The following is a 72089-nucleotide window of genomic DNA, read 5'->3' on the forward strand; positions in this document are numbered from 1 at the left end:
ATATGACTAATGAACTTCTACTATTGAAGAATAAATAAAAAAGTAAAGTTAAGCATGAATTCTATTTCAGTTGAAAATTATATCAGCCAAATTTAAAAGTTAGAAAATATAGTGTAGAGCAATTGTTTTGTATTTCTCTTATTTGTAAGTGGCTAATTTCCTCCATGATCGCCATACTGTTCATTGGAATACCAAATATACTCTCATTTTCAAATGGCACATGTAAGAATATCATTCACTTTTTTGTGCAAAGCCAAATATTTTAATTCAGAAAAAATGTTGTTTTAGTAACATGCTTTGTAAAAGGAATTGTGTACTTAAGATTTATGGCTTGAAAATCCTTAAAAATCTTTTGTCTTCAACTAACATAAATAGTTGGCAGCTTATAAAAATCATGGCAGCAAGCTTTTGTTTAAATTTTTAGCCTCCACGAATTCAAAACTAAAAAGCATTGTCTTCTTAGAACATTCTTGGTAAGTCTGTTGTTTTGGAATTTGATTAGTGAGAACAATACATGTTTTGAGTACCTCAATTTTCTCTAACACTCTCCTCTTTTGTTCATGTTCCTTATAAAATTATAGTAACTGTCGAAGATGATTTTTCATGGATGCTGCGCTATTGTACGTTATTATAGTATTTATTATTTCTGAGGTGAAATTCTGAGATAACAAAATAGGTATTCTGAATTTAATTCAATATTACAAGGACTAAAAATGTTCAAATAGGATCACAAGGACAAAAATATCCAAATAGGACTTTTAAATGAAAAAAAAACTGCATGATTTAAATGAAATTAAATAACTATTAAATAGGACTTTTAAAATTTTATTTGTTGTTGTAGATGAATGCGTATTAAATGACTCTAAGAGTAAGATAATAATATAATGTAATTTCTATTGGTTTTTCTTGAATTCTTATTTAAATTTTATGTACATATGTATATGTAATTTATAAGTTACTTGCATGTTTTTAGCTCCAGATTGGTTCTCACCATTAAAAGAGACATGTTGATCAACTGTTATGGTTTGTCTGTCTCCCCACTAAAATCTCACCTTGAATTGTAATATTCCCCACATGTCAACGGCAAGGCCAAATGGAGCTAATACAATCATGATATATATGATATATAATCATATATATCACAATCATATGATAATATAATCATACTGTTCTCATGGTAGTGAATAAGTCTCACTAGATCTGATAATTTATAAATGGGATTCCCCCTGCACAAGCTCTCTCTTGCCTGTTGCCATGTAAGACGTGACTTGCTTCCCCTTTGCTTTCTACCATGATTGTGAGGCCTCCCAGCCATGTGAAACTGTGAGTCAATTAAACCTCTTTCCTGTATAAATTACCTAGTCCTGGGTATGTCTTTATTAGCATCATGCAAACAAACTAATCACCTAATATGTACAAGGAATGTTTTCCAGCATCGTGACTGCCCAAAAATAATCCGAAAATGTGTTCCCCTTTATGACATATAATAGGATTTTGACTCTGTGGGCCTTTGAAGAATCCTTCTCATTTTTCTTAGCAAATATTTTTAAGGAAAAGCAATGATAAGTATAATATTAACAAGCAGCTTCAAATGAAAGGAAAACTGAACAAAAAGCTCAATAACTTCTTCAGTATATTGATTCATCAATCTCCCTTATACAGGCAACGGGGCAGAAATAAAGGCAAATGGCTACTTTTTTCTTCCAGAATCTTTGAGATTTTATATATATATATATATTTATATATGTATTTATTTATATATGTATTTATTTATATATATATAAATACTTACATATATAAGTAAATAAATAAATACTTACATATATAAGTAAATAAATAAATAAATATATAAATAAAATATACTTAGCTATATACATATATAACAGTAATTATATTATTATAAATAAAATGTTAATAGAATATTTTATGTACAACATAATATAGAATTAATATAGATGTAGATTATATACAGAGATATAAATAGATCAGATAGATTTTTTCTCTCCTTTTCTATTCTTGTGAAAGTTCATTTAAATTTAATTTCTGCTTTTAAGAATACAATGTTCCAACAGAGCAGTAAGGTTTTTACTTCCAACAGATACAATGTTCCAAAAGTTACTGAGCATTCATTGATAAATTTGACCCTATCTTTTATTGATTGACATACTCATTGTATGTGTGAGACACTAATCTATCAAGATGTCACTCTCCTTGAACACTTCAAGTGCTTCCCCTTCAGGTGTCTTTTGCTTGTTCTCTCTTAAAATGCTTCTTTGCAAATATTCTACTCCATATATCCTCATATCTCTCTCCTGCATGCGTTTAATGATTATACTCAAGCATCTCCATTTTAGTAAGGGCTTCTCGGATCACTATTTGTTTTTAAAATTACACCTTCAACCAACCTGCACTTCCTACCCCATTCTTGCTTAATTGTTCTTCTTAGTATTTATTGCCATGTAAGTTATTATAAATTTTATTTGTTTGTACTGTTTATTGTCTATTTTGTATAAAATATTTAATTCCATGAGATCAGGCATTTGTGTATATTTTGTTCACTGCTATAGATCCCAATACTAATCCACTAAGTATATGAGAAAAAATTGTGGAATAAATAAATGGAAGCAGGTGAAAATGAATGAAGATCTACATATTTACCTCCCTAGTGACTTTTCACTTGATTTGTATGTGTACTCATTAATTAATCATTTTGCTTGAATGATTGAATGATGGGGTTTCAAGCCTCTCCCACAGAAACAAAGAAAATAAGAGCTAAGTTACGGTTCTGTTAACAAAGGCCAATGAACAAGTTATTCGTAAAGTACAACTAATGTATATCTCCAAATAGGTAGTCCATCCTTTATTGACCATAGTGGCATAAACTACAAAACTCTCACAATTTGCAAATAAGTTAGAATTACCAACAATTACATTAAATAGTAAACTAATTGACACTTTATAAAATGTAAAATGTATGAGAATATCTTGAACATCAGCATAATATATAGCAATAATTGGAATAATGATGTGTCAAAGTTCTGCATTCATACCTCATCTCTGGTTAAATAAGCCCCTTTTCCACCTACATGACTTTTCTTTTTAAGCTCATTTCATATATATATATATATATATACACACACACACACACACACACACATAAAGATACCTACTGTATTTTGAGCTTAAATAATATTCTCTGTGGTATTTCTGTGAGATACTTTACAAATCTTGTTTTTTTTTTTTTTTTTTTTTTGAGATGGAGTCTCTCTTTGTCACCCAGGCTGGAGTGCAGTGGCATGATCTTGGCTCACTGCGACCTCTGCCTCCTGGGTTCAAGCAATTCTTCTGCCTCAGCCTCCTAAGTAGCTGGGATTACAGGCGTCCACCACCACGTCCGGCTAAATTTTGTATTTTTAGTAGAGATGGGGTTTCAATATGTTTGCCAGGCTGGTCTCAAACTCCTGACCTTGTGATCTGCCCACCTCGCCCTCCCAAAGTGCTGGGATTACAGGCGTAAGCCACCGCACCTGGCCTGCAAATCTTAAGACCTCTTTTCTACCTATCAATTCTGTAATCTCTGCTCTGTATAACTGCTTGCATGTCCCAAACTGTTACCTAATTGACAAAATTGTTTCCTTGTTTTCCCTGAAAAAGTGATTTATTGCTTTTATTATAAATGGCAATATTTGTTCCCTCTTAGCCTTTGCCTTGCTCATGTTATCATCATCATCACCATCATTTTCAGCCCTCATCTATCAGTCAGCCACTGGGTAGCCTAAATTAACAATAAACTTCCTGTAGAAACTTTCAGGATGATTATTTCCTGTGCTGTGCAGAAGCTTTTAAACTTGTTGTGATCCCATTTGTCCATTTTACTTTGGTTGCCTGTGCTTGTAGGGTATTAGTCCAAAAATTTTTGCCCAGAACAATGTCCTGCAGAGTATCCCCAATGTTTTCTTGTAGTAGTTTTGTAGTTTGAGGTCTTATATTTAAGTCTTTAATCTATTTTGATTTGATTTTTGTATATGGCCAGAGATAGAAATCCAGTTTTCTTCTGCATATGGATATCCGTTTTTCCCAGTACCATGTACTAAAGAATCTTTCTTCCCCAATGTGTGTTCTTGGGACCTTTGTCAAATATGTGTTCACTATAGGTATAAGGATTTGTTTCTGGGTTTTCTATCATGTTGCATTGGTCTATATGTCTGTTTTTATGCCAATACCATGTTGTTTTGCATACTGTCACTCTGCAGTATAATTTGAAGTTGGGTAATGTCACTCCTCCAGTTCCTTCCTCTTTTTGCTTAAGACAGCTTTGGCTATTCTGGGTCATTTGTGGTTCCATATAACTTTTAGATTTTTTTTCTATTTCTGTAAAAAAAAAATGTCACTGATATTTTGGTAGGAATTTCATTGAATCTGTAGACTGCTTTGGGTAGTATGCACATTTTAACAATATTAATTCTTCCAATCCATGAACATGAAACATTTTTTATTTTTTTTGTGTGTCTTCTTCATTTCTTTCATCAGTGTTTTATAGTTTTCATTATAGAAATATTTCACTTCTTTTTAAAATTTCTAGGTATTTAATTTTATTTGTGGATATTGTAAATGGAGTTACTTTTTTATTTCCTTTTCAGATTTCTCACTGGTGGCATATATAAATGTTACTGATTTTTTATGCTGATTTTTTTATCCTGCAACTTTACTGAGTTTGTTCATCAGTTTTATTAGTTTTTTGATGGAGTCTTTAGGTCTTTCCGTATACAAAATCATATCATAGCAAACAAGGATACAAGCATCCTTGTATCCCAGGGATAAATCCCATTTGGTCAAGATGAAAGGATCTTTCTAATATATTGTTGAATTCAGTTTGCTAGTATTTTACTGAGAATTTTTGGATGAATATTCATCAGAGATATTAGCCTGTAATTTTCTTTTCTTCATGTGTCTTTGTCTGGTTTTGGTATCAGGGTAATACTGGCCTCATAGAATGAGTTTGGAAGTATTCCCTCCTCCTCTATTTTTCAGAATAGTCTGACTAGAATTGGTATGAGTTCTTTAAGTCTTTGGTCAAATTCAGCAGAGAAGCCACTGGGTCATGGGCTTTTCTTTTCTGGGAGACTTTCCATGAAAGCTTCAATTCTGTTACTTGTTACTGGTCTGTTCAGGTTTTGAATTTCTTCTTGGCTCAGATTTCATAGGTTGTATGTGTCTAGGAATTTGTCCATTTCTTCTAGATTTTCCAGTTTGATGGCATATAACTGCTTATAGCAGCCACTAATGATCCTTTGAAGTTCTGTGGTATCAGTGGTAATATCTCATTTTTCACCTCTGATTTCATTTATTTGGATCTTCTCCCTTTTATCTTACCTAGTCTCACTAAAGATTTTTCAATTTTGTTTAACTTTTCAGAAAACCAGCTTTCTGTTTCATTGATCTTTAGTATTGTTTTCTTCATTTCAATTTCATTTATTTCTGCTCTAATCTTTATTATTTGTTTTTCCCACTAAGTTTGAGTTTGGTTTGCTCTTGCTTTTCTAGTTCTTAAAGATGCATCATTAGGTTGTTTATTTGAAGTCTGTCTTCTTTTTTAGTGTAGGTACACATAACTATAAACTTGCCTCTTAGTATTGTTTTTACTGTATCTCACAGGTTGTGGTATGTTGTGTTTCTTTTCTCTTTTGTCACAATCATCTTTTAAATATTCTTCTTAATTTATTCATTGACTCACTAGTCATTCAGAAGCATATTATTTAATTCCATGTGCTTGTATAGCTTCCAAAATTCCTCTTGTTATTGATTTCCAGTGTTATTCCACTGTGGAAGGAGAAGTTACTTGATATTATTTCAGGTTTTATTAAAAATGTTTTAAGACTTGGTATGTGATCTAACATATGATCTATCCTTGAGAATGAGCCTTGTGCTGAAGAAAAGATATCATTCCATTGCATGAAATATTTTAAAAATATCTATTAGGGTCATTTGGTTGATAGTGAAGATTAAGTTTGATGTTTCTTTCTTGATTTTCTGTTTGAAAGATCTGTTCAATTCTGAAAGTGGGGTTTTGAAATCTCCAGCTAATATTGTATTGGGATCTATCTCTCTCTTTAGCTCTAATAATATTTGCCTTATATACTTGGGTGTTCCATTGTTGGTACATATATATTTTAATTTTTTATATCTCTTGCTGAACTGACCATTTATCATTACATAGTGACCTTCTCTGTCTCTTACAGCTTTTGTCTTAAAACCTATTTTTTTCTGATGTAAGTATAGCTACTCCTACTGGTTCCAGATATTCTAAAATATTTGGATGTTGTGCTATAAGCTGCACCTGCTCTATGGTGCACCACAAGCCCAGTGATGCTGTGGTTCTTGAAGACTCATAGAGATATTGCCTTGTTGGTCTTAGACAAAATCCCAAAGAATTCTCTGGATTACCAGGCAGAGTCTCTTGTTTACCTTCCTTATTTTCTCCCAAGCAAATGGGATCTCTTTGTTCTAAGCTACTGGGGGCTGCGGGTGGAGTGACAAAATCACTTCTGTGGCCACCGCTACTAGGGCTGCACTGGTTGAGACATAATGCCAGCACAGCACTGAGTCTCACCCAAGGCCTGATTTAACCACTCCCTGGCTACTGCCTATGTTCACTCAAGGCCCTGGGTTCCTATAATCAGCAGGTGACAAGGCAAACCAGGACAGTTTACTTCCCTTCATGGCAGGGAGTTCCCCCAAGTGCTGGGCAGGTCCAGAGATACCAGGAGCCGGGTACTAGAGTCAAAAACTTAGAAGTCTACCTGGTGTTTTAATGCACTGCAGCTCAGTTGGCACTCAAACCTCAGGACACAGTCCTTCCCACTCTTCCCTCCCATTTTCAAAGACAGAGAAGCCTCACCATGTGACCATCACCACCACAGGCTCACAGAAAGTACTGCCAGACTATTGCCAATGTTCCCTTAAGACCCAAGGCCTCTTTAGTCAGCTTGTGGTAAATGCTGCCTGGCCTGGGACTCACCCTATAGGACAGTGGGTTCCTCTCTGGTCCAGTGTCAGTCCAGAAGTGCCATCTAAGGGCCAAGTCCTGGAACCAGGGACTCCAAGAGTCCACTTGGTGCTCTACCCCTCTGTTGCTGAGCTGGTACCTAAGGTGCAAGATAAAGTCACCTTTACGTTTCCCTCTGCTTTTCTCAAGCAGAAGGAATCTTGCACCATAGTCACCACAGCTGGGAATGTGCTGATTCGCACCTGAAGACAGCAAGTCTCAGAGTGTCAACCATGGCTCTTAACACCGTAGCACATGGGTATCACTCCTGATTGTTCAGTGGCCAAGGGCTCTCTAGTTAGCAGGTTAATAATTCTACCAGTACTAGCTTCTTCCCTTCAAGACGGAGAGTTCCCCTTCTGTGGCTAAAGATGTGACTAGAAATGCCATTCAGGAGCTAGGGCCTGGAACAGGGGCCTCATGACTCTGACCAAAGCCTTACTCTGCTGTGGTTGAGTTTTGTCCAAGATGCATGACAAAGATCTCCCCACTTTTCCCTCTCCCTTCCTCAAGTGAAAGGAAGGGGTCTCTTTTGTAGCCGTGAGCTGTGTAGCCTAAGGTTAGGGGAGGGGTGATGCCAACACTCCTTTGTCACCTGGTTGGTGTCCCAGTAGATCATGTGCCCCTCATTCCTCTGGCTCTGGGCCCAGTTCAGAGCTAGGACTTACCCAGGATTTGCAGTCTTTGTTGCTTAAATTCTCTTTCAAGTTTATTTTGGGCCCCAGAGCACTTTGGCCCCAAAATGGCGAGGTTTGTGGGAATTCAAGTTTTGACCTCTGGGATCAGTGATTCCTCTCTAACGAGGGCTGGTTTAAATGCTCCCTTCATGGGCAGGAGTCAGCTGAGTTTGGTCCAGTGTTTTTTCTGCTATCACAGGGCAGGACTGAGTTTTATGCCCCACAATGACTGTGGTTTCCCTCTCCCCAGAGCACAGAACACTCTGTACCACTCCACCATTACCAGAATATGGGGGAGGTGTGGCATTGGTAATTCAAGACTGTTTTTCCTACCTCTTCAGTGCCTCTTTCAGTGATACAAAGTTAAAAGCAGGTACTATGAGTGTTCACCTGATTTTTGGTTCTTACGACAGTGCTTTCTTATGTGTGTAGACAGTTGTTAAATTGATGTCTCTGTGGGGGTGATAATCAGTGAAGCCTTCTGTTCCACCATCTTGTTCCATCCTTCTGGCTCTGATTTAGATGATATTTAAATGAGACTTCAAACTTTAAACTTCAAAATTGAAGATGAAACTAGTTAAGACTTTTGGATTTATTGAGATGGAATGAATGCTACGAATTATAGGAGGTGAAGGATGGAGTAAAACATGGATTGAGTTTGTTTCCCCACAGAAATATTTATCTTGAAATTTTAAGCTGAGTGTGATGGTATTAGGAGGTGGGCTCTTAGGGAGATGACTGGGTCATAAGGATAGGGCCCTCATTAGTAGGATTAGTTCTCCTTTCAAGGAGACTCCAGAGAGCTCTGTCACCCTCTCTGTTATGTGAGGAAAAAAGGACCTTTACTGGAACCTGACCATCTTGGTACCCTGATCTCAGACTTCCAGTTTTCAGAACTAGAGAAACAAATTTTTGTTTTTTATAAGCCATCAGTCTCTGGTAGTTTGTTGCAACAGCTCAAGTAACTAAGACTGTTGCCTTACCAGACTAATACAGTAAATTTCCCAAATTCATCCATCTAAGGAAATGCTAGAGGTAGAATATGAATCAGAAAATTAACTCAAGTCTGCATTATGAGAAACTTCTCGGTAACCTTTCACAGGCATGAGTTCAATTAAAAAATGAAAGAAAATTAGCCGAGAAGAGGGTCCCAAAATTGAAAAGTTCTCTGAGCCTTGCTAAGACTTTAGAAGACATGTTCCTTTTTGCAGTCTTATAGTATCAACAGGCAAATGTATTTGCAACTCCACCTTTTTATAATGAACAATTTGTTTAAGTATTGTGGATGCCTCAAATTATTTTATATTCTATATACATTTCCTTCCTTCCTCAATATGTTTCATTCCTTCCTAAAACTTCACATTAGTTTCCTGTGGCAGTAGTAACAAATTGTTACAATGTTGTTCAGTATTTTCTTGTTGTTTTAAGTCACCACAAACTGGGTGGCTTAAAACAACAGAAATATTCTCTCACAGTCTGGGGGCTATAAATTCAAAATCAAGGTATAGACAGGGCCATACTATCTCTAAAGGATTTAGGAAAGGATCATTGCAGCCCATGGAGGAAAGGAAACTAGGGAACCCACAGTGACTGGCAAAATTGATTACTTTAACTAGATTATAACCTTCCTAAAGACTGCTGACATATTTTATTCCTCTAGGGGGCATATTTTATGTCCCTCAGACATTCCACACATTCCTATAAGAGATTATTGGTGGAATTATTATTTCTTTCTCAGTTTAGATCAGGTTTCTTCTTCTGGTCCATCATCATTTATTAATTTCACGAACATTTATTAATTGTCAATTATGTGCCAAACACAATGCAACAATATAAAAACAGATTTTTTTAAAAAATAAAATAAAATAAAAACAGAAAATATGCCTTAGTTTTTTTTTTTTTTTTTTGGTTTGTTTGTTTTTGTTTTGAGACGGAGTCTCAATGTCTCTGAGGCTGGAGTGCAGTGGCGTGATCTCGGCTCACTGCAAGCTCCGCCTCCTGGGTTCACACCATTCTCCTGCCTCAGCCTCTGGAGTAATTGGGACTACAGGCACCCGCCACCACGCCCGGCTAATTTTTTGTATTTTTAGTAGAGATGGGGTTTCACCTTGTTAGCCAAGATGGTCTCCATTTCCTGACCTCGTGATCCGCCCACCTCAGCGTCCCAAAGTGCTGGGATTACAGGCGTGAACCACCGCGCCTGGCCTGCCTTGGGTTTTAATCACTTTCATCTTTGTTATAATTTTTGGAGTCAGATATTTCCATCTAAATTACTATGTGCTTTTGCTTATTTTATTTATATTACATTATTCTTCTCTATTAGCAAAATTAGGTATGCATAAAATAGAAACTCCTTAAAGACAGAGTTTCTTGGCTATTTCATGAATATTCCTTGAAAACCCTATAAAGTATAATATGTTGCAATAAAGTATATATTCACTTAATGAAATAATGGAAAAAGCAAGAAAGAAAATCAAATTATAACCTTAAGAGTATTTTTAAAACTTTTTATTTTATAGGGAAGAGAAGTTGATATTGTAGCTTTCTGAAGCTGAGTTTGAATCACTGTACTATATTTGATAATATCACACAGATCAACATCTTTGACTGCATCTCTCAATACATGTACTAATTGCTTAAAGAGAAACTAACAATATCCTTGGATAATAGCAGTCTGAGAGATAATTAAGAATGGGAAAAATACATCAATATATTTGCTATTGTGGGTTACCAAATATAATGAAATTAAGCCAAAATTGCTTTTTCTGAAAGGAAAATACACTCATTTTATTTCAGGTCAACTAATAACTTATTATACCTAAGAAAGTAGAGCATTGCTACAGCCTTTTATGTTACCTTGGAAAAAGGTTATTTCAACACTATCATTAATTTATTAGTACAAAACTGGATAATTTCCCCAAGGTTCTTAAAATTTGAGAGTATATCTTTGAGGCTTCTGAAATGCAATTATTGGGAAATGAAGAAAAAGCTTAAATTGGAAATAATGTAATAATCTTTGACTTCTAATATCACAATCAATCCAAAGAGAGTAGTTTTACCGTGTATAGAGTATAAAGTGAAAATGAACCTCTCGCTCTAATTCGTGTTGTAATATGTTTGTGTGCCTGGATGTGTATATTTTCATCTTGTTAAAAACAACGCAAAGATATTTATGAAATAGATTAGTCATAATTCAATAAAAGGAAATAAAAGGAACCTAAAATCACCAAATAATTGATAAATCATAATAGGTTTTAGGAAGTGTACAAAGGCCAGGTACAATTTCAGACCTGAATTTCAATAAAGTAGAAAAAATTCTTTATTTCTACTTATAGTTTTGGCCCAAAACCCCACATAATCTCCAAACCGGATATACTGGGCTAGATTATAAGGAAGTGTCAATGACTCTTTAGACTCCGAAAGGCTCAGTAACTGTTTAAGATACCTCAGAGAAACAGTGAATTTCTGAGAGCAAGTCCAGGCAGACGTTATATCTGAGATTTCGTGTTCTTCTCGAGAGCCTCAGTGGAAAGGGAAGATTTGGAGATTGGGGAATAAACAGTCTGGAAGGAGAATTAGCTGACTGAGCAAACTCCAAACTCCCCTTTTCTGGCAGAATGACTGGAAATTTTGAGCCCAACACTTTAATACATTTTGTCTTATACACCTCTCCTTAACTCACATACTTAGCAACTTGGTTGCTTTTGTTGGTTATAAAACCTCATAAAACTCCACTCCAAGTCAAATATCTAAAATGTAAGTTCCTAAGCATTATTCACTTATTTCAGGATTGGTCCTCTTTGGAGGCTTGGGAATAAATATTTTGTGCTGTAATGTTGACAATGTACTTCCGATAAACTATATCTCAATGAAAGGCAAGGACCAAGTGAAAGAAAATGACTCAGGTGTACTTAGATATATTTGAAAAATTATTATTTTATTTCCTTATTATGAATATAGAATTGAACTATTGCATTATGTTATCTGTATCTCATTGTAAAAAATGCAATTATTTATTATTGCTTTACTAGGAAGCTTTGAGAAACTTTCTGTGTTCATTCTCTTCACAGTTAAGATGTGATATTCTTGACATTATAGAAAATGCCATCATATAACTTTCATTTAATTACATTTATATTCAGCAAACTTAATCTAATTCAAATTTCTGTATTTATAACTTGAATATATAAATTTATTTTTAATAAAAAAGGAAATCAAGTTTTGTATCATAAACCAAAACATTTACTTTGAGAAATTAATGAGAGATTTTATAAGGAAAGACATTTTATTGTTAATGTTTCTTAGCTAAGGAAAAATATAGCTATGCTCTTTTACCGTTTATTTTAGATATTTAATTTTCTTGAATTTGGCATCTGCAAAAATGACCTGAACTATAAGAGGTTATACACAATAAAATTACCAAAATGCTTGGAAATTAAGGACTTCAAAATCAAGCTAATGTCTTCTGCTCCGTGTTCCTACAACTGTTTGAGCTACAACATTAAAGAATACTAAGCATCATATTCTTCTGTAAATCTAGATTAAGATGACTCTTTTAAAGTTACACTTTTCTGTTGATGCGTTGTAGTTATATTACATTTGAAAATAAGCATTTAAAACTCCACAAAAGGAAAAACAGATTCATAGCCAAATTACCCATTTAAGTGAAAAATGGTTCAGCTGAACAGTAAACCTGACTGATATCAGGCTTTATTGCAATTTAGAGCCAATTGACAAAGTCATTGTCAATGAGTGGCTATTTTACAGAATGTCTTTTACCCTCCAAAAATTGTTATACTTTTCCCAAAACATCTTTCACATGCTGAACTCGATATACCACTTATTTCCCCTCTCAGTACTGTAAATGATATGCATGAACTTCCTATTCCTCACTCCCATATTATTTTCTTTGTATAATCTCCATTTTCAAGTCTGTCTATTTCCAGGAAACTCATCTAGACAGTTTTAAATTCAATAATAGATAAATGTTTGATTTGGTCTCATTTACTATGACCAAGCAAGTTATAATAGTTCTCTAACTGTTGGTTGTTGACCTCAAAACAGTAATTTTTATCTAGTGAAGCTTTTCTGAATAGACAATGAAAAACAAACTCTCTGAATCATTCATTCATACTCATTTTGATACACCTGGGTAAATGAATCTAAAAGTGAATAAATGCATAAGCCTTTCACATTTTTAACCTACTTTATTATATTCAGCATTTGCTTATTTACTGATAATGAGCACTATAGTCTTGAGAAATCCGAAAAAACAGAAAACTTTTCTTATTCTCATAAAGTTCACATCTATTTGTAAGTTGCATTTAACTATAGGCCCTATAAAACAAAGCAAAAATATTTTCAAATTTACTCTGTGAATACTGAACATAATGAAATAAATGCCTAGGAGTATTCATTATTTTTCCTTTTTGTAAAAAACAATTTTCTCTTCAAAAATCTTATTGTGTATCTGCTGTGCTAAATTCTTTCATTATGAAAGAAAAATAAATCCTGCATCTACGTGATTAAAGTCTAAGGTGCACATGCAAATATATTATTACCACATATCAGCTCTTTAATTATTTCATTCATCAAATGCTTATAGAAGTCCTTCTGTGAACCAGTCTCTGCCAGAAACTGGGGATATAACAGTGTGCAAAATTATGGTCCTGCCTTCAAAGATTTTGATAATTTTTGGAGGAGACATGGGGTAATAAATATAATACAAATAAACATCAGTTTTTAAACTGTCACAAGTATTATGAGGAAAAAGCAAATAGTATATATGAATAGGACATGATCTAGTTTGGACTGAAAAAACAATGAAGTTATCCACACACATATGACTTCAATTGACAGCTGTTTTCACAAGTTGTAAAACAAGTTAGGAGAAGGAAGAGAAGATGAAAAACAACTTTAATGGAGACTTGGCTAAAACTATATTCTTGACAATGCTCATAAGTGAAAATAAATAATTTATGGGGGAAAAATCTATGTATATAACCTTTACTCACTTTACCCAGCGAGTCTTCACTTTAAAGTCTTCTGGTATTTTAAGTGAGCTGGTCTTTATTTTCACTTAACACACTCATTTAGAAGATTGAATATTGAGCGACCATTTTAATAATCAGTTTAGATAAAGGAAATCAATCAGCAAAATCTTTCTAGAATTTCTTTGACAGTCTCCTACACGTTCGACAAACTTATTCAGATGCACGTTCCAAATAAAAAAAATAAACTGTACATCATTCATGAAGGGTTATATGCTATTCACAAAAGTGTTACTAAATTTTTGCACATTGCCCATAAATGTATTATTTAAAACTCATGGTTACGTTTTAAAAATCGAATGTGAAAACAGAACCACGAAAGAAAAGGAAGACAGAACAAGAAAATCACTATGCAGAAAGACCTAAATTCTCATACTCCATTCACAGAGAATGTGCTCTCACAGAGAACATTGAATGTGATTGAACAGTGATTCATGTAAAAAGTGGCAATAGCTGTATTAGTCAGGATTATTCAGAGAGGACAGCCATGGGCCTACTACAAAGTGGCAAAAATTTTGTGAATGGGTTACTGGGGGTAATTTTAAGTAGTACTATTTCCATTTCCACCCTTTATTCTTGACATCACAAATCTTGGCTATGGGAGAAATAGTACTGTATAATGGATGCTGATTCAAAGTATATATAGTCTGGGAAAACTTTTCCAGCCCTGCAAAGTATTGCCACCTAGCTGGTGCTGTAACTGAGCCCTCAAAAGGTCATTCCACTGCTCTGTCAAACCAACTGTTCAGTATGGTGGAAAATATGGTTAAGACCCATGTGCATGGGCTTATGGTCCCACTGCTTTTGCTGTGAGGTGTGTTCCCTGATCAGAAACAATGCTGTGAGGAATATCGTAACAGTGAATAAGGCATTCTGTAAGTCCATGAATGGTAGATTTGGCAGACACATTGTATGCAGGGAAGCAAACTGTACCTAAATAGAGTAAGGATCTGTTTCAATAAGAACAAAGTGCTTCCCCTTCCCTGATGGAGGTGGGCCAATATGATCAACTTGCCTCTAGGTAGTAGGCTGAACACCCAGATAAATGATGCCATGTTGGAAAAATTGTTCATCTCTACTACTAGCAGATTAAACACTCAGCAGAAACCATAGTCAGGTCTGCCTTGGTGAGTAGAAGCCCATGTTGCTGAGCCATGCATAACCTCTGTCTCTCCATCTCTGCCACCATGGCCTCTTCATTCATGAGCCCATTGGATGATGACAGTGGTATCTGGGGAAAGAGGCTGACCGGTAACCACTGGACAGGCCATCCTATCCACTTGACTTGTAAAACCCTTCTCTGCTGAGGTCACTCTTTACTGAACATTCACATGGCACACATATATTTATATTTTCTGCCCACAGAGGTCTATCCTGATACCTCTTCCTCAAATTTCCTTGTCATGAATTTTTCAATCATGTTTCTTCCACGCTCCTAACCATCCAGCCAAGCCATTGGCTACAGCTAATAAATCGGTATGTTATTACACATCTGGACATTTCTTCTTCCAGAAAAATGAACAGCTAGGTGTACTGATCAATGTTCTGCCCGCTGGGAAGATTTCTCTTCACCACTGTCCTTCAGGGATGCCCCAAAATAAGGCTATTATGCTGCAGCTGTCCACTTTTGAGTGATGCTTGCATATCACACGCGAGCATCTATAAACCAAGCCCTAGTCTCCTCTTCCTTTGTTGACTGATGGTAGGGAAGTCCCCCATGAGACCATAGGGGCAGGTTGAGAGACAGAAGGAAGTGAAGCAGGAGTGGGTACCATGGACAACTGGGACACTTTTTTGTATAACTTACTTGTTTCTTCAGGGCCTTCTTAAGATCAATCACACATATGCCATTTCCACTTCATGATGAAGTGCTGCTTAGCTCGTCCGATTTTATGGCTTGGTGCATCAGATAACTCTCAGTGAATGAGGAGCAGCTCAAGTTGCATGGTAACCTGATAGCCTGTGGTTAAGTGTTCAGCCTCTACTAAGTCTCAGCCAGTCAAGAGCTGTTTATCAAAAGGAGAGAAGTTGTCTAATTATCTGCAGAGAATGGAAGAGCTTTGCTCCAAAATCTTGAGGAACTGTACTGTGAGTCACCTATGCTGGCCTACCAAATTCTCCAAACAGCATCTTTACCACTGACACTTCAAGTGTTATTGGATCTGCTGAATAATATGTTCTAGTAGCAGAGGAGCTTGCCCAGCAGCCTGGACCTTTTGCAGAGCTTTCTACTTTTCTGAGCCGCAGTCAAAGCTATCAACTCTATGAGTCCCTCAGTAAATTTGATAAATGAATTCAGTAAAGTTTCAGGATACCAAATAAATGTACAAAAATCAATTCTACAGATCATTTTTACCACTTGAAATTCCTTTAAAGCATAAATTTTGATTTCAATTTAAATTCCATCTCTCATTTAAGAAGTAACACACTGAAATGAGAATCATATTGCCCCCAAAATCTAACCTTTACTAGGAATGGTGCATTTTGGTTGTAGAAGTGGCAGATCTAACAACTTATCTTCCACCTTCGAAGAAAAATCTCAACATGCACTCACCAATGGACCACTAGAAATTTTAATAAGATAGTACATTCCAGAATTTGTCATATTGATTTCCTACTCTTTGGCATGTTAACGCCTTACCAGTAAGTCTGGAGTCGTGGAGTCGTGGAGTCGTTTTTATTTCTTGCTCCCTGGGCCCAGTTAGCCTAATATCGTCAATGTAATGGATAGTATAGAATCTAGTGGAAGCGAAGGATGATCAAAAGCACTGTAAACTGAACTATGTATAGGGTTAGAGAGTTGATATACCCCTGAGCTACAACATGGAAGGTGCATTGCTGGCCTTGCCCACTGAAAGCAAACTGCTTCTGATGGTCTTTATTGGCAAGGATGGAGAAAAAAGGCATCTACCAGATAAATAGCTGCATACTAGGTACAGGGAATGTGTTAATTTGCTCAAGCCATAAAACCACAGCTGGTATAGCAGCTGCAGTTGGAGTCACCACGTGGTTAAGCTTATGATAATCCATTGTGATTATCCAAGATCCATCTGTGATCTGTGCAAGCCAAATAGGAGAGTTGAATCGAGATGTGATGGGAATCACCACCTCTGCATCCTACAAGTCTTTGATGTGGCACTAGTTGCTATAATCTTTCAAGGAATATTATATTGCTTTTGGTTTACTATTTTCCGAAGTACAGGAAATTCTAGTGGCTTCCACTTGGTCTTTCCCATCATAATACCTCTCACTGTATGGGTCAGGAAACCAATGTGGGAATTCTGTCAGCTACTGAGTGTACCTAGGCCAATTATGCACTCTGGAACTGGAGAAATAGTCACAGGATGGGTTCAGGGACACACTGAATCTGCTGTGAGGTGAACCAGAACCAAAATTCCATTGGTCACCTGACTTTCATAAGCCCCTACTCTAACCTGTGGGTCACAGTGACATTTTGAGTCTCCTAGAATTAGTGTCGGTTCAGAGCCAGTGTCCAGCAGTCTCTAAAAGTTCTGATCATTTCCTTTCCTACATGCACAGTTACTCTGGTAAAAGATTGTAGCTCACTTTGGGGAAGGCTGGAAAAAGGATTAGCCGAATACATTTTTGATAGTAGACCAGAGTCCTTCCCGCAAAGGACATGGCAGATCTCTTAATTTAAGGTGTTCTGGGTTGATAAATGAGCCCAAGTCTAGGAATTGACTTAGGAAGGGTGACTCTCTTCTTTTGATTCAAGTTAGAGTTTCCTTCACTTGACCTAGAACTTTTCTGCTTATAAAGATTAAGTAAGATTTCAGTAGGCTTCTCATTTATCTCACTTCTAGGAACACTAGAAGATTTGATCCTTCCTCCTAATTAACTATATGACCATGTACTCCCCCTTAGAATTTGCTTTCAAATGTAGAAATAGGAAAAAATAATATCTAGCTTTTATTTGTATCTTCTAGATAAAATAAAACAATAGATAGGTCTACAAGCATAACACTCATAGTAATGAATCCTAAATATACAGAATTATTTTCATGACAATAACTTTACAGTATTAGGAACATTCAGAAGTGGAATATATGTTCAAAATAAATCAGAAGATTTGATTATTTAAGTAAAATTTCACATATTTACGTGTTGCTTTGTAGATTTTAGTCCCTCTGCTCACATTTAAAGAACTATTATCTAATATATGTAGCAGCAAAATGCAAGTTTAATATGTACTCTTCTAAATTATTTTAGCATCAATCTATTACAACTGGTAGAAATTTAATTTTGACTCATTGTGTTTATTATCAGGAAAAAAATTTCTTCTTATTTTACTTATACAGTTTTATTTATTTTTATTGTTTTGAAACAGAGTATTGCTCTGTTACCCAGGCTGGAGTGCATGTGCCACAATCCCAACCCACTGCAGCCTTGACATCCCAGGCTAAAGCAGTCCTCCCACCTCAGCCTCCCAAGTGACTTAGCACCACAGGCACTCCATCACGCCTGGCTAATTGTTGTATTTTTTGTAGAAATGGGGTCTCACAATGTTGCTCAGGCTGGTCTCAATCTCCTAGGCTAAAGCGATCCTCCTGCCTCAGCCTCCCAAATTGTTAGGATTATAGGCATAAGCCACTGCACCCAGCCTACTTATACAACTATATAAAGAAAATATTACATCATTTTCAAAAGATCATGTCATTTTATGAAGACAGCAGAATGATTTTATTTTATAGAATAGTTCATCATCAATGACAAGAAATTATCAGAGTTATTATATTGCCGAGGAACAGTTTCCCTGTTGCAGAGAGCTGATGTTGCAGCTGAGACTGAAGGCTGACGAGAGGCAGAATTGCTTTTTACTTGAGACACTCTTGTTCTCTTAAAGCCATCAATTAATTTCATAAAGCCCATCCACATTACTGAAGTTATTCTACTTTGCTCAAAAATCTACTAATTTAAATGTTAATCATAACTGAAAAACACCCCCACAGTAACTTATAGAACAGTGTTTGCCATCTGAATACCATAGTCTAAACACATTGACTCATAAATTTTACCATCACAAGCACAATGATATCATATGATTCTGAGTGCATAAGGCAAGCCCATTATCTAGTAATAAATTTATTTTCAACAAATTACAATGCAACTAAGACCTCATATTTGAAGACCAGATTGAGCATATTCTGATTACTTGAGCTCAAGAGTTCAAAAATTGTTTACAGTTTGGGATTTGAAAGAAGCAAAATTATTTTTTTAACCAACTAAATATGGGACATTATCTAGAACTCATGAATGTATTGCATAAAATAATTGTATGCACAAACATATTTTTATAGAGTTTTAGAGTGGAAAAAAAGGAATTTTCTCTTGTGTTGAAAAATCTACTGATTCTCTTCAATGAGGGCTAAAAATGCAAGATAATATATAACTATAGAAACTAAACTTTCTCATTTATTCTGTCAGTGTTCCTGACATGACATCTCTTACAAGAAATTTGACATACAGTGCCTTTGATTTATTTGGTTATATGCTAGTATCTTCTGACAAAATATTAGTTTTTGGAGACCAAGGATGATATCTTACCTTTCTTTATATCCCTGGCACATGTCAGTGTGTACAGGGTGAGACTTTAACAATGTTTTGTTTTGTTTTGTTTTGTTTTATATACTTTAAGTTCCAGGGTACATGTGCACAATGTGCAGGTTTGTTACATATGTATACATATGCCACGTTGCTGTGCTGCACCTGTTAACTCGTCATTTACATTAGGTATATCTCCTAATGCTATCCCTCCCCGCTTCTTCCCCCACCTCAAGACAGGCCCCAGTGTGTGATGTTCCCCTTCCTGTGTCCAAGTGTTTTCACTATTCAGTTCCCACCTATGAATGAGAACATGTGGTGTTCAGTTTTCTGTCCTGGTGATAGTTTGCTCAGAATGGTGGTTTCCAGCTTTATCCATTCCCTACAAAGGACATGAACTCATCCTTTGTTATGGCTGCATAGGATTCCATGGTGCATATGTGCCACATTTCCTCAATCCACTCTATCATTGATGGACATTTGGGTTGGTTCCAAGTCTTTGTTATTGTGATTAGAGTCACAATAAACATATGTGTATGTATGTCTTTGTGGCAGCATGATTTATAATCCTTTGGGTATATATCCAGTAATGGGATGGCTGGGTCAAATGGTATTTCTAGTTCTAGATCCTTGAGGAATTGCCACATTGACTTCCTTAATGGTTGAACAAGTTTACAGTCCCACCAACAGTGTAAAAGTGTTCCTATTTCTCCACATCCTCCCCAGCACCTGTTGTTTCCTGACTTTTTAATGATCACCATTCTAACTGGTGTGAGATGGTATCTCGTTGTGGTTTTGATTTGCATTTCTCTGATAGTGAGTGATGATGAGCATTTTTTCATGTGTCTGTTGACTGCATGAATGTCTTCTTTTGAGAAGTGTCTGTTCATATCCTTTGCCCACTTTTTGATGAGGTTGTTTATCTTTTCTTGTAAAGTTGTTTAAGTTCTTTGTAGATTCTGCATATTAGCCCTTTGTCAGATGTGTAGACTGCAAAAATTTTCTCCCGTTCTGTAGGTTGTCTGTTCACTTTGATGGTAGTTTCTTTTGCTTTGCAGAAGCTCTTTAGTTTAATTAGGTCCCATTTGTCCATTTTAGCTTTTGCTGCCATTGCTTTTGGTGTTTTAGTCATGAAGTCCTTGCCCATGCCTATGGCCTGAATGGTATTGCCTAGGTTTTCTCCTAAGGCTTTTATGGTTTTAGGTCTAACATTTTAGTCTTTAATCCATCTTGAATTGATTTTTATATAAGAAGGGATCCAGTTTCAGCTTTCTACATATGGCTAGCCAATTTTCCCAGCACTATTTATTAAATAGGGAATCCTTTCCCAATTTCTTGTTTTTGTCAGATTTGTCAAATATCAGATGGTTGTAGATGTGTGGTATTATTTCTGAGGGCTATATTCTGTTCCATTGATCTATGTCTCTGTTTTGGTACCAGTACCATGCAGTTTTGCTTACAGTAGCCTTGTATTATAGTTTGAAGTCAGATAGCGTGATGCCTCCAGCTTTGCGTAGGATTGTCTTGGCAATGTGGGTGCTTTTTTGGTTCCATATGAACTTTAAGGTAGTTTTTTTTCCAATTCTGTGAACAAAGACATTGGTAGCTTGATGGGGATGGCATTGAATCTATAAATTACCTTGGGCAGTTTGGCCATTTTCATGATATTGATTCTTCCTATCCATGAGCATAGAATGTTCTTCCATTTGTTTGTGTCCTCTTTTATTTCATTGAGCAGTGGTTTATAGTTCTCCTTGAAGAGGTCTTTCACATCCCTTGTAAGTTGTATTCCTAAGTATTTTATTCTCTTTGAAGCAATTGTGAATGGGAGTTCACTCACGATTTGGCTCTCTGTTTGCCTGTTATTGGTGTGTAGGAATGCTTGTGATTTTTGCGCATTGATTTTGTATCCTGAGACTTTGCTGAAGTTGTTTATCAGCTTAAGGAGATTTTGGGCTGAGACAATGGGGTTTTCTAAATATACAATCATGTCATCTGCAAACAGGGACAATTTGACTTCCTCTTTTCCTAACTGAATACCCTTTATTTCTTTCTCTTGCCTGATTGCCCTGGCCAGGACTTCCAACACTATGTTGAATACGAATGGTGAGAGAGGACATCCCTGTCTTGTGCCGGTTTTCAAAGGGAATGCTTCCAATTTTTGCCCATTCAGTATGATATTGGCTTCGGGTTTATCATACAAAGCTCTTATTATTTTGAGATACATCCAATCAATACCTAGTTTATGGAGAGTTTTTAGCATGAAAGGTGTTGAATTTTGTCAAAGGCCTTTTCTGCACCTATTGAGATAATCATGTGGTTTTGGTCTTTGGTTCTGTTTATATGATGGATTATGGTTATTGATTTGCATATGTTGAACCAGCCTTGCATCCCAGGGATGAAGCCAACTTGATAGTGGTGGATATGCTTTTTGATGTGCTGCTGGATTCGGTTTGCCAGTATTTTATTGAAGATTTATGCATCAATGTTCATCAGGGATATTGGCCTAAAATTCTCTTTCTTTGTTGTGTCTCTGCCAGGCTTTGGTATCAGGATGATTTTGGCCTCATAAAATGAATTAGGGAGGATTCCCTCTTTTTCTATTGATTGGAATTGTTTCAGAAGGAATGGTACCAGCTCCTCTTTGTACCTCGGATAGAAGTTGGCTATGAATCTGTCTGGTCCTGCACTTTTTTTGTTGGTAGGCTATTAATTATTGCCTCAATTTCAGAATCTGTTATTGGTCTATTCAGGGATTCAACTTCTTCCTGGTTTAGTCTTGGGAGGGTGTATGTGTCCAAGAATTTATCAATTTCTTCTAAATTTTCTAGTTTATTTGCGTACAGGTGTATATAGTATTCTCTGATGGTAGTTTGTATTTCTGTGGGATCAGTGGTGATATCCCGTTAATCATTTTTTATTACATGTATTTAATTCTTCCTCTTTTCTTCTTTTTTAGTCTTGCTAGTGTTCTATCAATTTTGTTGATCTTTTCAAAAAACCAGCTCCTGGATTCATTGATTTCTTGAAGGGTCTTTTGTGTCTCTATCTCCTTCAGTTCTGCTCTGATCTTAGTTATTTCTTGCCTTCTGCTAGCTTTTGAATGTGTTTGTTCTTGCTTCTCTAGTTCTTTTAATTGTGTTGTTGGAGTGTCAATTTTAGATCTTTCCTGCTTTCTCGTGTGGGCATTTAGTGCTATAAATTTCCCTCTACACACTGCTTTAAATGTGTCCCAGATATTCTGGTATGTTGTGTTTTTGTTCTCATTGGTTTCAAAGAATGCATTTATTTCTGCCTTCATTTTGTTATGTACCCAGTAGTCATTTGGGAGCAGGTTGTTCAGTTTCCAGGTAGTTGAGTGGTTTTGAGAGAGTTTCTTAATCCTGAGTTCTAGTTTGATTGCACTGTGATCTGAGAGACAGTTTGTTGTAATTTCTGTTTTTTACATTTGCTGAGGAGTGCTTTACTTACAACTATGTAGTCGATTTTGAAATAAGTGTGATGTGATGTTAAGAAGAATGTATGTTCTGTTGATTCGGGGTGGAGAGTTCTGTAGATGTCTATTAGGTCTGGTTGGTGCAGAGCTGAGTTCAATTCCTGGATATCCTTGTTAACTTTCTGTCTCATTGATCTGTCAAATGTTGACAGTGGGGTGTTAATTTCTCCCATTTTTATTTTATGGGACTCTCAGTCTCTTTGTAGGAATCTAAGGTCTTGCTTTATGAATCTGGATGCTCCTGTTTGGATGCATATATATTTAGGATAGTTAGTTTTTCCTGTTGAATTGATCACTTTACCATTATACAATGGCCTTCTGTGTCTGTTTTGATCTTTATTGGTTTAAAGTCTGTTTTATCAGAGACTAGGGTTGTAACCCCTTCTTTTCTTTGTTTTCCATTTGCTTGGTAGATCTCCCTCCATCCCTTTATTTTGAGCCTATGTGTGTCTCTGCACATGAGATGGGTCTCCTGAATACAGCACATTGATGAATCTTGACTCTTTATCCAATTTGCCAGTCTGTGTCTTTTAATTGGAGCATTTAGCCCATTTACATTTAAGGTTAATATTGTTATGTGTGAATTTGATCCTGTCATTCTGATGTTAGTTGGTTATTTTGCTCGTTAGTTGATGCAATTTCTTCCTAGCATAGATAGTCTTTACAATTTGGCATGTTTTTGCAGTGGCTGGTACCAGTTGTTGCTTTCCCTGTTTAGTACTTCCTTCAGGAGCTCTTATACAGCAGACCTGGTGGTGACAAAATCTCTCAGCTTTAATTTATCTGTAAAGGATTATGAAGCTTAGTTTGACTGGATATGAAATTCTGTGTTGAAAATTATTTTCTTTAAGAATGTTGAATATTGCCCCCCACTATTTTCCGGCTTGTAGAGTTTCTGCCAAGAGATATGCTGTTAGTCTAATGGTCTTCCCTTTGTGGGTAACCCGACCTTTTTCTCTGGCTTCCCTTAATATTTTTTCCTTCATTTCAACTTTGGTGAATCTGACAATTATGTGCCTTGGAGTTGCTCTTCTCGAGGAGTATCTTTGTGGCATTCTTTGTATTCCCTGAATTAGAATGTTGACATGCCTTGCTAGGTTGGGGAAGTTCTCCCAGATAATATCCTGAAGAGTGTTTTCCAACTTGATTCTATTCTCCCCCTCACTTTCAGGTGCACCAATCAGATGTAGATTTGGTCTTTTCACATAGACCCATATTTCTTGGAGGCTTTGTTCATTTCTTTTTACTCTTTTTTCTCTAAAATTCTCTTCTCACCTCATTTCATTCATTTGATCTTCAATCACTGATACCCTGTCATCCACTTGATCAAATCGGCTACTGAAGCTTGTGCATGTGTCACATAGTTCTCATGCCATGGTTTTCAGCTCCATCAGGTCATTTAAGGACTTCTCTACATTGTTTATTCTAGTTAGTCATTCATCTAATCTTTTTTCAAGGATTTTAGCTTCTTTGTGATAGGTTGGTACATGCTCCTTTAGCTCAGAGAAGTTTGTTATTACCAATCATTCGAAGCCTTCTTCCCTCAACTTGTCAAAGTCATTCTCTGTCCAGCTTTGTTCCATTGCTGGTGAGGAGCATCATTCCTTTGGAGGAGAAGAGGCACTCTGATTTTTAGAATTTTCAGCTTTTCTGCTCTGGTTTCTCCCCATCTTTGTGGTTTTATCTACCTTTGGTTTATGATTATGGTGACGTACAGATGGAGTTTTGGTGTAGATGTCCTTTCTGTTTCTTAGTTTTCCTTTTAACAGTCAGGACCTGCAGCTGCAGGTCTGTTGCAGTTTGCTGGAGGCCCACTCCAGACCCTGTTTGCCTGGGTATCACCAGCGGAGGCTGCAGAATAGCAAATATTGCAGAACAACAAATGTTGCTGCCTGATGCTTCCTCTGGAAGCTTTGGCTCAGAGGGGCACCTGGCTGTATGAGGTGTCAGTCGGCCCGTAGTCTCCCAGTTAGGCTACTCAGGGGCCAGGGACCCACTTGAGGAGGCAGTCTGTCTGTTCTCAGATCTCAGACTCCATGCTGGGATAAGCACTACTCTCTTCAAAGCTGTCAGACAGGGAGGTTTAAGTCTGCAGAAGTTTCTGCTGACTTTTGTTCAACTATGCCCTGCCCCCAGAGGTGGAGTCTACAGAGGCAGGCAGGCCTCCTTGAGTTGCACTGGGCTCCACCCAGTTCGAGCTTTTGGGCCACTTTGTTTACCTACTCAAGCCTCAGCCATGGTGGACACCCCTCCCCGAGCCTCACTGCCACCTTGCAGTTCGATCTCAGACTGCTGTGCTAGCAGTGAGCAAGGCTCTGTGGGCGTGGGATCCTCTGAGCCAGGCATGGCATATAATCTCCTGGTGTGCCATTTGCTAAGGCCGTTGGAAAAGTGCAGTATTAGGGTGGGAGTGTCCCAATTTTCCAGGTACCCTCTGTCATGGCTTCTCTTTGCTAGGAAAGGGAATTCTCCGACGCTGTGTGCTTCCTGGTTGAGGTGATGCCCCGCGCTGCTCCATGGGCTGCACCCACTGTCTGACAACCCCCAGTGAGATGAACCTGGTACCTCAGTTGGAAATGCAGAAATCACCCATCTTCTGCCTCACTCATGCTGAGAGCTGCAGATTGGAGCTGTTCCTATTCGACCATCTTGGAACCTCCTCCAACAAATGTTTATAAAACTGAAGTATACTTTGAAGCTTGAAAAATGTTTTCACAAACAGTTAATATTTGCTTCAACCATATTGTGTTCACTGTTATTGTTGTCATTAACAAATAAACACAAATGTGGTGGTGAAAACAACACTTTATTATCTCATAGTTTTACGAGGTGTCATCAGGCTGTCTTCCTTTCTGGAAGTTCTAAGGGAGAATCTGTTTTCTTGCTCATTCAGTTATTGGCAGAATTCAGTTCCTTTTGGTTCTGGACTGAGCTCCCCATTTTCTTACTGGCTATCAGCTGAGGGCTGTTCCCAGCTTCTAAGGACTATTTGAGTTGCTTAGCAAGTTGTTCCCTTCCTTCATCTCTAAAGCAAGTAATGGTGTATTGAGCCTCGTTCATGCTTTCATCTTTTGTCACTGGATCTCTCTGAACCTTCTACCTCTTCAGCTTTAAGAATGCCATGTGATAACATTTTATCCACACAGATAATCCAGGATAACCTTCCTATTTTAAGGTCTGAAGTCTTAACTTCATTTAAGACCAAAAGTCCCTTTTGCCATGTAAGATAATATAGTCACATGTTTCAGGGATTAGAGTGTGAGCATCTCTATGTCGTTATCCAATCTGCCGTATAAAGTATTGTCATAATTATCTTTATTTTATAGGTGCAGAAACTGAGGGAAAGAGGTGACCTGGCACGACACAGTCCACACATGTTAATCACAGAGCTTTACCCCAATCAAACTTTCATCAATGTTAAATCTTTCCATTATTCCAAAATGTCATTTTATCAATGACATGGTTGGAATATTTGTCTCCTCCAAAATTCTGGTTGAAATGTAATTGCCACTGTAACAGTATTAACAGATGGGACTTGTAAGAGATGATTAGGACATAAGGCCTCCACCTTCATGGTTTGAATTGGCGCCATTTAAAAGAGCAAGTCTGGTCCTCTCTCACCTCTCTTGCCCTTTTGTCTTCTGCTGGGAGACTATATAGAAAGAAGGCCCTCACTAGAAGATGGTCCCTCAAACTTATACTTGCCAACCTCCAGAACCTTGAGAGAAAAATTTATATTATTTATAAATTTCCCAGTCTCGGGCATTCTGTTAGTAGAGGCACTAAATGGACTAAGACAATCCCCTAATGTAATGGGAGATTCTCTGGATGTAGCATTGAAATTAGTTAGAGTCATCAAGTAAAAACAAATGAACAAAGCCTATAGCAGCTTTTGAGATGTGGGTTAAAAATTGTCTATATTTTATAATAATAAATAAATAAATGTATACACACAAGATATATGTACATTCAAAATGAAGATAAATAATAACAGGAAATAAAAGGAGGAAGGAGCATGTATACTAATGAGCCCTAGTCTTTATTTATTCTCTTCTTCGTGGTTGAGAACAAACCTTAAGAGCTAAAGCAAGATTGATTTTGAAAAGAAGCTATTTGCAAAGTATAAACAGGAATAAAAAGTCTTATCCAATGGGCTAACAATATAAGACTAGGTGGAAAAATAAGCACTGAAGCTTATGGAACATATAGCAGATTTATATAGATTGACAATTGCTGCAGTATGTTTCCAATAGTCGTTTTATAGAACTATTTACTCATGATGAGACTTGGCATACCTACACACCTTAATAAATTTATATCAGACTAAGCTATGCATTTTAAGAGAGAGACCAGTTCTTGACATTCTCTAAAGCTTCTGGATTACATTTTAGGTATAAAAATATAAAATTTAATAGCTGTGTTTTGCAGTTAGTATGTAGTGTGCTGCTGTTGCCATCAAAAAAAAAAAGAGAGAGAAGTAACATACACACACTCACAATGTCCTGTCCAATAAGATACTTTAAGAACTATACAAAACAAAAACTCATGAATTATTCATTTTAAATTTGGCCATTTCAGTGTCTAGCTACAGCACAAATCCAAAATAATCACAAAGAGCAACACAAAAAAGTCTTATTTCTCTAATTGAAAAGAAAATGTACCCTGAATTGAATGAAACTCATCTAAAACTATAATAATTAAAGGATGCAAATACTAATTTCATATTAAATAAAAGTGTAAATATATTGTAATGATAAAGCAAAACTATCAGCCAATTCACTTTTACTACCAGTAAATGTATTACAAAACCACTAAGAAAATTCCGAATTTTTATTGCTTTGATTTTCCATTTCTCTCTCAGATTAAAAAATGAAATTAATAAAAGTGTAAATTTAAAACTATATACTCAACACTTGATTATGTATGTTAATGAAAGTCAAAGCATCAGCATTCAAAAATAAGAGATAATCCCTCAAACATTTGTGTTTGTTATTATAATGTGGTAATATGTACAATTGTGTAAACAGGTTCTGTCCATGTGATAATAAATCAACTGGTTAAACAGTGAATAATTTAGTTAGCTAACGCTTGCTTTTATACATGATGCCAGGCATATGATTTTTTTGTGTGTGTATAAAGGTAACCATTCTTTAACTTAATTAATTTAAGTCACTAAATATTTTCATATATTCTAGACAAAGTCTCATCCATATGGGATGCTGTATATTCCCATATGCAGTTGCTCTGTTACTAGCCCCTGAAGCCATCCGAATCAGTCTTATATGACTGTATAGCACAATGAAGGGGAAATGTCTAGAAACACATGTGGACCAAATCTTTCTCACTGAAGCAGGTATGTGTTCATATCTTCATAGGCAAATCCAAAATAGGCAAAACTATTAACTGTGGTTGTAAATATTTTGTTGGTGGTGGCTGTTAAAATAATTTTGCTTTATTTCAAGAGCTGTAATATGAACAGCCATAGGAGGTAACATGGATAAAAGGAGCACCAAAGTTTTGGGAATTTGGATATCTGGGCTTCTTACCATCTAAAGATAGCCTTTCATGCTATTGGATAAATCACTTAACCTCTTTAGATCTTGGACTCCTCATCCTTAAAAAGAGTCCTAAGTAAATCTATTGTCTCAAATAAATTGACTCATTCCTGGCAGAGAGTGTGTATACTTTCTGATAACATCAGCTCTGTCTGGTTTCTTTGCCATAGCCAGCCTAAACTATGCCACAAATAGCAGTTCCAACCATATGGAAGCTAGAAAATAAACCTGCTTTTTATACATGATTTAAATCAGAGTATTCGTTTAAACTTTGATATGCATAAGCATCACTAGAGGCTGTCTTTAACGATGGCAACTTCCATGCCCCAACTCAGTGACTCTGATTCAGTAGCTATGTGGCAAAAACCCTGCTTGTTAATAACCATCCAAAAAGATTCTGATGCAGATGATTCTAAGACTATGTTTTGAGATACACTTTCTCATACCTAATACAAACTGCATAGTGAGCATCGTCTGCATAGTGAGTCATTAAACTTTTTCCTTGGAGTATGACTGTAATTCTAATTGAGTTACTATGTAGTCCTAATTGTTTAGCAGGTAGTTCAGTCTTGTTTTCCTAGAAGGGAATATTAAAAGTAGAATTCGTGTACAAGGGCTCTGATGAGAAACCAGTATGTGGGGGTAAAGGCCAAAAAATCAAGGAAGGTGCAATCGCAGGTGCAGAGAACTCTTGGGTGTAAATTACTTTGTAGCTTGTCCCGTGTCAAGGTAACGCAGTTGAACCTTTAAAACAAGGCATTAGTCCATCACTGGCTATTGCATGTCCTGTGGAAACCTAAACTCCCAGGCACTTTCCTCTCTGGGACAAGTGGCTCCAGCCCTACAAGGATACTGAAGATGACTATAGATTCCAGCCCCTAGAAGAGAAGCATGCAGAGCTGGGAGTGGAATTTCCAGGAGTATCTTATCAGGTAGGAATCCAACAGTTTCCACTTCAGCTGAATACTTAATATTCAGTTATGTCCTTGTTAACTTTGCTTAAATACTAAAGATTTGCAAGCTGCTTCCCAGTTGGTCTGAGAACCTTGAAAATAGAAATTGAACAGTCAATTCACTTGGACATTTTTCTGTTTATGCTTCTGCTTTGTCTTTCCTACTTCTGACCTGCATGTGCTATCTCCGAACTGCATCACAGTGGATCATCTACTTGTTGCCACAAAATATTCGAAGCTCAGAATCTAACGTTGCTTCCTGTCTTTAGTGAATCTTCATGGATACTGAACTCCAGTCCTCCGGCCACTGACTGCTAAGCATACTCTATCTTGCTGAACACTCCATTTGACATTTTTGTCTCAATCATTCTTAGATTGCCCTATGACAACCGCCTGTTCAAATAAATCCAGTCAATTCAATTCAAATTAGTGAAAACTGACTGAAGTCCCTGGACTAGCTAAAAATTAAGTTTAAGAGAAAGAATTTTTGTAACTACATGATGATTAAAAAGATGTAAGTAACATTTCAATAACAATGAATTTGAATAACATAAAATTTCTTATTTAATTGCAATAATTTAATCCAATGCATGTGATAGTCTATTCTTTTAAGTCCTATACAAATATAAAGTGCTAGAGTGATATAATAAAGATAGTGCAAAATGATTGTATATTGAAAAAATTCTGGCTCACGTCTGTAATCCCAGCACTTTGGGAGGCCGAGGCGGGAGGATTGCCTGAGCTCAGGAGTTCGCGATCAGCCTGGGCAACACGGTGAAACCCCGTCTCTACTAAAATACAAAAAATTAGCCAGGTATGGCGGTGGGCACCTGTAGTCCCAGCTACTCGGGAGGCTGAGGCAGAAGAACTGCTTGAACCTGGGAGGTGGAGTTTGCAGTGAGCCGAGATCACACCACTACACCTTAGCCTGGGCGGCAGAGCAAGACTGTGTCTCAAGAAAACAAAAACAAAAACAAAAACAAAAAAAATTCAAGTTAGAAATTATCTTATATGCTTTTAATGTCTTATATCAGGGTTGTTGAATTGCACATGCATCCAGATGTGCTGTAAAACCGGTTTTTCAGTGGAGATGTGCGTACAGACAATTTACTATTTTTTTAATGCCAGTTTTGTCTGCCATGTGAGGTGGTGAAGATGTTGCTAAGTCAAAGTGCTGGAAACATACTTTCCACAGTTGTACTGCATTTCAAGTCATTAAAAATGAATAGTGCTAACTCTGGATATATTGGCCTAAAATATATATCTAAAGGAATATTAGAACTAAAGTATTAATTTTTTTCTACATGTTGATACATTTAGGTAGTTGTGTATTTATATGAAGTTTACCCTTTTGTATAAGATACTTCAGTCTGACAGACAAAAGGCAAATCCTTGAAAGCTGTGATTTGTGTGAGAATGTGTGTGTGTGTTTATATGGAGCTGAAAAATTCCTTAATATTTGAGAATACAGGGAGCAAAGCAATTAGTTCCAGCTTCTCCAGACGTAAAGTGACTTGGCTAATTATTGCAGTTATACATAACAGGGATCCTTACAAGTTGCTTAAAAAAATCTTTTTACTAAAATTACTAATTTTAATATTTTCTTTTCACAAATTTAACTATATATTAGGTCGTGGTCAACTGGTTGTTCATCTAGCACTCTAATAAATACTACCACTTACTAAACTAACTTTTTGACAACTCCAAGCATTTTTTAAAGTAATAAGATTTGGATAAAAATGAGAGTTTAAAATTGACAAGTGAAGCATGTGGATTCCAAAACAACACAGGTTGAAAATTCAAAGTTTCTATGAACAGAATACAATCTAGATACAGACTATATGACAAGAAGAATCTTATTTGTAAAAGAAAAGAATGGTGATATGTACTGGCTACAAAGTATTTTGGTTTCATTCAAGTGTATTTAATAATTATTGTTATGCTTAGAATTCTAGACATCATCTACTAGACAATTATAAATAGGGCAGCATTCTTTCATACATTGTCGTATGGCATGCCCTGTATCTGCCACTTCCAGGTTAATTGGCTGAGATGTTTTGTCATATGCACAATTCAAGGTAAACCACAGGGGTTGCATTTTTGTAATACTAATTAAACGTATTTTTTCACTGCTCAAAGCTAGTCATAATAGTCATAAAATATAAGCTTTCCCTATTTTAGATTATACCAATCTCTTGTGCCATATAGCCCTGATATTTTAACTTTAGAGATTCCAGTGAATTATTTATAACAACACATAGAGACTATGCTGCTATTAAGCAGTAAACTAGCTGACCAGACAGTGAAGGATACAAAAGAACAACATAGTTTAAGGGATAAAGTATCTGGCTATCTACATAACAATCCATATAGCTACACACACACACACACACACACACACACACACACACACACAGGAAAAGTGATTAAATTGTCTTAAATCACCAAGGCATGTAAGAGCAGGTATATTTTGGGATTGTCATTAGTTCTGGTCAATTGGTTGCCTCTAAATAAGAAAAACATTCAAAACTACAATCAATCTAACATTATTTTATAAAGTTTCCTTCATTCATTTGAGTTTACTAAGGTTGTTCTTTAACTAAAATCTAATGTCTTAGGGCTAAAAGTATTCAAGAAAATGTCTTTGAAAACCTTAGTTTTATTTTAATTTATTTCAGAAAATAGGTCTCTATTATGAGTTCATATGCCGCTATTGTATTAATAATACTATGGAAATCTAAAAATAACAATGAAAATTTGAGTCACTTAGAAATTGACTTCCCTCCCAGTTGAATAATCAATAGTGTTACAAAAATTAACTCAGCTCTAATACTCATTTAAATCTAGATGTACAAGAACCATTTGAGTATGGCTGTGATGAGAACACACACACACAAAAGAGGCAGAAGCCGCTTTTCCTTCTCAGACAACTTCATGGAAAGACTAATTCTCCTCAATCCATTATACAAGGAAATAGTCAATTAAAGAAGTCATTTCATAGCTTGAAGACTGTCCTCTTGATTTCAATTTCCTCATTAATTCAAAGATTCATAAATGAGAAACAGAATTTAAATCTAAATCAAAATTTATGCTTTAAAGGAATTTTAAATGGTAAAAATGATCGGTAGAATTGATTTTTGTGTATTTATTTGGTATCCTGAAGCTTTACTGAATTCATTTATCAAATCTAGGAGTATTACAGAGAAGTCTTTAAGGTTTTCTAGGTATAGGATTATATCATCAGCAAACAGAGCTTGTTTGATTCCATGTTTGCCTATCTGAATGCCTTTCATTTCTTGCCCTTGCCTGATTTCCCTGGCTAGGATTTCTAGTATTCAGTTGAATAGAAGCGAAAACATCGGGTATTCTTGTCTTGATCCGGTTCTTAGGGGTATGTTTTCAATTTTCCCCATTCAGTGTGATGCTGGCTATGGGTTCACCATATATGGCTTTTATTATTTTGAGATACATCATTCTATGCCTAGTTTGTTGATCAGTAACATTTCTAAATACCAATAACAATCAAGTTGAGAACCAAATCAAGATGTCAATCCCATTTACATAGTTACAAAAAAAAAAAAAATCCCAGGAATGTATTTAACTAAAGAGGTGAAAGATCTCTACAAGGAAAACTAGAAAACAGTGATGAAAAAAATTATAGATGCCACAAATAAATGAAAAAACATCCCATGTTTATTGATCCAGACAAACAATATTGTTAAAATTACCATACTACCCAAAACAATCTACATATTCAATTCAGTTCCTATCAAAATCCCAACTACATTTTTTTCACAGAACTAGTAAAAACAATGCTAAACTTCACATGGAAGGAAAAAAGAGCCTAAGTAACCAAAAGAAATCCTAAATAAAAAGAACAAAGCTGGAGGCATTACATTACCTGACTTTATACTAAAAGGCTAGCATAACCAAAAATACATGCCACTGGTATAAAAATATACACACAGATCAATGAAACAGAATAGAGAACTGAGAAATAAAGCAGCACACCTACAGCCACTTGATCTTTAACAAAGTTGGCAAAAACATGCACTGGGGAAAGGACATCCTATTCAATAAATGGTGCTGACACAATTGGATTGCCATATGCAGAAGAATGAAACTGGACCTCTACATCTCACCATGTGCAGAACTAGCTCAAGGTGTTCTCAATGAAGAGGGCGAAAATTTGGGGGAAAAATTAACTCACTGTGGGTTACAGACTTAAATATAAGACCTGAAACTATAAAAATAATAGAGAAAACCTGGTAAAAACTCTTTTGGACATTTTTTCTAGGCAAATCATTCATTACTAAGACCTCAAAAGAAAATGCAACAAAACCAAAAAGAGGCAAATGGGATTTAATTAAACTAAAAAGCTTCTGCACAACAAAATAAATAATACATCAAGTGAACAGACAACCTGCGGAATGGGAGAAAATAGCACAAACTATGCATCTGACAAAAGACTAATATACAGAATCTACAAAGAACTCAACAATAAACAAATAAAAATAATCCCTCTAACAAGTGAAAAAGGACGTGAACAGACATTTTTCAAAAGAAGACATACAAATGGCTAACAGGCATAAGAAAAAATGCCCAACATTAATTTTCATCAGAGAAATGAAAATTAAAACTACAATACCATCTTACACCGTCAGAATGGCTATTGCTAAAAAGTCAAAAGCTAACAGATGGTGGTGAGGATGTAGAAAAAAGGTAATGCTTATACACTGTTGGTGGGGATGTAAATTAGTAATACTCTATGGGAAACAGGAAAGATAGTTCTCAAAAATAGACCTACCATTTGATCCAGCAACCCTGCTACTGGGTATCTGACCTAAAGAAAATAAATCATATTAAAAAGATATCTGCACTGATATGTTAATAGCAGCACTATTCACAGGAACATATGAAATCAACCTAAGTGTCCAACAACAGATGATTTGATAAAGAAAATGTATATATCTATATCTATATATCTATCTACCACTACATTTTATGTGATAGATATACACATCACATACAATGGAATAGTATTCAGTCATAAAAAGTCATGTGTTTTGCAGCAACCTAGATGGAACTGCAAGCCATTATCTTACGTAAAATAACTCAGAAACAGGAAGTCAAACACTGCATGTTCCCACTTACAAGTGGGAGTTAAATAATGTGTAAGCTTGGACATAGAGTGTAGAATAATAGGCATTGGAGACTCATAAGGATGCAAGGGTGGGAGGGGGCTGAGGAATGAGAAATTACCTAATGGATACAATTTACACTCTTTGGCTGATGGCCCCACTAAAAGCCCAGACTTCACCACTGAGCAATATATCCATGTAACAAAACTGTCCTTGTACTCCCTAAATGTATACAAATATTTTAAAAAGAACTTTTAAAAACAAGAAAATGATCTATGGAAATGTGAATTTCTTCCTTATCTTTTAAGAATTTGTGTACTTTCCATAGAAATGTACTTTACATGTTATTTAAAATTTATATACCCTTTAATGTCTAAAATGACTAATTAAATAATTACATTAGCCATGAGGCAGGAAGAAATGATAGTAATATAATAATGATAACAAAAGAGTAATAGTCTTGAAAATTAAAATATATAAATTTCATTTTTGTTTTGCATTATCTTTTTAGATATCTTTGAAAAACTTATTCATATTTCAGTGTTCTGAGAATTATAGCTATTAGGATAGAAAATACCTTTTACAAGATAGCTAACAAATTTGACGTATATTATATATTATAGTTAATGCATATATATTCAGGCTTGTCCCTGTGAATTTACATTATTCATACCATTTACTTGATAATGTCAGCTCAGTGATAATTAGCTTTGCCAAAAATTCAGCACAAATGATTTTTGGAAAGAAGCACAACTTATTGATACAGCACACATTCAAAAATAAAGAAGGAAGTACAACATACTTATAACAAGCAGCAGATGTACACACACGCACACACACATATATAATAAAGCAACATGATTTTAATTTACAATCTGTTCAATAATTCATCAGTGTCATGTGGCTCCCCCAAAGTGTTTTTATTATATAATTTAGTCCAATCTGAAAATATAAAAATAAAATGTTTAGATGATAGTCCCAGGATATTGAATTCTCTGCTATGTATACATAGTGGATTAAAGGTGACTGTAAATTTCTTATCACTTCTTCCATTGAGAAATGAAGTCTGAGAATGAAGCAAAAAAAAAAATCACATTTTGTAACTTCGAGCTTGCATCTGAAGAGATCTACAGATTCTGCATTGGCACTCTTAAAACACTTTCTTCTGGAAACCAGTTGCCATGCTATGAGAAGGCCTCACTCCATCAAAGAACATGTGGAGGGGAACTGTCACACTCTTATTGTTAGACCCAGCTGAGCTACTCACAGAGTGCCAGCACCAACTACTCGTCACAAGATATCCCAGTCCAGTAGAGCTTCCCGGCAGATGATTGTAGTGCCAGCTGAAATCACATAGAGCAGAATAACCACCCAGCTGATTCAAGTCAAACCACAGGAAAATGAGAGATAAAAATAGCTATTTTGTTTTATCGCTAAGAGTTAATGGTTTGTTACATGATAATAGATAACTAAAGTAATCTTGAAAGGTCATAGACAAAATGGAGTGTGTTTGCAGAAGTCTAAGCTTTCACATCATCCTGACTCTATGTTATTACATTTTCAGCCAGCAAACTCAGCCCTGTTGAAATTTTGCGTTAGTCTTGAGTATGGTTGGCAGCCTGTCATAATCTCATACGTATTAGCATGGGATCTGAGATTAGTGTTAATGCTCTCAGCTTGGTGTCAAATATGGCATGTGTCCTTAGTTTTCCTCTATGCCACATTGCTTTAGTCAGGTCTTTGTAGCAGAGTCTCTGGATCAGCTTCTGATGAGCACTGTAATGCTCTATTGAGACTTCTGAGTCTAAATGGAACTTCTCAGTTCTATTCTGAGTCCAGAAACGTGGTTGGGGCCAGGACAACCTGCTTAACACTTTTCAGACTTGCCCCTGTGAACTTACATTATTTCTTACAATTGTTTTGATTAAAAGATGGTCTATTCTAAATGGAATCAGGGCATGACAAAAAAAGAAAGTGGAATAAAACCTCTGAGAATCCCTGCGATTCAGAAGAATATGAACAAAGAAATGCCAGTAAGGTAAAATAAGAAAATCGAGAGAAAGTAGTGTTATTGAAGTCAAGAGGTGATCCAGAGGGCCAAATTTTTAGAAAGTTTAAAGATGATAAAGAACAAAAATCCAAAATTGGAGCCATTAATGAGAAGAGAGTAGTAAGAAAATCAAGAAAGCAAGAATAAATCAATGTTTCAAGACAATTAGCAGAGGGAAAAAAAGGTATAAAAATAGAATAAAATAAAATGAAATAAACCACCGAAGTGCATGGTTTATCAAATACATAAGAGCTTCTCAGAAGATATCAGTTATAAATGATGCAAAGATGTATCTGAGTGTAGAATAATGAATTTTAGATTCATGATTTGCAACTTGAAGTATTTAACTTAAGGAATACGCTATTATAAATTCCTAAAAGATATTGGCATTGCCAGAACAGAGAACACATGGACTATTTAGAAGCCACATCTGGGTAGTTTTCATTTATTTTCATCTGAAGGTACAGCCAAATTCATCTTAAGCATTTTGTTGTACAATTTTGTATGATTTGAGTGTGTATTGGGTACAGTCAAGGGAAATACGTAACTAAAACTTGGTTATGGTCTCACTTCAAAGTGTATTTCTTAAAAAAAAAAAAACCTAAGAAACTAATTTATCATGTCAATACCATACACAATTGTTAGTGATCTTAAAATGTAATGTTCAAGCTTCTCATCCTACCTGAGTAGTGTTAGAATGCAGAATACATAGAATATTTTGTTTATCTTGATACTTGATACTATTCATTGATAAAGAATTGCTTTGCATCCACCGAAGGATCACAAAGTTCAGAGTTTGCAAGCAATAGAGCAATGCCACAGTATACAATTAGAATTTTTTTTCTTGGAAGAAAGAACTATAGAGTCCGCATGCTTATGAGTATGGCAAAACATATAAAACTGAGCAATACAAAGCAATTTACCCTCAGAAACAGTTTGTGAACATCTTTGTAGATTGCTTTCAGTATTTAATTGGAAGGGCTTCTTCTGCAGATTAACTTCTGCTAACAGTATTTTAGCTAAGTTCAATGTGAGTAGCAGTTTCCTTTCATGTAATAAATGTTTAGATGTGAAACCCTCTATTTTTACAGTCAGGTACTTCCTAGTAAATGGTGACTAGAAATTTCAGGAAGTATTTCAAGAGGCCAAGTCCAAGAAAGAATGGGCCAAGGCTTCGACTATCTGTTTTGTTTAAATATAATCGGAAAACTTAGAAAGACACCTCGAAGGAATTTAGACATTTTTCACTTGTTTGTGATTAAAAACAAATTTTAAAAGACTTCTTTAACTGAAGACACTTAATTAAAGCTAAAGAAGAAAGCTAACCACTTAACAGCAGGGGTACCATGGATACAAATGCTTCATTAATTGGATAAAAGAGGAGAAGAAAAACCTTTCCAAAAATATTACTATGTGCTTCTGAACACATTTTATTAAGAGTATTTTTTAATCAACGCTCAGCATTGACTAGGGTGTGACCACTCATAACCATGGCTTCAAAATACTTTTAGATAACACATCAAATTAAGAAGTGGTTGGAAATGAGAATGTATTTTGTTATAATAATAGAGCAAAAGGACATTATCTGCTCATGTGTGTAGCATTATAGTCCACTACAAAGCAAAAACTATTCATTCATTCAATCAATGATTCTTTCCCATCTTACCTACAATATCTGTGGCCCTGTGCTAAGTGCTAAGAATAGAGGGGCCAACCATAAAGGCACATGGGCAGTTCCAATTTAATGAGATTAGTACCATAACCCAAGTGGGTACAAAAGGGGCCGGAAAGACCAAGGTGACTCAATTAACCCAGACTTGAGAGGACAAAGAACACTCTTCTAAGGAAGCTACTTCTGTGCTTATGCCTAAGAATGAAGAGGAATTAAACTGCCAAGAAAGGAGGGAAAGGCATGTTACATTCAGAAAGAATGGTGTATACACAGACCAGAATGCAGAGAGAGCCTGGACGTTTCAGGAACTGCAAGTGAGTCCGTGTGACTGGAAAACAGAGTAGTGGATGGTAAGTGGTGAAGGTGGGAGCGGAGACTGAAGGCAGAGGCAGGAGTCAGTTAATGATAGGCTCATAAGCTGTGTTAATGAGAGTTATTTTACTTGAAAAATAAAAATGTATGTAATCCAAGTCAACAACTGTAGGTTCTTAGACACTGGGTTCTATTTTTTAAATATCCCTACACATGTTTATAAACTATGTGAGAAACACAACTAAGTGTACAAAATCCACTTTTTACATCTATCCAAAGAAGAACTGGACTGGAAATATTAGCAAGGATATCCTCATACAAGGTGACTTAACAACATACCAGGTGACAAAACAACCATTTCATGCAATGGTTGTTTTGAGGGTGATATTACCTGTTATCCTGAACACAGTCCTGTTATTTATTGCCAATAAAAAAAAAAAAAAATGCGGCACATATACACCATGGAATACTATGCAGCCATAAAAAAAGCATGAGTTCATGTCCTTTGTAGGGACACGGATGAAGCTGGAAACCATCATGCTCAGCAAACTATCGCAAGGAAAGAAAACCAAACACCGCATGTTCACATTCATAGGTGAGAACTGAACAATGAGATCACTTGGACACAGGAAGGGGAACATCACACACTGAGGCCTGTCGTGGGGTGGGAGGAGGGGGGAGGGATAGCATTAGGAGATACACCTAATGTAAACGACGAGTTAATGGGTGCAGCACACCAACATGGCACGTATATACATATGTAACAAACCTGCACGTTGTGCACATGTACCTTAGAACTTAAAGTATAATAATAATATAAAAAACTAAAAAAAAATAACAAAATAAAATAAAATTATAAAAGGCTAAACATGATTAATAATGAAGTCAAATACTCCAGAATAAGAATTTTCAAGGAAGATGGAAAGCTTATTTTGTCTAAAAAATACAGTCTACTGTAGATGTGCGAGAAGTTGTGAGGCACATCATGGCAGAGACAACATTTTTATAGGAAAGGGAGCAGAATAGTCTGTACCACGCCCCCTCCAAAAAAAAAGTTTTTGTAATAGTGATATTATATGCATTATTGGCAAAGCACAACCTTACCTACTTAGCAAAATAATAATAATAATAATAATAATAATAATAATAAACAAATGGTGCAAATCTTCATCCACCTATTCTTGAAGAAAGAAATAGTCAGAAAATGAGAGAAACTTTCTTTTTGACTCACTCACTCACCAAGATGTTTGAGGCAACATTCTAATTTACGAAATAATGAGGGGAAATATTGCACTAGCATCTGGTGCATTAACTTGATGAAATGAAAGTAGTCAGTGTACTGATAATACTAAAGGAAGAGGATGAAATAATAATAAGCTAATGATAACAGAATGAATTCTTTAAGGCATAAAAGGTTTAACTTTTGGTGTACTAATCACTAATGGAAGCAATGATAATTTCTCCTCTAACAAGATATGCCATAAATATCACCAGATAAGCCTCAAAATCTATTTTAACTTTAAGAACTGGATTTTTCCCAAAGATACTCAGTCACATAATGCTATGTATCTTTTAAAATCAGCTATTGCACATGTGCCTTGGAAGATATTATAAGATTCGTAAAAAAAAAAAAAAAGCAGTTATGCTTTGGAGATAAGAATCCTGCTTTCAAAGGAAGAAGTCTTGCTTCAATGTTCTTCAGTTTTTTCTTTTTTAAAAAGTTGTAAATATTATTCTCTTGTGGACTAGACTGATACTGATTTTATATATTTTATAACCTTTACTTATGACATAATCCAAATCTTAGAGATGTATTACAAATTTTTCGACTTCCCAGTGCTAGTTATTTTTATCGAAATTGAGCATAATCTTTGAATGGCTTCTTTCTATAGATGTTCCTATTATGGTGTAAGGCCTGAAGGCATTCCCTTTTGGGTTTTGCCATTTATAGTTCCCTCTTTTAAAAAAATCTTTTTATTCACTGCATCATGATCATGCAAAGACAAGGGAAATAACAGTTTTCTGTTGTGGCACCAAGACAGATTACTTTCAGTTTAAATATACTCCTGGCTAGAAAAATGCAATAAACCATGGGATCTATGGAAATTCACTAAACAATTCTTGGAGTTAAATTGAGGAATTATACATGGACACAAGCATTTGAGTGAGTGATTGCATTTTTTCCGTTGAGAACAGTAAGAATATTTCAGAATTTTCTAGACCAACTCTGTGATGTTGGGAAACATAGTTAATTTCAGTAAATCTATTAAAGCCTGGAGAAAAAGAAAATCAATAAAAAATGTAAATCAGTCTATAGCTTTTCCTGAGAATATATTTTGGTAAGCAAAGTTCTCTGGCTTTCAAACATTTATAAGAAAGATCATAAAGCCCCAAATATGACTATAAAGAATACCAATTAATTGTTGGCTTTAATTCTCTTAGGCATCCAGAATTATTCTCATGTTCATAATATCAGAGTATCTCTTATCTGTTTCTTATATAGATTATTCATCATTTGATTATTATACATATCTACCATTATTACTAGCACTTGTTGTGATGTTAATGAGATAAAGAAGTTAAACAGTAACTTGTCTTTTCTTTACAATATTTGAAATGAATGACATACTATTTATGGCAGAAAAATCAAGGCACCATTGATCAAAGTGAAAAAATAGTTGCTAAGACAGACAAATAATAATCTTGAAAAATATACGTATCTGTTGCTAAGATAAAGTATCCTGATTAGCAAAAGCCAAGTTACCAAAATCAATACCTTAACTTCTATATAAAGATGTTAAAAATGAAGAATTTAAAAATGTTAAAACAGAAAAAAACCCCTGATAATCATAATGTTAAGAAAAATAAAAGAAAAATAAAAGGCAGGAAGGAAAGAAGGAAGGGAGGGAGGGAGGAAGGAAGGAAGGAAGGAAGGAAGGAAGGAAGGAAGGAAGGAAGGAAGGAGATAGAGGAAAGGAAGGAAGGAAAGAAGGAAGGAAAGAGATAGAAAGAGGGAAGGAAGGAAAGAAGGAAGGAAGGAGATAGAGGAAAGGAAGGAAGGAGATATAAAGAAGAAAGGAAAGAAGGAAGGTAGGAAGGAAGGAGAGAAAAGAGAGAGAAGAGAGAAAGAAAAGAGAGAAAGAGAGAAAGAGGAAAGAGAGAAAGAGAGAAGAGAGAAAGAAAAAAGAAAGAAAAAAGAAAATAAAGGAAGAGACTTCTATACCAACCAGATATACTGCCCTTTCAGGTGTGATGGTTAGTTTTATCTGTCTACTTACCTAGGCTACAGTGCCCATTCTATCACACAGTAATTTGGATGTTGTTTAGATATGTTATAGATATGGCAAAAATCTACAATCAGTTCACCTTAAGTAAAGGAGATTACCCTTTGATGGTATGTGTGGGTCTTGTCCAATCAATTGAAGGCCTCAAGAAAAAACCCTGAGATTTCCCTGAGAAAAAATTCTGCTTCAACCCTAAAGGGTCAACTCCTGCCTGCTAGCCTACCCTACAAATTTCACAACCACATGAGATAATTCCTAAAAAATATATAGTATCTGTAAGTATGCATATATGTTTATATATGTGTTCACGTATATATGTTATGTTTTTGTGTTATTTGTATGTGTCTATATATGTGTGTGTGTGTGTATGTACATACATAAAATCATTTTTGAACCCTGACTGGTAGACTACAGAAGGTAAGCCTCCCTCAATGCTCTCCTTATACTATTCAGGAAACCCTTCCCTGGTATCAGGATCTGATGGAGAAAATTTGCTCACAAGTTTTATTAAGAAGAGAAATTTCAGCTGACATATATAATGAGCTGTTTCTGCATAAAAATGTTTTAGTGGCTGGGTGCAGTGGCCCACACCTGTAATCCCAGCACTTTGGGAGGCTGAGGCAGGTGGATCACAAGGTCAGGCGTTCAAGACCAGCTTGGACAACATGGAGAAACCCCGTCTCTACTAAAAATACCAAAAAAAAAAAAAAAAAAAAGAAAAAAATAGCCGGGCATGGGGGCACATGCCTGTAACCCCAGCGACTCAGGAGGCTGAGGCAGATGAATCTCTTGAACTCGGGAAGCAGAGGTTGCAGTGCGCCAAGGTCATGCCATTGCACTCTAGCCTGGGTGACAGAGCAAGAGTCTGTCTCAAAAAAAAAAAAAAAAAAAAAAAGTTAGCTTTCATAGTTGTATTCTCATTAATTTATTTAATTTATTTTCAAAAGATCTGCACAATTCTTGTGTAACTACCTGACAAGATTACTTATTATATATTTCACAAAAGATCCTGATATTCAGATATACATTTGATCCTCAGAATTTTCTGTCCAAAGATCAGAAGGATGGAGCTTAAATTGATTCTCATTCTCTCCGTTACCACAAGATAGTCTCACAGATACATGACAAGAACAGAAATAACTCTAAGTGTTTTCTACCTTCTTTGGGAACTGATCTGAATGTGCCTATATAATATAAGTACAAGTTGTTTAACAATTGCCATAAAAGTAAACCATGTTATGTAAAAACACCTATTGCTGAAAATATTTATGTGTGATATATTTATATAAGTATATATTAAAATGTGAACATATTAGCATATCATATCCTAAAACGCAAATGATATGCAAGTGTTCTAGCACTTATAAAGTACTATACAGTAACTACGTTTAACTGGGTGGTTTACAAAGGTGCCAAATGGATGACTGAACATGACAGGTCTTAAGGAACAGGTAGGTCTTCTCACACATACGATTCAGGGGCACACCGAATCTGGGAAAAGTTACAGGCAGTGATTCAGAACTTCTTAAAAAAAAAACATTGGGATGTTTAGGGAGCATAAGTAGGCCATCACTAAAAAGGTCAGAACAAAAGAAAGTTTCACATTTTGCCATTTCAAATGCAACAAACAACACACAACACAACACAACACAAAACTGTGTGCCCATCATCCAGACTCCCCAGATGATTGCACAGTTCGCAGTGGATGCCATCAATAAAGGAAGGTTTACTCAAAAAAGAAGTTGGTATAAATTGCAATAAACAGTTACACTTTAAAATAATTGTCTAATCAATATTAATTCCTCTAGTATCTATTTAACAGCATTAATCACAGTGAACTCATTTAGTATTAATGTGAATGTCACAAGTAATTCAATTGGATTTCCACTGTAATTCAACATTCATTATCTTAACAAGACCATTATTTTACAACGTTACCCGGTAAACATGAAAGTAAAAGTAATAAAATCATGCATGAAAGAATTATAATGTAGTGCTATATGTTACAGCTATGTATAATAAACTGTTTTATTCATTTGAAATAGCTCATCGAAAGATGGAATTTATTAGTGGAATATACACACTCCTACATGCCCACAAAACTATGACATCTCACTTATCTATATTTGTCAAAAAAAGTTGTCTTATGAAGATATTTGTCAAATATTAAAATTTCTCTTTTAAATTCAAACAGTAAAACATGTTATTAACGATTAACTCTCTATCTGCAAAGAGAGATGTGAACATATATTCCTGTATATTATGATGGTATGGATGCTCATTGGTCAAGGTTTTTTTTTTTTTTTTCCAGCTTTCTCATTACCAGGTTATCAGCTCTTACATTCCACTCATGTGTAGGAGCTTAATTTAGCTGCCTTCTCCCCACTTTTAATTGTATTCTTCCATTATACTGAAATCTTAGAAAAAGGAAAAGGAAGAAAGGAAAGAATGGAGGAAGAAAAGATAGAAACATGTTTCAAGTGTGTGTGAGGTGTCGATCAGCAGACCCTAAGAGACAGAATGAGGGCCTCTTCCAGGTATAAATATGAACTCTCATGCACTGATTATATATCAGATATTTTAGTTCTGAAAATCTTAAATTTTCTCTGACTTTCAGATGTGCTCTAGGAAGTTAAGATTTCCATATCCTGATTTCAAGTTAAATTCTTCTGAGCTATATCACAAAATGTAAATGTAGTATCTAACAATTTATTTTACATTTCTAGTTTGTATGTAAGTACTCAAGAGAGCATGTTTTATTCAACTCTGCATATTCCATAGCACCAAGTGCACTGTTTTACACACTGAGCATTCACTGGAGGGGAAGAAAAACAAAGAAGAAAAAGTTTACTCTTTTCCTCATCGGAGGTGCCAAATAAACATACCAATTACCTAGTAAATCACTCATTTATATATATTTTTGTACCACACACTATGTAATGCCATATACAACATGACCTCTTTCTATAGGTCTTGGAAACAATACTTTAAAAAAGTACTTTAAATGAAATTTTATATGAAGCCTTCATATCTTAAAGAAGAATCAGACACTTGACTGAAATGGTGGCCATTGAACCTGAAACCCTACAGCTAGCCCTTTGGTTAAGGATGACTAGCCCTTTGCTTAAGGATGACAGCAGCCCACAGGGAACCTCCAAAGAACCTCAGGGCTTAAAGAAATGACTTGAAAACAGGTGTCAGTGATATCAGATTCAAATCTGAGTAAAAATTGAGCTATAGAGCTCTGAGTTGTTAGGTGTACAACATAACCTTTCTGAGCCTGAATTTGGCTGTAAAAATGAGATTAAATATTTCTACCAATGAGTGTTGTTGTAAGAAGCAGAATAAGAGATATAATTCCTATCATTTTGTATTGTTATTATTGCTTGTCATTCATTCATTTAATAAAAATGTATTTAATGCCATTTTGTTTCAAGAATAATTTTAAGCTTTGAGGATAAAGCAGTGAACAAAAGAGACCAAAGGCCTGCCCACATGGAGCTTATTTCTAGCAGTGGAGACAGACATGGATAAGATATAGATAAATGATAGTTTCAGATAGTTCTAAGTCATATAAATAAAACAAATTAAAGAATTGTTTTTGTCTGTCTAGTATTTAGATAGGGGGCTCAGGGAAAGCATTTCAGATAAAGTGAGGTAGAGAACCACGTGGATATGAGAGGAAAGAGTATTTTTGGTAGAGGGAATGGTGACAAGGTACCAAGGTGAGAACATTGAGGATATATATGAGGATCATAATTGGAGGTTGGAGAGGACTGAAGGATAGGAACTGAGGTCACAACATTATCAGAGATCCATATGGTATAAAACTTCAGGTCATTTTAAGAACTTTGGATTTGACTCTGAGTTAGATAGGAAGATATTGGATGATGTTGAACAGAGATGTGCGTTCATTTAACTCACAAGTTGAACATCACTCTGCCTGCTACATGAGAAAGAGACTGAAATGGGAGGCAGCAAGAGTGAAGGAAAGAGATTAAAGAGGCTCTGCTTTAGGAGACCATGCTGCTTTGACTTGGGAGCTCGTGATGGAATTGGAGAAATACATATGTATATGTTGGAATATATATATATATGTATAAAATAGTTGAAATTGTGATACATATGTATTTGTTATTAAACAATAAATTATATTGCATGATATAAACACACACACACACACACGCACACCCCTTGAACCAGAAAAGACTCTATTTGTATTGATGCAGAAATAAAGCTCTAAGAAAATGCTTCATCTTTCCGTTTTCCTCATATAGCATTGCATTTCCCACTGGCATCATTCCTCATACATGGGTACTCCCACTCCAGTTTCAGAAGCGTAATTGAACTGTCTAAGCCTTCTTTGCGTTATCTGTAAAATGCTCAGCTTTGCTTTTTAGGTGAGAGTGAATCTAATGAGGGAGTTGGAAACATTTTGAAAACTATAAAAGTGTCCCCAGTTGTCAGGTACAATCAATATATTATAACCGATTACATTATATTATGCTTTGTGATTACATAAATGTTAATTCGTGATTTTTGTGGTCTTTATCACCTACTAACATCTCCATTTCTACTTACTTCAATCTGTTGTTTCTTTTCCAGTATATGGCTGTATATGAAAAAGAACGCCGTTTGAGTTCTAATGTACTTCTTCTACCTCAGGACAATGTGTTGTGGGGCAGGTTGTAGGTGTATCTGTTGAGGGAGCCCTCTCCAAACCCAGAATAACTACGACATTGCCATATGACATAACAGATCACAGATGGGATAGTGTTATTGTCTTTCATGCATATGAGTATGTTGGAAAATATGTTTCTTCATTGTTTCATAGCTTGCCAGTAGCAGCTAGACTTTTTTTTTTTTTTTTCCTTTTGGTTTTTCTTTTCTTTTTTTGGTCTAGTGGGTGGTGCTATACAACTTTTATAATTATCCCCTCTGTGTTTCTTACAGCCTCTTCCAATTTATATCATTTTCTTTGTTCTTGTTGTCATGCTCTTCTAACTTTTTCGTTTGTTTGTTTTGTTTTGACCCCTAAATTCCACCAAGTTTCCCAATGTGATGCATATTGCATGGTAAAATGATTTCTAAGATCCAGTCAGAAGACCATTACATTTGAACTTTTTCTATAAGTGATGATAGATTCTTTTTTGCATCTTCTGAACAATTTGGCCAGCCCTATTTATAGTTAATGAAAAATTTATGAAACCCTAGCTAAGACAGATAAATGTCATAAAACATTTTTAATGCCTTTGTTTATATCATAAACCTATTTAATAAGGAGAATAAATTAACATGTTAGATGATGTTACTTTTTGAAAAAATTGCAAACTTTCCCTAGAGTAATTCAGCTGTCATGACATTTCTATTTTTAGGATGGTATCTTTTGATAATCTCTTCATACTTTGCATCTAGTTTTTCTTTCCTCATGGAAAAGAAACTATTCAGACTGTCATTGAAATATCTGAAACACATTTACATTGTTTTATTTTGGAATCGCGCAATTGAGACATAATTCACATACCATAGAGTTCATAATTTAAAGTATTCAATTCAATGGTTTTTAGTGTATTTGCAGAGTTGTATAAACATCACCAAAGTCAATTTAAAATATTTGGGGTGATTGTCATCATCCCAAAAAGGAACTTCATATTCTTTAACAGTTACTCTCCGGTTCTCCCCAGTATCAGGCAAGCACTAATCTACTTTCTGCTTCTATAGATTTGGCTCTTCTGGACATTTCTTATAAATGCAATAATATATGGTCTTTTGTGATAGCTTCTTTCACTTAGTACAAAGTTTTGAGATTCATCCATGTTGTAGCAAGTATCAATACCTCCTTTTTATTGCCAGATACTATTCCATTGTGTGGATATGTGACATTGTATTTATTCATTCATAAATTGATGGATATCTGGGAATTTACCCCTTTTTTGCTATTATGAATAATGGCATCATATGCATTTATGTCCAAGTTTTCATGTGGACATATATTTTCATTCTTCTTAGGTATATACCTAGAGGTAGAATTGCTGGGTCAAATGTTAACTCTATGTTAACTCAAATGTTAACCTTAGGATGAATTTCTAGATAGTTTTGAAAAGTGTCTGCACCATTTTGCATTCCCACCAGTAATATGAGGAATAGACTTTCTCCGCATCTTAACCAACACTTGTTATTATCTGTCTTTTTAATTTTAGTCAATCTCATGAATGTGAAATAGTATCTTGTTGCGGTTTTGATTTGCATTTCCCTAATGGCTAATGACATTGGACACTTTTTGAAAGTGTATTTATTTATTTATTTATTTATTTGAGACAGAGTTTTGTTCTTGTTGCCCAGGCTGGAGTGCAATGGCACAATCTCAGCTCACTGCAATCTCTGCCTCCCAGGTTCAAGCGATTCTCCTGACTCAGTCTCCCAAGTATCTGGGATTACCGGCATGCACCACCATGCCTGGTTAATTTTGTATTTTCAGTAGAAGTAGAGTTACTCCATGTTGGTCAGGCAGGTCTCGAACTCCTGACCTCTGGTGATCCACCATCTAGGCCTCCCAAAGTGCTGGGAGTACAAGCATGAGCCATCATGCCCACCCTGGACACATTTTTGTGTGCTTATTGGCCATTTGTATACCTTTTTTTTTTTTTTGGTAGAAATTACTTTTATTATGTTAAAATATTCCTTAATGAGTTAGCAATTATTTATGTGGAGGATGGTCCAGAAAACATGTTCATGATTAAATTATCCTTGTCCTTGATTACAGAAATTCATGAATACCACACATCACACCATTCTCTGGAGTAGCTGCTGAAGGTCTGCGAGGCTGTGAGCTTGGAGAAGCTTCTCCCTGCCTGTTAGGCTGCTCCCATCAGATATGACAAAATGAACATTATTTTTCTCTTTGGAATTAAATCTTGACAACAGTTTGAATGCTCTTTCCAGAATGCATGAGTTCAAAGGCTTTGTTAATTTCATCAAAAGAGAGATTGTGAGTCATAAATTCATCAGCTTTTATCTTTTTGGACATATATTCAGACGCCCACCTTTGGGACACTTTCTATACTCTTCCATCCTCCAAAGGCAATGCCTTTCCATGTGTGACCTGTTGCCAGCTGGAATGGATGAGTGGCAATTTCTTCACCTGAAGCAGCTACTCCAACCACCACACTGATGCCCCAGCCCTGGTGACATGCCTCAAGTGCTGCTCTCATGATCTTCACATTACGAGTACATTCAAAGGAATAGTCCACTCCTCCATCAGTGCTCATCATCTCAACGAGCACTTCCTGGGTTGGTTTACTAAAATCCTGAGGGCTAATACATTCAGTGGCTCCAAGCTCTTTGGCCCTTGCAAATTTATCTTTATTGATGTCCACACCAATGATCTGCAATGCACTAGTCACTTTGCAGCCCATGGTAACTCCCAATCCAACTCCTCCCAGGCCAAAGACGGCACAAACAGAGCCAGGCTCCACCTTTGCATTGTTCACAGCAGGACCATAACCAGTGGAAATGCCACAACCTAGGATACCAACTTTATCCAAAGGTGCTAAAGGATCTATTTTAGCAACAGAGATTATCAGCCACAACTGCGTATTCAGAAAATGTTCTGATTCCCATGTAATGTAAAATTGTCTTTCCTTTGCGAGTAAATCTGCTGGCACCATCTGGCATTAATCCTTTCCCTTGTGTGACTCTTATCTTCTGGAAAAGGTTAGTTTTAGGATTTAGACAAAATTTGCATTCTCCACACTGTGGGATATAAAGTGAGATGACAGTGTCACCCGCCTTCAGCTTAGTAACTCCCTCGCCAACACTTTGCACAATTCCAGCACCTTCATGTCCCGAGATCACTGGAAAACAACCCTCAGGATCAGCTCTGCTCAGGATATCGGTGTCAGTATGGCAAACCACAGTGGCAACAATCTTGATTCGAACTTCATGAGCCTTTGGGAGTGCCACCTCTATCTACTCTATGGAGAGAGGCTTTCCAGCCTCCCAGGCAACTGCAGCCTTGCACTTGATAACCTGGTTCACCATGTCCATGGGTTCTATCCATTTGTATATATTTTTTGGAGAAATGTCTACTCAGATGCTTTCTACTTTTAAAAATTATATTATCTGTCTTTTTTAAATAATTGAGTTATAAATATTCTTCATATATTCTAGGTAAAAACATCAAATATTTTACTAGCAAAATTTTTCTCCCATTCTGTAGGTTGCCTTTTTACCTCCTTTGTGGTATCTTACAAACACAAAAGATTTGAATTTTGATGAAGTCTAATTTACCTATTCTATTTCTTTTTTTTTTATTATTTTTTATTATACTTTAAGTTCTAGGGTACATGTGCATAACGTGCAGGTTTGTTACATATGTATACCTGTGCCATGTTGGTGTGCTGCACCCATCAACTCGTCAGCACCCATCAATTCATCATTTATATCAGGTATAACTCCCCAGTGCAATCCCTCCCCCCTCCCCCCTGCCCATGATAGGCCCCAGTGTGTGATGTTCCCCTTCCCGAGTCCAAGTGAACTCATTGTTCAGTTTCCACCTATGAGTGAGAACATGCGGTGTTTGGTTTTCTCTTCTTGTGATAGTTTGCTAAGAATGATGGTTTCCAGCTGCATCCATGTCCCTACAAAGGACGCAAACTCATCCTTTTTTATGGCTGCATAGTATTCCATGGTGTATATGTGCCACATTTTCTTAATCCAGTCTGTCACTGATGGACATTTGGGTTGATTCCAAGTCTTTGCTATTGTGAATAGTGCCGCAATAAACATACGTGTGCATGTGTCTTTGTAGTAGCATAATTTATAATCCTTTGGGTATATACCCAGTAGTGGGATGGCTGGGTCATATGGTACATCTAGTTCTAGATCTTTGAGGAATTGCCATACTGTTTTCCATAATGGTTGAACTAGTTTACAATCCCACCAACAGTGTAAAAGTGTTCCTATTTCTCCACATCCTCTCCAACACCTGTTGTTTCCTGAGTTTTTAATGATTGCCATTCTAACTGGTGTGAGATGGTATCTCATTGTGGTTTTGATTTGCATTTCTCTGATGGCCAGTGATGATGAGCATTTTTTCATGTGTCTGTTGGCTGTATGAATGTCTTCTTTTGAGAAATGTCTGTTCATATCCTTTGCCCACTTTTGGATGGGGTTGTTTGTTTTTTTTTCTTGTATATTTGTTTGAGTTCTTTGTAGATTCTGGAAATTAGCCCTTTGTCAGATGAGTAGATTGCAAAAATGTTCTCCCATTCTGTAGGTTGCCTGTTCACTCTGATGGTAGTTTCTTTTGCTGTGCAGAAGCTCTTTAGTTTAATTAGATCCCATTTGTCAATTTTGGCTTTTGCTGCCATTGCTTTTGGTGTTTTAGACATGAAGTCCTTGCCCATGCCTATGTCCTGAATGGTACTACCTAGATTTTCTTCTAGGGTTTTTATGGTATTAGGTCTAACATTTAAGTCTCTAATCCATCTTGAATTAACCTTCATATAAGGAGTAAGGAAAGGATCCAGTTTCAGCTTTCTACTTATGGCTAGCCAATTTTCCCAGCACCATTTATTAAATAGGGAATCCTTTCCCCATTTCTTGTTTTTGTCAGGTTTGTCAAAGATCAGATGGTTGTAGATGTGTGGCATTATTTCTGAGGGCTCCGTTCTGTTCCATTGGTCTATATCTCTGTTTTGGTACCAGTACCATGCTGTTTTGGTTACTGTAGCCTTGTAGTATAGTTTGAAGTGAGGTAGCGTGACACCTCCGGCTTTGTCCTTTTGACTTAGGATTGTCTTGGCAATGCGGGCTCTTTTTTGGTTCCATATGAACTTTAAAGCAGTTTTTTCCAATTCGGTGAAGAAACTCATTGGTAGCTTGATGGGGATGGCATTGAATCTATAAATAACCTTGGGCAGTATGGCCATTTTCACGATATTGATTCTTCCTATCCATGAGAATGGTATGTTCTTCCATTTGTTTGTGTCCTCTTTGATTTCACTGAGCAGTGGTTTGTAGTTCTCCTTGAAGAGGTCCTTTACATCCCTTGTAAGTTGGATTCCTAGGTATTTTATTCTTTGAAGCAATTGTGAATGGAAGTTCATTCCTGATTTGGCTCTCTGCTTGTCTGTTACTGGTGTATAAGAATGCTTGTGATTTTTGCACATTGATTTTGTATCCTGAGACTTTGCTGAAGTTGCTTATCAGCTTAAGAAGGTTTTGGGCTGAGACGATGGGGTTTTCTAAATATACAATCACGTCATCTGCAAACAGGGACAATTTGACTTCTTCTTTTCCTAACTGAATACCCTTGATTTCTTTCTCTTGCCTGATTGCCCTAGCCAGAACTTCCAACACTATGTTGAATAGGAGTGGTGAGAGAGGGCATCCCTGTCTTGTGCCAGTTTTCAAAGGGAATTTTTCCAGTTTTTGCCCATTCAGTATGATATTAGCTGTGGGTTTGTCATAAATAGCTCTTATTATTTTGAGGTACGTTCCATCAATACCGAATTTATTGAGCGTTTTTAGCATGAAGGGCTGTTGAATTTTGTCAAAAGCCTTTTCTGCATCTATTGAGATAATCATGTGGTTCTTGTCTTTGGTTCTGTTGATATGCTGGATTACGTTTATTGATTTGCGAATGTTGAACCAGCCTTGCATCCCAGGGATGAAGCCCACTTGATCATGGTGGATAAGCTTTTTGATGTGCTGCTGAATCCGGTTTGCCAGTATTTTATTGAGGATTTTTGCATCGATGTTCATCAGGGAGATTGGTCTAAAATTCTCTTTTTTTGTTGTGTCTCTGCCAGGCTTTGGTATCAGGATGATGCTGGCCTCATAAAATGAGTTAGGGAGGATTCCCTCTTTTTCTATTGATTGGAATAGTTTCAGAAGGAATGGTACCAGCTCCTCCTTGTACCTCTGGTAGAATTCAGCTGTGAATCCATCTGGTCCTGGGCTTTTTTTGGTGGGTAGGCTATTAATTGTTGCCTCAATTTCAGAGCCTGCTATTGGTCTATTCAGGGATTCAACTTCTTCCTGGTTTAGTCTTGGGAGAGTGTAAGTGTCCAGGAAATTATCCATTTCTTCTAGATTTTCTAGTTGATTTGCGTAGAGGTGTTTATAGTATTCTCTGATGGTAGTTTGTATTTCTGTGGGTTCGGTGGTGATATCCTCTTTATCATTTTTTATTGCGTCTATTTGATTCCTCTCTCTTTTCTTCTTTATTAGTCTTGCTAGTGGTCTGTCAATTTTGTTGATCTTTTCAAAAAAACAACTCCTGGATTCATTGATTTTTTTGGAGGGGTTTTGTGTCTCTATCTCCTTCAGTTCTGCTCTGATCTTAGTTATTTCTTGCCTTCTGCTAGCTTTTGAATGTGTTTGCTCTTGCCTCTCTAGTTCTTTTAATTGTGATGTTAGAGTGTCAATTTTAGGTCTTTCCTGCTTTCTCTTGTGGGCATTTAGTGCTATAAATTTCCCTCTACACACTGCTTTAAATGTGTCCCAGAGATTCTGTTATGTTGTATCTTTGTTCTCATTGGTTTCAAAGAACATCTTTATTTCTGCTTTCATTTCGTTATATACCCAGTAGTCATTCAGGAGCAAGTTGTTCAGTTTCCATGTAGTTGAGTGGTTTTGATTGAGTTTCTTAGTCCTGAGTTCTAGTTTGATTGCACTGTGGTCTGAGAGACAGTTTGTTATAATTTCTGTTCTTTCACATTTGCTGAGGAGTGCTTTACTTCCAATTATGTGGTCAATTTTGGAATAAGTGTGACGTGGTGCTTAGAAGAATGTATATTCTTTTGACTTGGGGTGGAGAGTTCTATAGATGTCTATTAGGTCCGCTTGGTGCGGAGATGAGTTCAATTCCTGGATATCCTTGTTAACTTTCTGTCTCGTTGATCTGTCTAATGTTGACAGTGGAGTGTTGAAGTCTCCCATTATTATTGTATGGGAGTCTAAGTCTCTTTGTAAGTCTCTAAGGACTTGCTTTATGAATCTGGGTGCTCCTGTATTGGGTGCATATATATTTAGGATAGTTAGCTCTTCCTGTTGAATTGATCCCTTTACCATTATGTAATGGCCTTCTTTGTCTCTTTTGATCTTTGATGGTTTAAAGTCTGTTTTATCAGAGACTAGGATTGCAACCCCTGCTTTTTTTTGTTCTCCATTTGCTTGGTAGATCTTCCTCCATCCCTTTAGTTTGAGCCTATGTATGTCTCTGCATGTGAGATGGGTCTCCTGAAGACAGCAGACTGATGGGTCTTGACTCTTTATCCAGTTTGCCAGTCTGTGTCTTTTAATTGGAGCATTTAGTCCATTAACATTTAAGGTTAATATTGTTATGTGTGAACTTGATCCTGCCATTATGATATTAACTGGTTATTTTGCTCATTAGTTGGTGCAGTTTCTTCCTAGCCTCGATGGTCTTTACATTTTGGCATATTTTTGCAATGGCTGGTACCGGTTGTTCCTTTCCATGTTTGGGCTTCCTTCAGGGTCTCTTGTAAGGCAGGCCTGGTGGTGACAAAATCTCTAAGCATTTGCTTATCTGTAAAGAATTTTATTTCTCCTTCACTTATGAAACTTAGTTTGGCTGGATATGAAATTCTGGGTTTAAAATTCTTTTCTTTAAGAACGTTGAATATTGGCTCCCACTCTCTTCTGTTTGTAGAGTTTCTGCCGAGAGATCTGCTGTCAGTCTGATGGGCTTCCCTTTGTGGGTAACCCAACCTTTCTCTCTGGCTGCCCTTAAGATTTTTTCCTTCATTTCAACTTTGGTGAATCTGGCAATTATGTGTCTTGGAGTTGCTCTTCTGGAGGAGTATCTTTGTGGCGTTCTCTGTATTTCCTGAATTTGAATGTTGGCCTGCCCTGCTAGGTTGGGGAAGTTCTCCTGGATGATATCCTGAAAAGTGTTTTCCAATTTGGTTCCATTTTCCCCCTCACTTTCAGGCACCCCAATCAGACGTAGATTTGGTCTTTTTACATAATCCCATACTTCTTGCAGGCTTTGTTCATTTCTTTTTCTTCTTTTTTCTTTTGGTTTCTCTTCTCACTTCATTTCATTCATTTGATCCTCCATCACTGGTACTCTTTCTTCCAGTTGATCGAGTCGGTTACTGAAGCTTGTGCATTTGTCACGTATTTCTCGTGTCATGGTTTTCATCTCTGTCATTTCGTTTATGACCTTCTCTGCATTAATTAGTCTAGCTGTCAATTCTTCCACTCTTTTTTCAAGATTTTTAGTTTCTTTGCACTGGGTACGTAATTCCTCCTTTAGCTCTGAGAGGTTTGATGGACTGAAGCCTTCTCCTCTCATCTCGTCAAAGTCATTCTCTGACCAACTTTGATCCGTTGCTGGCGATGGGCTGTGCTCCTTTGCAGGGGGAGATGCGCTTTTATTTTTTGAATTTCCAGCTTTTCTGCCCTACTTTTTCCCCATCTTTGTGGTTTTATCTGTCTCTGGTCTTTGATGATGGTGACGTACTGATGGGGTTTTGGTATAGGTGTCCTTCCTGTTTGATAGTTTTCCTTCTGACAGTCAGGACCCTCAGCTATAGGTCTGTTGGAGATTGATTGAGGTCCACTCCAGACCCTGTTTGTCTGGGTATCAGCAGCAGAGGTTGCAGAAGATAGAATATTGCTGAACAGCGAGTGCACCTGTCTGATTCTTGCTTTGGAAGCTTCCTCTCAGGGGTGTACTCCACCCTGTGAGGTGTGGGGTGTCAGACTGCCCCTAGTGGGGGATGTCTCCCAGTTAGGCTACTCAGGGGTCAGGGACCCACTTGAGCAGGCAGCCTGCCCCTTCTCAGATCTCAACCTCCGTGTTGGGAGATCCGCTGCTCTCTTCAAAGCTGTCAGACAGAGTTGTTCGCGTCTGCACAGGCCTCTGCTGCTTCTCCTGTTATTTTTTAGCTGTACCCTGTCCCCAGAGGCGGAGTCTACAGAGACAGGCAGGTTTCCTTGAGCTGCTGTGAGCTCCACCCAGTTCCAGCTTCCCAGCGGCTTTGTTTACCTACTTAAGCCTCAGCGATGGCGGGCGCCCCTCCCCCAGCCTCGCTGCTGCCTTGCAGTTAGATTGCCGCAGACTGCTGTGTTAGCAAGGAGGGAGGCTCCGTGGGCGTCGGACCCTCCCGGCCAGGTATGGGATATATTCTCCTGGTGTGCCGGTGTGCTTACAGCGCAGTATTGGGGTGGGAGTTACCCAATTTTCCAGGTGTTGTGTGTCTCAGTTCCCCTGGCTAGGAAAAGGGACTCCCGTCCCCCTTGCACTTCCCAGGTGAGGCGATGCCTCGCCCTGCTTCAGCTCTTGCTGGTCAGGCTGCAGCAGCTGACCAGCACTGATTGTCTGGCACTCCTGAGTGAGATGACCCCAGTACCTCAGTTGAAAATGCAGAAATCACCGGTCTTCTGTGTCACTCGCGCTGGGAGATGGAGACTGGAGCTGTTCCTATTCGGCCATCTTGCTCCGCCCCCCTACCTATTCTATTTCTTATATTACTTCTGCTATTGGTGTCACATTTAAGAAACCATTGCCTAATCCAAGGTCATGAAGAACACCTGTTTCCTTCTAAGAGTTTTTATAGTTTTTGCTCTTATAGTTAGGTCTTTGATTGATTTTGAGTTCATTTTTGTATATAGTGTGAGGTAAGTGTACAACTTCATCCTCTTGAATGCAGATGTCCAGTTGTGCAAGCACCGTTTATTGAAAATATTCTTTACCATGAAACTTTAAGCTTAGTCTAAAGATAACTAGATTTGCAGGGATTTAAGCTGCAAATTATTATCCCCATGTTACTTGACAAGCATTAGGTAATCACTAATTTTACCTCTTTTGTGATGAACTTTATGCCGGCACATCACTAGGGCCCTTCTCCTCAGTATGATTATAGTCTAATTAGTTATTTTATAAATTATTAGGCTTAAATAAGATAATATTTTATATACTAAATATTATTGTCCTGTTTCCATCTCCTATAAGGTAAGTTAATGCAAAATTTCTCTGTCTAATTCTTACTGATATCAATTCTTTACTTCCATAATTTTCTTTGCTCTTCCTCCTCCCTCCTCGTCTTCTTCTTCTTCCCCTCCTCCTCCTCTTCTTCCCCTCCTCCTCCTTCTTCTCTTCCACTCCACCTCATAAGTATAGAGAATTCTATGTATTAGAATTGAATATTCCAACACCTAAGATGCTCCACATTTACGCTTTTATTCTTTCTATCAATGTGAGAGAATTGCTTCATCCAAATGTGAATATCAAGCTATTTATTTATTTATTCTATCTTTATCTAAGTGTCTTTTTTCCTTATTGTTTGCTAAGTAAATTTTACTAAGAAATATTTAGAAAGCCTCTTCTAATTTTCATGTTCTCCTAAAAATATTCAGCATTCACAAAAGCTACTCAAACTGTCAAGTACAGTTATTTTTAGTGAGACTGAGAATAATGCAACTAACTCCTATGATATTTTATTACATAAGGCTCCATATCTGCTTATGAGCTAGTTAGAACAGATGTGATACTTGAAATCACAACCACAAGGTTGAATTTGCAAGAAGTGTTTTGTTTCACTGTGTTTCACATCACCTTTGAGGTACTCTGGACACTTACACTTGGGGCTCTATAAAAATAGCAGCAATAACAATGAAAAGAATAGATAAGGACAGTTCCAAGATACTTGTGCAAACCGCTCTCTACACTAATAACCATGTATTTAAATTCCTGTCTCCACCTCTCACAGATTGGGTTGGTCAATTCCTGCAGTTGTTATGGAAGCATCTTTGTGACTTCCTGCAAACTGTAAAAGTCTTTGCCTGGATCAGCAGCTATTGGTCATATGGCATGCCTGCCTCTAACAACACCTTTCATGAATGTAGAAGCAATTTCCACTAGAGATCTAAAATGCTAAATCAACTTCTGTTTTAAAATCTAAACCAAAGTAGCTGAAGTTTGATGTAGCTATTAAGAAGTTTTAATTCTTATAAAGCCTCCAGAGATTATCTGAGAAAGCCACTCAGAATATAAGTGCAATTTCTTGTCTGCATTATGTCATCAACCTCTCTTCCTTTATTTGCCATAAAGAGAATGATACCCTTATAATGACATATTTTGTCTTCATTTCTGACCAGTTATATGGTTTGATACATATTTTGCCCATATCACAGAGCAATTTCTATTCAACTCAAAGAAAGAGATAATCTACATGAACATTACTGAAAATATTACTACCCTATATGAGAATTTAACTGTATTTTTCAAATCTATTGAGCAAGTGGGGATTGAATTTTTCTCAAAATAAAGAAATTCATGCTTGTTCCTTCTGTGGCCTTTCACTGGAGGATCAAAAGAAGCACACATATAAAATGAGAGTTTTAAGCCCAGCTGCAGCTTTCTTGCATACTTTTCACACTTGAACCCATGAAAGTGGAAGAAAATATAGTAAGAACATTCTGCTAGATACATGTAAAAGGTGATTTTGATGCTTAAGGGAAATAAAATATCTTAGCGAATTAACTAATACTAGTTTTATTGAACTGACTTTAATATGGCATGAGAAACACTTCTTTCTTCTTCTATAGCTACAGTTGAAAATTAAGTTCTCCTCCCATTTATCCATGCACTAGAAGAGACCAAGATATGTGTGGATGGATGCATAGAAAAGAGCACTGAGGCCCCATGATGGATGATTACTAGAGTGAGATTTGAGATCTGTAAAAGTTTTGGATTTGATGTCTAACAATACTTATAAGACAGGAGACATTAGAAAATTATATTGACAGTTTCTCCACAGCTGTAAAATAAGTGTCATAATAATACATCCTTCTTAGGATTTCTGTGAATATTAAATAAGGTAATGCATGTACAGCATGCAGAATCATGCCTTGCATAATTTAAGCTCGCATTAAAACAATATATTTATTTATAACTGTTGTTAGTATCTAAAAATTCTCACAGCGAAATCATCACAGTCTTAGGGCAAAACAGAGAAGAATCAAATACAGCTGTTTTACAGACTGAAGAGCAAGAAAAAACACTAACTTCCTTCTCCCATCCTCTGTGAGTTTATGTAGGATCTGTGAGGACTCTCTGTGACTATGTAAAAGGAAAATGCCTGTCATACTACCATACTATTTGAAAAGTTCAAAAGAAAAAGGTCATATCATGTGCCCAATGCAAATGTAATGTTTTCCTTTCTAGTTAGTTAATTCGTTATACACTAGACTGTTGTACTTTCAAGTGCCTTCAAATGCAAAAGGTGTGATTGCATGCTTTCAGAATTTGGGGAATGGATGATTGACTTCTTGTAACCAGATTTAAACTGTACCTAGCTTCTGCAAGTCAGGCACATGTATTGATTTAATAATTAAATGCTGTAGTCTCATTCTCTGTTCTACCCATGTGTTTTTCCTCAGGCAGTGAATTTGAATGTTGAAGAATTTGAGAGTCCAGACTTCAGTGGATAGTCAACACTGGTAAAAGAAATGTATGGTATGTCATGCCAAAACAAATCTAAAAGTATTTGCACTTCTTGTAATCGCAAGCTTAACAAGACACACAATCCTTGTTGGACTTCTCAAATGTCACAAAGTTTCCAAAGGACAAAAATGTATGTTTATGTTTGCTCCATTGTCTCAGTAATTGTCGAGATTTTTTTCTCATAGAGTAATAGAATTTAAAACTAGGATACTTAGATGTTATAGCCCTATTCTCTCATTTTAAATATAAAAACCTTGAAACTCTGAGAAACTAAATAAGTCACTTTGTTACATATTCATTTGATCCGAATATCATCTTTTAGGTGAAAAAATGCACAGTGTTATTAAAATACAAAAGTTCATTCAATATGTCTTCATACATCTATCTGTATATATTGTATGTCTTTGTAAGGTGTTTGTATTCTGCACTGCTGTGTCACACACTTTTGAGCCTGGCAGAAGTCAATATGTCTCAGGCACTGTGTAGCTCCCCAGTTGTTGCAAATTTCTTCTGTGGGCCCAGACAATATTTCCCTCCGTGTATAAAGGCATATATGGCTAAAACCTACTCTACCTCAAAACTGTTTAGTAATGATAGGATATAATATAAGTAAATTTCACTCAAATATTTCCCAACCTGTGATAGTTATAACATATTCTATAAATAAGTCTACATTTAAAAACTAAACCAAAATTTTCACTGTATTCTAATCTTAATCCAATATTACTCAAACTCAGTTAAAGAGGCCAGATAAAGTATAGGCAACATGCTACTCTCCCTTCATTTTTATCCCTTTCATTCATCCCTAAGTGTTTCTTCTTCAGCTGCTAACAATCCCAACATTTCCCAGTTCCTAAATGAAAGCATTCGGTCATGTATCATGGATGAAAATACATACACAGGAGAAGAAATCTGTCTGCACCTTGCAGACTTGTCAAAATGACTGATTATATAGATAAAGAAAATGCATAAAATACCTATTCACATGCGTCGTAACCAGAAATACAGGGTGTGAATTATATCTGGATGCTTACGTATGAATGATTTGAATTATTGTGACATCTTTGCCTTTTCCAAAATATCACAATGGTAATGAAACCACTGAGTATAATCCTGATAGATTAGAATCCAAGTTTGTTTTGATAAAGTAGCAAGCACAGCCAGAGTGAAAAATGCTGGGTAACTAAGAATACAGGCCCAAAAGGAAGAGAGAACCCCGAGACAGGGTGGCAATCCATTTTAATGGGAATGGGTCTGGATATTGACTTAGAAGACTAGGAGTCAAATCTCAGCTTAGTTACTTACTAACTGTGAAACTCCAGAGAACCATTAAGTGCTAGGCAATGGAAGATGTAAACATGACTACAATACTTTCTAATGGATAAGATGCTTGTGAATAGATCATTATAATACTATTATAAAAATGCTTCAAAAGAGAAAATAATAACATAGAAAAAAAGGAGAAGGAAACAACATATTCTCTTGAGTTTAATATGTTTTCACAAAGTGGACAAGTTAAAGAGTAAGTAAGCATTTACCAGATAGGAAACAGAAAGAACATTCAAGGCCAATAGAGCTACAGGTAAAAAGCATGTAGCAGTGAATGAGCATGATAAGAAAAGGAGTTTAAGAAGGTCAGTGGATCTGGAGGCCACTGGTTATAGGGTAATGGAGAATTTGGGCTCAGTGAGCTTGGAAAGCCTGGATTTTAGAGGATTTTGCCTGATACGCATCAGAGTCTTTGAACTCTATCTCACGGACACACCAAATCATATGAAAGGTCTTTTAGTAGAGAAATTACAGGGTTCAATGTGTGCTCTACCTAAAGTAACCTTTGCTAAAGTCTGGGGAAACAGTTGTCACTGTAAAATTATGTGGGAGGCCATTTTTAAAAGACTAGACAAGACATACGGGGGCGTGTGAGAGACTTGCCTAGGACAAGAATTATGTAATTAGAGAGTAAAAGCCAAATTCCAGGAACATTTGTCAGCTGGAATCATTACTTGGGATACAGATTGAATGGTAATGGTTTGTAAGAAATGCTGGAAGTATAATTTTTTAATTTAAAAGAATAGGGTTGAGTTTAAAGTTTTAGAAGCCATCAGTTTATAAATGGTAGCTGCAGCTATGACAGAGGCTAAGTTCTACCAAGAAGAATGTATAGAGCACAAAATTTGAAAGGGTGCATTCAGGGGAATACCAACATTGAAAGGACAGGCAGAGGTAGAGGAAAGCCAATTAGGGTTAAACACTAAAATAATCAGAGAGGTAGAAAGATTTCAGGAGTTAGTTGTAGACTAGAGGCTAAACTGAAGAGATGATTTTAGTAATAGAAAGTAATCAAAGAAATAAGTGTTGCAGAGATCATGTGAGCTGAAGACTCTATAAAGATCTTGTGTGAGAGAAACATCCAGAATAATAATACTGGGGCGAAGCAGAATATTCATTATACTAGAAATGTGTCCTTTTATTTGAAGTCAGCTTAATGGTTCTATATATGTTGCAACAAGTCATTGAATGTGATCTCAGTAATGATCGCAGTGTTAAGCCTGCAATACTAAACACGGTGTCAATTTTCTAGAAACATCTATGATGTCTTTATATGTGGCAGAGTTATCATATTGGCAACAAATTAATATGATCTTTGTCAGTTTCATGTACCATTTTTTCTGTTTATTTGAAATTGTTACTATTTTCAATATATTAATGCTATTTTTAGCATTATTATTGGGATAGTCAGCATTTTAGTGATGTAAACAAAAAAGTGATAAACTGTTAACCATAATGTTAATCACTTCCATGAGATCCTACTTCTATGAAAGTCTCAAATATTAGCACTTGGTTCTTCCATGCAAGTACATTTGCTATTGTGGCAGAGTTGAAATTTAAAAATCAATACTAAAAAATAAATATTCCAGATATTTTTGCCATAAAAGAATTTAGAAATGTGCTCATGCATGAGAAAAGGAAGATCTGAACTTCACAAGTGAAAAAAAAGTCACATTTCTCTTAATTTACTGTTAAATGGTGAAACATATCTCTTCACATGCATATTCACTGCTACATATTTAGTGAAAACATATTCACAATAATTCCTTGCATCTAAATCTAACTTTGGCATTATCTAAAATTTAAGTTACTTAAATTATATCTCACTTTAAAGATATTAAATTTTATGTGCGTATTGGATCAAAGCATGAAAATACAACTATGTATAGTATCTATTGAACCTACCTAAATATATAACACTTTATGTCTTGGTTTTGTTTCCTCCTTATTGTATTATGTAAATATATGAAAATTATAAGTAATATAATAATTTAAAATAATTGTTATTTTCTAATGAATATCCACAAAATACCCTCAACTTCTGTGTTGCCTCTCGAAATGCACATTCAGGGTGCGTTAGAAACATGCTAGTTTGTCTGTGGTTTTCCAGGAAGCTTTGAGGTTTTAACTTTGATCTCTCCTCTTACACACTGAGATTTTCTCCTGACTCCACTAGCCCAGACAGAATTTCTACCCTTGATCTCTGAGGTAATTTTAAACATACTCTTGACACCAGCATCACTCAGTGGCAAAGATTTCCCTCTTAACCATGGTGTGTTTACTCTTCAGTTTCTCTGTTGGCCTTTGCTCATCTGGACTCAAAAGTGACTTTTTTAAACTTTCCACCCCCAGGAATAGTTTTTCAGTCATTTAGTTCACATGTTTTCTGCTTTGACTAAAGTATTTGGAGGTCCCATTTTTGTTTCCTCAACTGTTTAAGCTCCTTTATCTGAGGAAACTAGATTTTCTCTTTGATCTGCCAAAGAATCTGTTACATCGTTTGACCACGGGGTGAACTCTACTTAAAGTGACTGCATATTTTTGTGGCACTCTCATTCATCCCTTTTTAAATGCTGTACCTCTGTCAAGGTACTCTGCACCTTGGATATCAAAGTTGTAGGGCTTTTTTGACTAGTTATCCCATTGCTATCAAATCTTATCTCAGAGATTAATCTGTCATTAGTCACTTTTACCTTCGTGTGCCATTAAAAAGTTACTTCAACTGGGGATATTTGCAACTGAGCTCTGTCCTCCAAAGGTGGGAAGAAAAGTGGGAGTTTGTTTGACATAAAACAAGTTAAAGAACTATTGGCGCTTTTGCAAAGAAGGCCTTTCCAAAGCCTATCAGCCTATAGAATACTTGGCCATTTGTCATTCATTGAAAAGAAACAGGTCAGCCAGGTGCGGTGGCTCACGCCTATAATCCCAGCACTTTGGGAGGCTGAGGCAGATGGATCACCTGAGGTTGGAAGTTTGAGATCAGTCTAACCAACATGGAGAAACCCCGTTTCTACTAACAATACAAAATTCGCCTGACTTGGTGGTGCATGCCTGTAATCCCAGCTACTAGGGAGCCTGAGGGAGGAGAATTGCTTGAACCCAGGAGGTGGAGGTTGCAGTGAGTCAGGATCGCACCACTGCACTGCAGCCTGGGCAACAGAGCAAGACTCTGTCTCAAAAAAAAAAAAAAAGATAACGTACAAGGGAAGAAGATATCCATTAATCTGATCTGTGTCAGTCTTTCACATAAATTGATGAAGTATACTAATAATTCTATGTACTTTAACCACTACATAGAACTTTCACATATATTTTCTGACAGATAGTTTCACAGCCTGAGTTAGGTGTTAACATCTTCATCCCAATTTAATAAAGTCAAATTTATAAAGGATAAAGACTTTCAAAGGACATCAACTGGTAGTGATTGAATTTGGAACTCCATTCCAGGTCTTCTGTTGCACATCTTGCTTACTTTTCCCAATACCACAGCTACTATAGTTATGCTTCCAATGCTTCTCCAAACCTACCATTTTCCCAGTCACTTCTTTTCAGCCAATGCTTAGCTTTCAGAATATGAATCTAACACAGCATTAAATGTGTTTAATACCAACTGCAGATGGATTTCATACCAATATTATAAATGCAACTTACAAATAAGTTGAAATAGTTTACTTGGCTTTTATCCTAACCAAGATCATTCTAAATTCGAGAGATCGTGCCAGACCACAATTACACAAATGTCATTGCTAATATCCTTAAATTATTATTATTCTAGCACTGCCATTTGACTATCAATACTGCCTTTCTTGCAACATTTGCCTGCCTTCTGTAGTTCTTTTTGAACCCACTCCTTTCATTAGCTGCAAAATTCTCACTTGGATCATTTGAATATTCCTATAGTTGATAGGAGTTCCTCTGGCAACAAGGGCTCTTTTACAGAATCACTCATTACTACGGCTCCAAACAGGAAGGTACCAATTTCTGGATTGAATTAAATTAAATTTAAAAGATCTTTAAAAGTTGTCATGGTCTCTAAGGTATTAAATATAGAATTTCTGTTACTGATGTCTAACCTAGTTATATTCAATTATTCATTTATTCTAAAAACGTTTATTGTACTAAGCTATTCCAGTTTCCAAAATTATCTCCTAGAAATGTATGCTTGTGTATCACATTTGTTTCTATTAAGGGTCTATTACAAAAATAAACACGAAATATTGCATTGTGAAATTTTAAGTATGCTTGTTTTTAGAGAGATAAAGAGGAAATATTATGAATGTTTAATTCTCTGGTGAAATCATATTTCTGACATTGGCTTAATGCTGTACATCACTAATCTATTTTTTGCATTTCTCTTTTGTCTGAATACAACATGGGCAGGTTAAAAGATGCCGAGGTAAATCCAGTGCTGGAGTTTGAATGGACTCCTTGCTGAGACAGATTCACTATCATAAAATCTCTAACTTTAACCATTGCCTTGAATACTGAGCTTAGGCGTAGTTTCCACTGACAATAAACAATTACAGCAGGTGAGTAATGATTCTTCATGCCTACTACACTAGTAATCTGCTTGATGTATGTACTACTGCTCAGACCAAGGGGATCTTGAGGATCCACTATCACCCTCCCAAGTACCATCTAGAGGTTCAGTATCAAGCAGCTCTCTCTTTTTATGCTCCTTTCTTAGATGGAGGCATATATTTATGAGTACACATATATCCTCACATAAAAGAAACATTTCTCCCACATTGTACATTTTACCAGAATAAGGTCTAGGGAAGTGACAAAATTTTTATAACTGGAAACAATGCCATTTACTGTTTTACCAATACATAGATTAAGAAATTTAGACTTCGCAAAATATTATGGGGGTTAGGAAAAGTCAGAACTCTTCATTTTAAGAAGCATACGATTTAGAGGAGGAGGCAGTCACAGAATAAGGAAATGTTACATGACTACAGTTGCTAGTTAATTATACAGGCAATTTTGTTTAGGAGTTTGGAAATTACTTGAGATTTAGTAGAGAAGGCTTATAAAGGAGATAGAATTTTATCTGGCTTGAAGGCAACTGTGAAATAAAAAAGAAAAAAAAATCTGAACTTGTATTTTAAATCTAGTCTCTGTCATTTTGTAGCTCTGTGCCTCAGGAAAGGAATTTAGTATGTGCAAGCCATAGTTTCTTAATCTTTAAAATAAACCACCATTTCAGAGCTTTATTTGGAGATTTCATGTAAAATCACAAACACAGGGCCTTGCAGATGGTAGGCTCCCAATAATGCTACATAAAGATAGTTGGAATTTGCATAGAAGAAAAGGAAATTCCAATCAAGGAAAGTGAGCAAAATAATAAAGGTGAAAGAAAACAAAATAAATTCAGTCTATGAAGTGTGCCAGTTTGATTGACATGGGGAACAGATATAAATGAAAAGTAAGGGTCCAGATCGTGAAACCCTCTGCAGAGGAAGTCTAGACTTGACCTTTGGGCAATGGAGAGTAACAAAAAGTATTTCAGCATGAACATATACTCTCAAAGCAGCATTTTGAAAGTTTAATTCAGAAGCAGAAGTTTTATTTTTCCCTAAGAATTGTATATTTGTAGCCTGAAATATGTTTATGACTATAATAAATTAACCTCAGTCTTCAAATATACCCCTCACAGTGGTCTAAGGATGCAGTGATGCAGAATTGCTTAAGGTAGTACAAATTTATCATTCAGCTAAGAAAATTAAGTATATTAGGGAGAAACAGATTTTTTCTGAGTATTTGAGGAGGCATTTCAGCATCCTATATAAATCAGTTGCTGTTTTTTAAGAGGTCTATATGGTTAAAATGTATACTCTGACAATATAATAATCACAATAGATGAGGCCCCCCAAAATGTGTTTGAAAATCAAACAGGATACTGTTTTGAAAAGCAGATGTCCAGACTGAGCACTATACTCACCTAAACTCTCCAGGAGGTAAGTCTGGGTAAACTTCATAACCTGCACTTAGAAGGGTAGTGTTGCAAAGGCATCTGAGATGCTTGAAAACAGCTATCACAAAGACTGCATAGGAATTTTATTTAGTAACTTTCTGATCTGCCAAGTGTTTATTCTTAACAATGACTATGGCTTTAATGAAGGAGTGTGTGTGTGTGTGTTTGTGTGCATGTGTGTGTGCACGTGGAGGATAAAGAGACAGGATGATTATACATAGTTATTCTTTAGAGTTCTATGCAAGTGACATTACTGGTATTTCTGAGATGAAGCACCATTTATTATAATTAAATATCAACACTGATTGCTGATGTCTGCCTTGGTTCTTGAAAGAGTTCAAGTCCTTGGTGCAGTCACATTCTTAGTTACTTTGCAAAAACTCTAATGAAGAAAGTGAGAAAGACGTGTTAATATTTAATAAGCCTACTGATCGATTGCTGTGCCTCCTAAAATGTTCATCTCTTTGACTGGTGGGAAATGAACTTCATTAGGCTTTCTCTGCCACCTTATAGCTCCTTGTTAACATTTCCCCTTTGGGGTCCCTGAGAAAAAACGCCCAGCTTCTATTCATGAATCTCTGCCAACCATACACTCATGCACTATTTTCCATATTCATTTGCTGAGAAAAGAGGATGCAGATCTCATTCTGCAAGGAAAATATTATCAGTTCTTTGTGATTGAAAGTAAAATTTGTGAAATGGTATTTTTATGATTCATGGAAATAACCAGTAGATTGATTTAATATATGGAAGCTAGTACTATATTTAGTTTCAAGCTATGAATATAAAAAATATTAAGCACTTTCTCATATTTTAGCTTCCTCTTACATGCTTTATTTGAAAAAGCAAAAGAAAAAATGTAGAGCTCTGAAAAAAGAGAAACTACTAGAAAAGGTTTGTTTATGTAAAATAGTTACTATAAAATTTCATTCATTTAAAATACTTCAAATGAAAGAGGAAGAAGAAACAGAGAAGCAACACTTACATAGTGCTAGTAGCAAAACAGAAATAATTCTTATTAATAAAATAATTATCAATGTAATGCTTCAAGATATTTTGGCATATAATTTTAGATAATAGGATATATGCATAAAGGACTGACATTAAAGCTGAACTTAACAGTAGAAGGAAATGGTTAAATACACTGATAATTTAGTATGTGCCAGGAACTTGTTAAATATTTAATGCACATTATCTCATTTAAGTCTCATAATAAAGAAATGAGATATATACTATATACTGTTGGTATTCCTATTTTGCCAATGAGAAATCTCAGGAAGAGATTTTGTAAAAAAGTTTTTCAAGTTCACACTTTATAAAAAAATATTTAAGTACCCCAAAGGGGATCTAAACCAAAGCATTTGGCTTCCAGAATCCAAGCTTCTAAGAAATTAATAGATGCATTCGCAGATGTAGTCATAGATGCAAGGCCAAGAAGGAATCAGGTGGATTTTCCACTTTTGTAAACTCATCTATTTCCAGAGAAAACAGAAGGGAAAATGCAAACAGAAAAACTAAACAGCCAAGATAAAGGTTGTTTCAGAATCTGTCAAAATGAAAAATCTTTCTTCTTACCAGAGCTCATTTTGGTTATTTCAATCTGAACATTCATGTTCAGAAAACAAAGAGACAGAGAATGAACGGAAGTATTTCCTGCCTCTTAATTCTCTAGCTAAAGCAATGGCAGTAATTCTCAGTTATTAAGGAATTGTTTCAAGTCTAGTCCTTTGCTGATGGTGGAATTTTCTTGACTTCCAAGCATTCAAGAACCCAAACTGATGTAAATGTATTTCCACCAGAATCCATGGCTATATAATTTGCAGAACCCAGTAAAAAACAAAAACGTGAGTCTCAGTATTCATGAACTATTAAGAATTTCAAAATATTTACAGGAGAACATTAAACCAAACTCAGATCCCTGTGTCTGCGTTGTTTGTATAGCTAGGAAGCTCCATTACTCACAGTCAAATTCTGAGTGTTATTCTGTGAATTCTTCAAAGGGAGAAGGCTGTGACCATTTATAGTATGTGCCTTTGGCCGGAAATTTTGATTATTTGTAACATATAATCTTTTAGTTTTCTTCCCTCATTTGAGACAGATTTATTTGTGGCATTCAATTATAACGTTCTTACTTTATTCCGGACACTAAAAGAAAAAGACTGTATATTTTCTGCAAGGAAATAAGGATTCCTGTGATTTCTGGATAATCTTTAAAGAGAGAGACTTTGAACAGAGCACATGTTGATGTTATTATTTTCTTCATTTTTAATGTAGTCTATTTCTGGAAAAGGGGTACATAGATCTTTGTGTAACCACCCAAGAGCAATAAAAATAATTAGAGTTTATCCTATTTTTTAATCACAAAGAGAAAACATCATTGCATGTTGGTTTCAGAAGACATCCATCCTATATGGGGATGGGAGGAGAGAGTTGGAGGAGCAAACATGAAAGGTAATGAAAGCAACATTTTCCTTCTATACCTCACTCAAAATTTCCCCTGCCTCCAATTTTATCATCTCACCATTTTCAAGTAGAATTGGCAGGACTGAAACTACATAATTTTGATGGGGAAAATATTGGCCATGTGAGAATCAAAGGGCGACCCACCAAACACATTAGCACCTATATAGAATAAGGTGCAAATAGAAGCTAACCAATAAATACGTACGGAGGTAATAATTTTATTACTAACAGGAAATTTACCAAATATAAACTTATATTATTGTAGGTTATAATATAGTCGAGGGGGTCAGAACAGGGAAAACTGGGTTGCTGAACAATTATTTAATTAATCATAAATTAATTAATTAATCATAAATTAAATATTATTTAATTAATCATAAATTAGCAATTGCTAGGAGCTAAGCCTTATCATCTATTGTATCCTTCAGAGCTTTATCATTTGACTTTGCTTGAATACCTCCAAGGAACACCATTCTCAGATTGCCTAATGTACTTGGCTCCACCTAGAGTTGTGCTTTCTGGAAATCCTGAATAAAATACTACTGATGCAATACCACTGAATGTCAACAAACACTTCATTAGCATTTAAAACAAAACACTATTAGATGTTGTAACTATGTGCTAGGAGGAAGGAGTGAAAAAGGGAGTAGGGGATAAAGGGATGACTAAACTGATACATGTATGAAGAAACAACAAATACCATAAAATAGTATCTTTCATTTTGATTATTATTTGGAGATGAAATATTGAATTAAACCACTGAAAGTATGTTTCAGTTGTGATATGTCATAATATAATGTGAAAACAGGCACCATATTGCTTCAATCCCTTCTTGAATTGTGTTTCTGAGGTTTAATTTCTAAGACTTATGCATTTCTCCTCTCTTAACCTTCCCATTCCTCATGAATAATTTTTTGGTAGAATCCCATGTTTTCTGATTATATAGAGACTTAACTTAGTCATGTCCTTTGTTGAATGTTGAATATTTAAATACAGCTTTTATTTTAACTGCAAGCTTTTTCTTGTAGCTCGAGTTTTTGATTTTGAAAAGAATAAATCTCTTCCCAAATGGCTTATGTTTATCTTTAGAAGCAATTTATAAGGAAAATAAATCTGTCATAATCAGGTCACCCCAGACATAGTGCTAAAAGCATTCTAATATCTGGGAAATCCTGCGAAATAAGAAACAATGCTGATTCTGCTCTTAAATGTCACCTAATGGTCTCACATAAGGTTGTCAATTTTCGTGTTGGTTGATTGTTACATCTTAGAAAAAAAATAACTGAACTGAAGTATATTCAGCATATACATGCTTTTACAATAATTATAACATAGTTTTTTTCTGGACATTTAACAATTTTCCCACTGATTAAATATGTCTACTCAAATTAGGTGTATTTTCTTTACTATACAACTATCTTAAAGGCATTCTGGGGGCTTTGAGGTATATGTGGGCTTTTGGATTTCATTATTCAGGCTTTTAACAAATAATAAAATAAAATGCAGCCAATGGCAGGATTGACATGAGACAAATAATCAAACATCCAGTTATTTTTGAGGAATCGGTTAATTAAATGCTAATGCTGACTGAACTTGTGTTTTTGTATGTGTTTAATTTTTTTCAAAGGGTTTATGTATTACATATAGAGTTTGTATGTGTGCTCGGGAACAATGCAGTATACAAATTACAAGAATAATTTTTATTCTATGGCAATTGGCTTCATCTTCTCCAATAATTGTTCAGTGCTACAAATAAATTATAACCATTAGGTGAATTTGGTCAATTATTTTGATAATAGTTGCAGTGGCAATTAGTACTTTTTGGCTATAATATTAATATTATCTGAGTGAGATAGTAATTTTATGCCATGAGTGGCTATTTGGAATACACGTCATTTTGCTATGAACTTATTATAAACTGAAAAGAAAGTTTTCAGTACCTAAGGCAAGAATTATAAGCAATTTCAAGAATCTTTAAAATTAAAAGATAATGGGAATTCTTTGAGATACCTCTGACAAGGTCCGTGTTCTCCCAGTGAGGGTCAGAGTTCAATTCCTGAACTCATCCATCACATCCTGACTGACAAGGGCTGAATAGCTGTAAAGACTGCATAGGAGAAAGGGCTCCCTTGCTGACCTCCTAAATCACTTTCACACACACAATTCAATAAATACACACATCCACTCACAAACACCATACACAAATAACTATGCATTTTAACTCATTATTAGGACAAGCAAGTTTTAAGATTCTTGGATCCCCAAGGGGTTTATTTATTTGCGATTTTCTTTTAAATGCTGATTTTAATCATGTAACAGGCAAACATCATTTCACATCATTATTTCATTAACAAATAATCAGTAGAAAAACACTTTATTGATGTCTTTTATATACAATGATTTTGAGCGCCACGAGGGGTACACACACACAAAAAAAACTGTTTAAGTCAAAACTCCTACTTACAGTCAGTCAGTAAAAACATAACTACTCATCACTTAGAAACCTGTAATCTAATGGTATTTCTTAATAAAATCAGGAATTTAGTGTTAATTTAAAGTGGTTCCAACTGTTGCATTCCACACATTTCTTGTCTCTCTTTCTTTGGCTGTGATTTTCACGTTAAGGAATATAGGTTAGGTAATTTTCCCTTGAAGTACTTTCACATCGTCTACTTAGCCTGTTTCACAGAGTAAAACGTATAGCAAATTTTCTTTGTAATTTTTCATTCCTCAACTACAATGTGGGCTCCAACATGGCAGAAACCACCCCGTCCCCATAGTTGATGACCAGGACTGGTATATTGTAAGTTCTCTTTCACTATTTGCCAAATTAATTAAATGTAATTGCCCTCTGAAATCCTGGGCCTAAGAAAGTCCTCCCCATAAGTGAAAACAATTGATGACGTAAAAAGCAGCATTCCTCTCAGAAGTACTAAGTGTACTTTTCAGACAAGGATCAATCCACATCTTTCCTACATAGCAAAGGGGTTTCAAACTATGTAACTTATTTAAAGGCCAAGTAAAGTAACTGGGGAGAGGCT

At 36.0% G+C, this 72089-nt stretch overlaps 1 pseudogene; it reads right to left on the bottom strand.

Moving 5' to 3' along the window:
• Positions 1-48704: 48704 nt before the first annotated feature.
• On the bottom strand, positions 48705-49843 carry LOC111539592 (annotated as a pseudogene).
• Between the last annotated feature and the right edge of the window lie 22246 nt (positions 49844-72089).

The sequence above is a fragment of the Piliocolobus tephrosceles genome, chromosome 1, assembly GCF_002776525.5.
Source record: "Piliocolobus tephrosceles isolate RC106 chromosome 1, ASM277652v3, whole genome shotgun sequence".
NCBI classification, from domain to species: domain Eukaryota; kingdom Metazoa; phylum Chordata; class Mammalia; order Primates; family Cercopithecidae; genus Piliocolobus; species Piliocolobus tephrosceles.